Below are 72089 nucleotides of genomic sequence, written 5' to 3'. Positions count from 1 at the left end.
CTTCAGTAGTCCTTGGTAGTTTTGCTGTTTTGTGGCATGATTCTAAGATCATTTTAGACACCTCTTGTTTCAGCACTGAAATCGTCTATTTCTACAAGGAATCCAGTATTGGAAAGTGGTAATAAGAGATCAATATCTGGATTTTAGGCATGCTTACTCCTGCTGCCATGGTCATTGTCTCTAGACTTGTTTAGAGCTCAGAGCTAGGAAATATCTAAAATTTTTTAAAGAGAAAAGATGGATTCGCAATATTTTAAATCTAAGAATACAATCTTTTTACTTAACTTCTTTAATTTTGTATTTATGATGTCTTCTACTACTGTAAAATATATTGGTTCTTAATGACATAAGCATCATTACTTATTTTCTTTGTCATAGGTTGTATACAATAGTTTCAGAGTAACAATCAATTTTATCACTAGCAATACGATTACTGAAAATTGTTTAAGATTCTTTAAAAAGATTTTATTTATTTACTCATGAGAGACAAAGAGAGATAGGCAGAGACATAGGCAGAGGGAGAAGCAGGCTTCCTGCGGGGAGCCCAATACAGGACTCGATCCCAGGACCCCCAGGATCATGACCTTAGCCAAAGGCAGACGCTCAACCACTGAGCCATCCAGGTGTCCCAAGACTTTTTTTACATTTTATATATATATATATATATATATATATATATATATATATATATATATTTGCACTATATACATAGTATAATATATAATATATATATATATTATATATATAGCACAGAGCACTGATCTTCAGTATATATCTGACTAGACAAATAAAATTATTGTGTTTTTGGTCCATTTGAAATAACTCTTCTTTATGTGATAATACCACCAATTCATTGCCTAGATTGATTTGCTTCATTCTGCTTCAGATGTTTAGGGATTTCTTTTTGTAATAAGATCTTAATTTTTAATTATGTAAAACATTTGTATGGTTCCAAAGAAATCTACCAAACAAGGTATATTTCTTTTTTTTTCTTTTTTTTTTAAGATTTTATTTATTTATTCATGAGAGACACAGAGAGAGGCAGAGACATAGGCAGAGGGAGAAGCAGGCTCCATGCAGGGAGCCTGATGTGGGACTCGATTCCAGGACCCTGGGATTATGCCCTGAGCTGAAGGCAGATGCTCAACTGCTGAGCCACCCAGGTGTCCTGAAACAAGATACATTCAAAGAATTTAACATTTATTCCCATTTTTCTTATAGTCTCTTCTCTCTTCCTAGTATGTAGCCAGTTAAAACTTTTCTGCCATAGCCTTCGGTTTAAAAATTTGAATTAGCAAAAACATACATGGCCTTATAGTAGTTTCCTTGTGTTTGAAGGCATATCACACATACTTTTTTTTAACTTGCTTTTTATTTATTTATTTATTTTTACGTGTCTGTATATTCTGGAGATCACTTTTATAGGAGTATATAAAAATAGCCCTATTTCCTTTTATAGTTGTATGGTACTTCATTGAAAGGATATATCATGGTTTATTCAACCAAAATGCTTTTGATGCATGTTTGGATTATTTCCAGTTGTGCGTAAATGTTTAACAATTAGCTCTCCTCAGGGGAAAAAGCTTTGATTTGGAGTGTTTGCAAATTTCTATGTGGTGTAAATATTCCCACCAAGGCTGAGTTCAAGCTACTAACATCATGTTACTGGATATGAAGTTGGGAAGTGATGTATAGTAGCACACATTATGTGCGCTATAGAATTCTACATTATGTAGAAGTTCCACCATTCACATATAATACATGTAAAACTCCCAAGAGACAGATAATAATACAATATAGTAAAATACCTAAGAAGTGATGAATTTTGAGTACTTATTACCTCTGCACTTAAATATAATTTATGTAATTTCAAGTTTATATAATTTAAATAATCACTATGTTTAACAACCAGTTTACAAAATCCCTGAAAATTTAACAACTCCTTTTCTTTTTAATACTTTACTGATTTATTCATGGGAAGCACAGAGAGAGAGACAGGCAGAGTGAGAAGCAGGTTCCATGCAGGGAGCCCAACATGGGGCTCAATCTCGGATCTCCAGAATCACATGCTGGACTGAAAGCAGTGCTAAACCGCTGAGCCACCGGGGCTGCCCTTAACAACTCATTCTTGTAAGCAATACAAGCCAGCTCTAATAGACTCATTGGTTGCTATTACAAGTGTTGCTGTGACGTATACCTTTCCACATATATCAATTCTGCATATTTGCCAGTGTATCTTTCGTATCAATGTTTACTAAGTCAAACAATAAATGCTTATGTTGCTAACTTCTTTTCCAAAGAGTTTAAGCCATTTGGCATTCCTATCAGTGTTAAATGAGACTTTCCCCAAGTCTCACCAATGGAGTGTATTATCAAAATTTTGGATTTTTCCTTAAATAAGTGAACTCACTATAGATCTCATTTGCATTTATCTTATTATGGATGAGGTTGACAATCTTTTTTTATATTGTTAGTCATTATGGAAAGCTCCTTTCTGCCTCATTCTCTATATCTAACCCACTATCAAATATTTTTTCCTTTCTCAGTCTCATTGCACATCCTAGTAAAAGCTGAAATCTTCTCATCTGGATTAATGTTTGGACTTCCTGTCTTGTCTTCCTTTCCATTTTTGCTTTTTTTGATCCATTCTCTACAGATTAGCCAGTGCAATCCTTCCAGTAAAACAGAATCACTCATTCATTTCTAATGTTTCAGTGACTTCCTGCTATAATTTAGATTCCAAATTTCTTAGGTTGACATATGGGCCATTGGAGAGAAATTTGCACAAAAGCACACTTATGTGAGGGGTGCCTGGGTGGCTCAGTCAGTTAAGCATCTTTTGGTTTGGACTCAGGTCCTGATCTCAGGGTTGTGGGATCAAGTCCTGCACCAGGCTCTCTGCTCAGATTCTCTCTCCCACTCATGCTCTCTCTTTCTTTAAATACATAAATAAGTAAATACATAAGTAAATAAAATCTTTTTTTAAAAAAGCACACTTATGTGGAAAGGAGGCTGGGAAATACGGTGTGGAAAATGGAAGGAGAGAATTTCTCTTATACTATCATGAATTAAATATGGAATTAATTAGAGAGTAGTTACAAGAGCCTGGGTGGCTCAGTTGGCTGGGATACTGACTCTTAATTTCAGCTCAGGTGGCGATTTCAGGTTGTGGGGTCAGGCCCTATGTGAAGCCATGCTGGGCAAGTAGTCTGCTTGAGATTCTCTCCCTCTCCTTCTGCCCCTCCTTCCCACTCTCTAAATAAATAAATTTTTAAAAAAGAAAAAAAAATTAGAGAGTGATTAAATAAGGCTGGAGTTTATTCAGGAAGACTTTTAAATTAATTTTTAACTTAATTTTTTAAAAAAGATTTATTTGACAGAAAGAGAACACAAACAGGGGGATAGGGAGGCAGGCAGAGGGAGAGGGAGAAGCAGGCTCCCCATGGAGCTGGGAACCTGGTATGAGACTTGATCCCAAGACTCTGGGATCATGATCTTAGCCAAAGATAGATGCTTAACTGACTGAACCACTTAAGCACCCTTATTTTTTTAATTTTAAATTATTAAAAAAAGTTTATATTTTTAAAGATTTTATTTATTTATTCATGAGAGACACACACACACACACACACACACAGAGAGAGAGAGAGAGAGAGAGAGAGGCAGAGACACAGGCAGAGGGAGAAGCAGGTTCCATGCAGGGACCCAGACGTGGGACTCGATTCCGGATCTCCAGGATCATGCTCTGGGCTGAAGGCGGCGCTAAACTGCTGAGGTACCCAGGCTGCCTCCCAACTTTTAAAAAAAATATTTGTATTTATTTATTCATGAGAGACACACACAGAGAGAAAGAGAGACAGGCAGAGACACAGGCAGTGGAGAAGCAGGCTCCACGCAAGGAGCCTGATGTGGGACTTGATCCTGAGTCTCCAGGATCAGAGTTCACTAATTTAAATGTTACTCTAATCCAAAACATCCTCTGAGTTGACATATAAAATTGCCATCACAACCCCAGTAAAGATATGTTGAATCCTTAACCCCCAGTACCTCAGAATGTGACTTATTTGCAACTGGGATATCGACAGAGCTAATTAAGTTAAAGTGATGTTGTTAGGGGGGCCTTAATCCAATATGATGGGTGTCCTTATCAAAAGGAGAAACTTGGACACAGACACACACAGAGGGAAGACACAGGGAATGCTACTAACCAAGGAATGTCTGCACTTCCAGAAGCTAGTAGAGGCATGAGACAGATTCTCCCTCATAGTCTTCTAAAGGAACAAATTCTGCTGACATCTCAGATTTCAGGCTTCTAGCGTCCAAAACTGAAACAATAAATCTTTATTGCTTAAGCCACCCAGTTTGTGGTACTTTGTTATGACATCCCCAAACCTAAGTACAGAGTATACATATAACATCAGTTGGAGATAAAATCCTAAATTTGAGACCTTTCACCAAAAGTTGGCACTTAAACCAAATATTCCTAGAACAATTCCCTAAAAAGTCAGTTTTCCAAAACCTGTCAACAATAGTTTAATGACAACCATTTCACCATACTAAAGGGGCAAGTCTAGGCCTTTGGAAATATCTTCAGTGGTTCATCAAACTGGCTGACATCCATCCTTTCAACCTCAACCACCAATAGACTCTAGTGGCCACATGTCTTAAAGTTTACATCTTACAAAATAAATGTGGTCATTTATGGGAATGGTTGGTCCATGGTAGCTCTAATCTACATTAATGTGCAGACTCTCAATCACTAAAGTGATTGTTGGATTGAAGGTACTCACCAAATAATTTAAACAGAATTTTGGGAAGGTAATTCTACTTTAATTAGCAAATTAAACACTCTCCTTAAAATGAAAAAAATAATAATTCTGCTAATAGTGTGGTCATATCATATATTTTGGATCTGAGTTCTGCAGATGTTTCAAGCTATAAAATTCTGTGTCTTGTGACTCCTAACTAAGAGGCACTGTGGTATAGTGGATATAGTTATCAGAGAGCCCGACACTGTCTGTGCTCACTAAACATTGTTGAAAGAATAAAACTCCCAAGTCTTGGAGTCAGACTAGATTTCAACCCCAGGTCTACTTTCTAGCTGTTAGACTGAGAGTCGGCCATTGAACCTCTCTGACTCTCAAGTGTCTCTTTCTGTAGAATGAAGGGGAAAACCCACCAAATTTTTCTTTCTACTTTCATCTTTCACATTTGCAAGAATGCTTTTCTTTGGTAACCAAATAAAAGTTGCTGTGATTTAAAAAAAAAATTTTTTAAGATTTAAAAAAAATTTATTTGAGTTTGCATGTGCCTGCATGCACCAGAGAGAGAGAGAGAGAGAGAGAGATAGAGAGATAGAGAGATAGAGAGGGGGGGGGGAGAATAAGCAGTGGGGAAGTACAAAGGGAGGGGTGAAGCAGACTCCCTACTGAGCAAGGAGTCTGAAAGGAAACTTGATCCCAGGACTCTGGCTGGGATCATGACCTGAGCCAAAGGCAGACGCTTAACTGACTGAGCCACCTAGGTGCCCAGTTGATGTGGTTTTTTTAAAAAAGAAATTAATTCTTGCTTTGTTGATTTCACAGAAATGGTGTGAAGATCAATGTGACAGTAAATATAAAAGGGTTTGATGAAACATAAAGTAATATATGGATGTAATGGATTACTTATCCTGCTAAAAGCATTAACATTCTCAAAACATCAGATTCAGTATCGTGAATGTGTATGCATGCTCCCTTTAAGGCTTTCGACAAGAAAATGATTTTAATACCTGTTTGTGATTTATGCATGTATCTATGCACATGTATATTTTTAAGCCTAAGATTGTAATTAAAATCTCTTCAGTTAAGTAAAACTCCTTTCCAACATAGTCTTACAGGTCCATAAACAGGTCCATATCGGAAATCCAAAAATATTTTTAGAAAGCTCTTTTATTACCCCAGATTTTATTTATTTATTCATGAAAGACACACACAGAGAGAGGCAGAGACATAGAGAGAGGGAGAAGGAGGCTCCATGCAAGGAGCCTGATATGGGACTCTATCCCAGGATCCCGGGATCACGACCTGAGCCAAAGGCAGATGCTCAACCATTGAGCCACCCAGGTGCTCCCAAAAGCTCTTTTGTATCTGATTTATAGTAAAGTTTGACTTGAACTGACTAGTCATAGTACTTATTGCATTTAATGTGAATATTTATATGGTTCACTGCAGAAGAAAAGTTTCATTCTTCCTTCCAAAAAGAGCTTAAGAAGGCCAGATCAATGAAGATGGGAAAATTAAAGAATAGTATAAATGAAGTATTTAAGCTGCATATATTCAAGAGCTAAAAAATTTGGTATAAATAATAAATCTTATATGTTATTAGACAATAAATGAAATAACCATAGACTCTAGTTCTACTATCTTCTGGAAAGGTAAGAACAGTTTTATTGAATGATTCATGGTATGTTTAAATTCAACACAGTCCTTCTAACAGGAAAAGTAGAGTTTCTGAAATGAATTCTAATTTTTCCTGAACAAAGAAAAGTAGCCCTGATTCTTCAGAACTTTTCTTTCATCAAAGTTAAACTATCATATAATGAAAGTTTTGTGTTCTGGATGCTTATGAGACTTTATTTATTCCATGTATTGGCTTCAAGAAGTGTAGGATCATTGTCAGTCTTAAGAAATAGAGAATTTGATTACCAGATGTTGGCTTCAACTTAGACTAAGACTCATGTGGAGTTCTTTACCTCAATATCTGCTCAGCTATCATTCAAGGCTCTGGCTTATTCTATCCCATTTTTATAAGCTGTGCCTTATAAAATGGTGTTTCAGGACAAGGTCAAGGCGCTCTGCATTAAGGTTAGAAGTACAGGCCTCAGGACTTTCAGCAGAATGTTGCCAATCTCCACAAAGATTTGCTATTTTCCCCATAGAAATAGAGTCATATTTAAGCTTCAGACTAAAGACAGAAGCTCTCAGGCTCTCATTTAAAAATCTAAGGGGTGCCTGGGTGGCATAGTCTGTTAAGGGGCTGACTCTTAGTTTCAGCTCAGGTGGTGATCTCAGGGTCGTGAAAGGGAGCCCTGTCTCTGGCTCTGTGCTCAGCACAAAGTCTACTTGAGATTCTCTCTCCCATGCCCTCTGCCCCTCCCACTTGTGCTCTCTCTCTCTCTAAAAAAATAATTTAAAAAATCTAAAATATCTTGAATTTTCAATATATCTGTCCTTCTTCACAAACTCTTTCTACAATAGCAATTTATAAAAGGAAGGAATATTTTTTCTTCAATAAATACTCTATTGCTATTAGAAGACCCAATAAAAAGCATTTGTTGTGAGCAAATAGTCAATTGTAGGACAGTGATTAGGATGAAGAAGTTTAGATTTTGAGAGGCTGTATTTCTTTTTAAATTTTTTTTTATTTATTTATGATAGTCACAGAGAGAGAGAGAGAGAGAGAGACAGAGACACAGGCAGAGGGAGAAGCAGGCTCCATGCACCGGGAGCCTGATGTGGGATTCGATCCTGTGTCTCCAGGATTGCGCCCTGGGCCAAAGGCAGGCGCCAAACCGCTGCGCCACCCAGGGATCCCGAGAGGCTGTATTTCAATCCCAGTTCTGCTATACCCATCTACCTTGTGACTTTGGGCAAGTGACTCAACATCCTAGCCTCAGTTCTTTTATCTGTAAAATGGAGGCAATAATAAAACCTATAGTAATAGATTATTGTGAGCAATAAATGTAAAACATTTGGCAAATTTCTGGACATTGTATGTAAGAACTCAAGAAATGTTAACTCTTTACCATTGTTAGTAGTGAATAAATCTATAGCATGCCAAAAACTTGAGCTTAGAAAATACCCCATTGTTTGACCCTATTTCACTTCTGTCCACTTCAGTGGCTGCCACGTACCTCATGCTCTGTCCCTTTCCCAGTCACATATCTGTGGAAGCACATATTTCAAAGTACCTGAGAGTTGTGGGAAAGCCTCATGCTTCATTTATTCAAATGTTACTGGCTAATGTGACTTTGACCTAGAGTGTTGTCACCACTATGCAACTGTCAGTCCTAGGGTTTAAAGGCCCATTAAATACACTTCTGCTGAGTCATTTTACTTATAAATTGCTTTTTCTACCTCCAAACTGGAGAGACCTGACAAGGCCTGCCCAGTTGCTACCTTTTTAAAACCCTATTCCTGTATCTTATCAATGGAGAATGATAGAAACAAGGTTTATAGGCATTCCAACTTTTGTTACACTGATCACATTGGCTTTTCAAGGTATGAGTATGAAGTTTATGGACTGGCCCTCATATTCTTTCCATTTTCTAGAACATAACTCATCCTCTAAAGCAAAAACTTATTTCTCTGTTTCTCTTGTTGACTACCTACTATCTGCCAGGCACATACAGTATTTTATTAAGATACAATTTAAGGACAGTAAGATTCACCCTGCAAGTTTTGAAAAAGCGTAAAGTACACTATAATTCAATTATGGAACAGTTCCATCATTCCAAATATTTCCCTGTATTTCTTAAGATCAGCTCCTTCTGTGACCTCCAGCTCCTGGCAAATACTGATCTGCTTCCTGTTCCTAGAGTTTAGTCACTTTTCACATATATTGTGACTATTACCTGGAATCTGTGATAACAATACTACTCTTGTGGCCAAGACAGAATTGACTAAAGATTTCATTTGTTTATTTCAATATTTTTATTTATTTTATTTGCCATAGGTGATATTCCATATCTCTTAGTTTTCTCATCAACACAGACCCTTATAACAAAGTGTCTGGGGGGGGGGGTGAATCCCAGTTGCTGTCAAGTCAAGTGACTAGTTTAATGGTCTTCCTCTAATTATAGTTTCTTTATTAAAGGGAGGAACATTTTTTTCTGATATCATATTCCTCCTTCTCAATATGTGAACTTTCATTATTCAGTTTCCGTAACATCAAACCATTAACTGTTTACCTATCTCTGACCCATTGAACTTCAACCATGAATGGGAAAGAGGAAGCAGTTAAACATGAATTCTATGATAATAATTTCAAGCTCATGGCGGACTGCCCTCAAGGACATCTTCTGTCCTGAAGAATTGACTAGAGATTCATTTATGCAAATGAGTTCAGGACTGTATTTATCTTGATATGTCCACGTTGGTTTTTGAAAGCCAAAGTCCTGACCTTTTTATCTCTCATTGTGAACAGCCACAATAAGATGAGAACAAAGAGAACATGGAATTTTCCCAAGTTAGAAGGCTCTTTTGATTGCTTTGCTGTGACTGGAACTCAGCCAAGCTTTAAAAATTGAGGTTTCTGTGTGGGAACGGGGTGCCTGTCTGGCTCAGTCGTTAGAGCATGCAATTCTTAATCTCGGAATCATAAGTTCGAGCCCCACGTTGGATGTAGAGCCTACTTTAAAAAAAAAGGATTCTGTGTCAGAACAGTGGTGGTATGTGCCTATGACTTCAGCAATCACATTAAACCAGCATTACAGAGTTAGGAGAAGCTTCTTAACAATGTGTATAGCTATTTTATTTTCAAGTAATATTTATTATTTATGATTATAAAAGTAATTCCTATTATTATAGAAAACTTATTTGGAGATTTGATTATCCATAATATAACTGCAATCTGCCCTAAAAAATAAGTAAAGCTGTTATACAAGATATGAAGATATGGCACAAATTTCTTTTCAGTAACACTTTCATTCTCAGAACCAATTTACCCTCAGATAGTGGTGAAAAGGCAGGTATCTAAAACACTGAATGAGAGTAATCTCTGAGCAGAGGAAATGTGGTCCAAGACCAATGGGGCAACTATCCATTGTATTTTTTTCTCTCTCTGTTCTGCTGCTTGGTCTTGTATGTAGGGATAGTCATGGGAAGTGCATGGGAGATAATGGAAACTAAAGCCCTGGCTTTCTGGACATAGAACTGAAAGAAGGCCTTCAGGGAACTAGAAATGTCACAGCAAATGTGACAAGAAGGGAGCTCAAGAGAGTGATACATAAAGTGGTGTATGGAATCCCAGGCTCACTTGTGGGCTGTGATGTGTCGACCTGACCCTACACAGTACCAAAGGCTTTGAGAACTGAACTATGGAATAGACCACTGCTCAGGTCCTAGATTGGCCAATAGGTGGTGCACATGTGGGACAGTTTAGAATAACACTGAATAAGTTGGGACATTTGGGTGGTTCAGCAGTTGAGCATCTTTGGCTCAGGGTGTGATCCCGGAGTTCTGGGATTAAGTCCCACATTGGGCTTCCTTCAGGGAACCTGCTTATCCCTCTGTGTGTGTCTCTGCCTCTCTCTCTCTGTGTCTCTCATGAATAAATACATAAAATCTTAAAAAAAAAAAAACACTGTAAAAGCTTTGAAAACTGAACTGACATTGGAACCACAATTCCTAGAATACAGATTGAAACTTGCAACCTGAATAGGTTGACTGCCTTCTACAACAAAAATATCAACATTCTCCTGAGGATTTAAGGTAGACCCAAGTTTCATACATAATATTCAAAATGTCTACATTAAAATCTAAAATTATTCAGCACACAACAAAGAAAATTTTAACTTTCAAGGGAGAAGGTAATCAATAGATGCCCACAAGACATATATGTTGGAATTATCAAAGACTTAAAAATAGGTATGATAACAGTGCTCCAAGAAGTGTAATAAATGGAAGTCTAAAGAGTCTCAGCAAATAAATGGAAGATCTCAAGTGAAGAACAAAATGAAAATTTTAGAACTAAAAACATACAAAAACTGAAAATTTGAAAAATTCATTGGTTGGATTCAATAGCAAAATCCGGATGACAAATTGTTCCATTAAAATATCCATTCTGAACAACAACTAAAAAAAAAATGTTGAAAGATAAACAGAGCTTCAGGAACTTATAGGGTAACACCAAAAGATCTAACTTCAATGTTATCAGAATTCCAGAAAGATAACTGAAAGAATGTGATAAGAGAAAAATGTTTAAAGAGTTAATGGCTAGGTGCTCTTTGGTAGCACACATACTAAAATTGGAGCAATACAGAGAAGATTAGCATGGACTCTATGCAAGGATGACATGTAAAATCATGAAGCATTTTACATTTTTAGAAATGGTAAGATTTTCCATGCTCATGGATTGGAAGAACAAATATTGTTAAAATGTCTATACTACCCAAAGCAATCTATACATTTAATCCAATCCCTATCAAAATACCAACAGCATTTTTTATGGAACTTGAACAAGCAATCCTAAAATTTGTATGGAACCAAAAAATACCCTGAATACCCAAAGGAATCTTGAAAAAGCAAAGCGAAGCTGGAAGCATCACAATTTCAGATTTAAAGTTATTTCACAAAATAGTAATCAAAACAGTGGTGATGGCACAGAAATAGACACACTGATCAATGGGACACAATAGAAAATCCAGGAATAAACCCACATTATATGGTCAATTAATCTTTGACAAAGGATGCAAGAATATGAAAAGGGAAAAAGACAATCTCTTCAATAAGTGGTGTTGGGAAAACTGGACAGCAACATGCAACAGAATGAAATGGACCACTTGCTTATACCATGCATGAAGATAAATTCAAAGTGGATTACAGGAGGGACGCCTGGGTGGCTCAGCAGTTAAGCGTGTGCCTTCAGCTAGGGGCGTGATCCTGGAGTTCTGGAAATGAGTCCCACATCACGCTCCCTGCATGGAGCCTGCTTCTCCCTCTCCCTATGTCTCTGCCTCTCTCTGTATCTCTCATGAATAAATAAATACAATCTTTAAAAAAAAAAAAAACCAAAATGGATTAAAGGCCTAATGTGAAACCTGAAATCAAAAAAACCCTAGAGGAGAGCACAGGCAGAATTTCTCCAACATCTACCATGGCAACTTTTTTCTATAAAACTCCTCTGAGGCAAGGGAATCAAAAGCAATAATAAACTATTGGGATTACATCAAAATAAAAAGCTTCTCTAAGGTGAAGGAAACAATCAACAAAACTAAAAGGCAGCCTGTTGAATGGGAGAAGACATTTGTAAATGACATATCTGGTAAAGGGTTAACATTCAAAATGTGTAAAGAATTTATGCAACTCAACACCCAAAAAGCAAATAATCCACTTAAAAAATGGATAGATGACATGAACAGACATTTCTCCAAAGAAGACATATAGATGGCTAACAGACAGATGAATAGATGCTCATCATCACTTATCATCAGGGAAATACAAATCAAAACCACAATGAGATATCACCTCATACCTGTCAGAATGGCTAAAATCAACAAGTCAGGAAACGACAGATGTTGGCAAGGATGTCGAGGAAAAAGAACCCTCATGCACTGTTGGTGGGAGTGCAAACTGGTGCAGCTACTGTGGAAAACAGTATGGACGTTCCTCAAAAAATTAAAAATAGAACTACCTTATGATTCAGCAATGGCACTACTGGGTATTCACCCAAAGAACACAAAAACACTAATTCAAAGGGATACATGTACCCTGATGTTTACTGCAGCCAAGCAGTAAAGCCAAGCAGGTCTTGGCTTATTTGCAATAGCCAAGCTATGGAAGCAGCCCAAAAGTACATTGATGGATGAATGGATAAAGACGAGGTGGCATATATATATGTACATACAGACATACACACACACAACGGAATATTATTCGACCATAAAAAAGAATGAAAGCTTGGCATTTGCTATGACATGGTTGGAGCTAGAGAGTATAATGCTAAGGGAAATAAGTCAGTCAGTCAGAGAAACATGAATACCATGATTTCACTCATATGTGGAATTTAAGAAACAAAACAAATCAACAAAGGGGAAAAAAGAGAGAGACACACACAAACCAAGAAACAGACTCTTAACCATAGAAAATTGATGGTTGCCAGAGGGGACCTGGGTGGAGGGATTGGGAGAAATAGGTGATGGTAATTAAGGAGTGCATTTGTCATGATAAGCACCAAGTGATTAAAATAAAAACTCGACTGGTGCCTGGCTGGTTCAGTTAGAAGAGCATGTGATTTTTGATCTCAGGGTCATGAATTTGAGCCCCACATTGGGTGTAGAGATTGCTTAAATAAATATTTTTTAAAATCTTAAAAAAAAAAAACAAAACAACCCAAAACTTGAAAAACCTCTTCAAAGCCCACGAAAGAATTAATGACTGGAAACTTCCCAAGTTTGGTGAACCATGTATATATTCAAGCTTAGTGAACCATAAACAGGATAATTTCTTTTTTTTAAATTTTTTTTATTTATTTATGATAGTCACAGAGAGAGAGAGAGGGGCGCAGAGACACAGGCAGAGGGAGAAGCAGGCTCCAGGCACCGGGAGCCCGACGTGGGATTCGATCCTGGGTCTCCAGGATCGCGCCCTGGGCCAAAGGCAGGCGCCAAACCGCTGCGCCACCCAGGGATCCCAAACAGTATAATTTCAAAGAAATCACATCCAGGTGCATGAAATTCAAATTACTAAAAACTAAAGACAGGAGTGCTTGAGTAGTTAGTTGGTTAAGCGTCTGACTTCAGCTCAGGTCATGATTTCAGGGTCCTCAGAGCCCTGTGTTGAGCCCTGTACTCAGTGGGGAGTCTGCTTCTCCCTCTGCCTGTCCCTCCACTCATGTTCTCTCTCTCAAATAAACAAATAGAATCTTTAAATATAAAAGAAAAGTAAGTTGAATAAATGAGCATTTCTCATAGAAAATAGAAGGAAATTACGACAGCCTTTTTAAAGTGCTGAGAGAAAAGAATCCAGAAGACTACGTCCAGTAAAAATATCTTTCAGTTAATAAAGGTGAAATAAATACATTTTGATAATGGAAAACTAAAGGAATTCATCACCTGCAACCTGCTCTAAGAGAAACAATGGATGAATTTTTCAGGTAGAAGAGAAATACACTAGAGAGGAACCTGGAACTGGAATGGTAAAAATGTAGGTAAATGTCATAGACTATTCTCCTGAAGTTCTTTAAAATATATTTTGTGGGGTGCCTGGGTGGTGCAGTTGGTTAGGTGGCTGACTCTTGGTTTCAGCTCAGGTTGTGGGATCAAGCCCCGCTTTGGGCTCTGTGCTCAGTATAGAGTCTGCTTGGGATTCTCTCTCCCTCTCCCTGTGCCCCTTCCTCTCATGCTTCTTCTCTCTCTCAAATAAATAAATAAAATCTTAAAAAATATATATATATGGCAGTTGAAAGGAGTTGTTTAATGCAGGTTTCAATGTATGTAGATATAAAATATATATGCCAACTGCAACATAAAGAGGGAGGACTAGAAGGACCCATATTTTGATCACATTTCTACATTCCATTTGAAGTGGTAAAATATTAATTTTAAGTAGATTGTGAAAACTTAAGTATCTATATTATAATCCAGTATAATAAGTGAAGCCAGTAAAAATTATGCAAAGATATATACTTTTAAAACCCAATAGGTACATTAAAATAGAGTACAAAATTTCAAATAATCCAAAAGAATGTAGGAAGTGGAAACAAACAAAATATAGAGAGAACAAACAGAACACTAATAGTGAAATGATATACCTATAATTGCAGTAAATGTAAATGATCTAAACACAGTAATTAAAAGACAGAAATTGTCAAAATGGATAAAAAACACTATATGCTCCTCTAAGAAATTTACTTTAAAGACTTCATTTTATTTATTTTGAGAGAGAGAGAGCGTAAGCACAAGCAGCGGGGAGAGAGGGAGAGAGGGAGAATAAATTCACTTTAAATTTAACAATATAGGAGATCCCTGGGTGGCTCAGCAGTTTAGCGCCTGCCTTTGGCCCAGGGTGTGATCCTGGAGTCCTGGGATCGAGTCCCACATCAGGCTCCCTGCGTGAAGCCTGCTTCTCCCTCTGCCTGTGTCTCTGCCTCTCTCTCTCTCTGTGTCTCACATGAATAAATGAATAAAATCTTAAAAAAATAAATTTAACAATATAGTAGTTTGAAACCACAAGGATAGAATATGCAATACAGACACTATTCAAAAGAAAGCTGAGTGGCTAGATTAGTATCAGACAAAAGAGAGTTCAGGACAAGGAAAATAACCAGGAATAATGAGGGATGTTACATAATGATAAAAGGAACTCCAACATACATTAAGAAAAAACTGATAGAACTAGACAAATAAAAATTAAAGGAGTCTTAAAGACTCTTTCATCAGTAATTGGTAGAACAAGTAAAGAGCAAATTAACAAAGTTATAGAACTGGAAAATACTATCAACCAACTGGATTCAATTAACATTCATAGAAAACTCCACCCAACAGCAATAGAATGTATGTATATATTTTTTAAGTGCACCAAGAGCATTGACTAAAAACATTTTTTTGGTCATAAAAATAAAAATTATGAATAATTGAAAATCATACAAGGTATATTCTCTGAATATAATGAACTAAACTAAAAGAAAACTAGTAATCCTGAGTCTTAACCAGTAGTAATAGAGTTTAGCAGATAAGAGCTTGGATTGCAGTTTCAAATAGAAACAGAGTTGAATTTTGACTCTGCTACTTATATGTCTTGGAAACTTGAACAATTAACATATGCTTTCTTTTCTTTTTTAATTTTCTAATTTACAAAATAGGCTTCATAATGATCTCTACCTTACAATATTATCAAGAATAAATCAATAATGCATTTATACAAAGTGCATAAGACAACTCTGTCACCTGTATATGTTCAATAAGCCTAGGCTCTTATTATGAGGAGGAAGGAGCCATTGCTAAAGGCAAAGGTATTGATAATGAAAGGTGGTAGTAGCTATTGATTTTATTTTATTTTATTTTTTTTTTATTTTATTTGTTTGAGAGAGTACCAGAGAGAAAGAGAAAGAGAAAAAGAGAGAGAGAGAGTGAGCAGAGGGAGAGGGACAAGCAAATTCCCTGCTGAGCAGGGAGCCCAGTGTGGGGCTTGATCCCAGGACTCTGATCTTGACCTGAGCCAAAGGCAGATGCTTAACTGATTGAGCCACCCAGGTGCCCCAGCTTTTGGTTTTAAAGTAACAAAACATGTGATGGATTTCTTGCCATTAATCTCACATAATTTATTTTAACATTTAATTTGAACATCATCCATTTGTCATTGTGGAAACATTTTTACTATGGGTGACACTGGGCACTGACTCACATTTCAGTGACCAAACTTTGCCCAGCACAGGTGGACTATATTTTCCAAGATTGACTCATACAGCAGCCCTCTTGACCACCCCCTCTCGACTGGTTAATTTTCTTGAGGAAAATGGAAACCAGGATTGGGAGAGGATTCATTCATTTAAAAAACTATTATTCAGCACCCACTTTGTAACAAGCGCTATATTAAAATAAAGAGCACCAAAACTGATGGTCTAAAGTGGAAGCAGATATAACAAATTTTAATTAAGTAAACAATTATAATAAAAGTCATTGGACTGTTGGTAGACAAAGAATATCTTGATTTCGATTTCCTTTTGCAATTGCTTTTCCATCCTGGTAAGTGTTAAGGATAGAAAATAGTATATCAAAACACTTCCCTGGGCTGGTGAATGATGAGCAGGGTGGGGAAGGGGAACACCCCTTCAGATCTGTCCTAGTATCATAGACCCAAAGAAGATTAGAACATGATGTTATACACTCACCACCCAGATCATCTTTCAAATTCAGAGATGCCAAAAGATTTCAAGATTCCAAAACTAGGATTGCCTGGGATTCTCTAACTAAATATATTTACCAGCATTCCAATACAAATTTATGAGTATTTGTCAAAAGCTGACCTGAGGGAAGGACTTTGCTTGTGCAATAGAAAAGAATTTTATTTTAAAGAAAATTATTTTCTATAATTAAAGACTCTAATGTCATATTACATTGTGGTTTCCAATAATGTACAGGAAACAGGTGTCTAATGAAGCCATAAGAGACAGAGATAGAATGCAACAGATGATATTAAATCAAATCTCATGGTCAGCATATTTAAAGTTGATTCCTCAGGTTAGGAAGAGCATAAAGAGCTAGAATGAAAAAGGAATTCCAATGGCTGAAATAACTGACTTTTTAAAACCATAATAGGGAGAGGGATGACTCTTTAGTTTTGGATTCTTTTGTATATGGTTATAAAAAGAGCCCACAGTTAAAATCAGCCTGAGCATTATTATTGGCCATTTTCTCAAGCTTAGTGTCTTGCTGTATAGGAGTATTCAGTGTATTAAGAAGCTTGAATCAGTTTCACAGAAACTTTCAACTAGCAAGGTAAAATTCCTTTTTTGTGGTAGATCTCCAAAGCCGTAAGAGCAGTGGCCAAACCTATGAATGAGAACAACACAATTATCCTGGGTTGGCAATACTTCATGGATTGCATATAACTGAATAACAAAGAACATAGTGTACATAACTTTTTGGTCTTAAAAATGTTGGATAATCTTAAAAATTAGAAGATTCCTAAAGGAGAACTTAAAGATCTAATATCTGATCTTAGATTCCACTAAATATTAGTATAATGTTTTATAAAGTATGCACAGGTACATTCATTCAGTCCTGACAAGAACTAGTAAGAGAGGTTATTGTTTCCCTTTTTAAAAAATATTTTCAATTTAAAAAAAAATTAATTTTATTTTTTAAGTAGTCTCCATGCCCAGCATGGACTTGAACTCACAACCCTGAGACCAAGACTTGAGCTGAGATCAAGAGTCAGATGCTCAACCAACTGAGCCACCCAGGCACTCCCATATTATTTTTTTTATAGATAATAAATCTGCAGCTCAGAAAGTTTAAGTGACTTACCAAGACTCAAATTATTAGTAAGTGGCAGGCTAATATGGATACATAAATAATCTCTATGAAAATCATGTTCAAAGAGGCAAGCATTTACAACAACTTTTAGAGATACCACTGTTATGTAAATACCAAGTAATTTTATGTTGAGTATAGGTCACATCTTGAGATCTTTTCTTGGCTTGGTAAATTTAAACAAATGATTAAATTATTAATTATCATTAATAAATGACATCTTAAGCTTTCTTTTTGTTTTGCTTACATAAATAATATGAACTTATAGTAGAACAATTTAAAAAGAGAAACCAAAAGAAATATTATCCAAGCCTCAAATTCTTGGCCAGAAAAATCACTGATAAACTTCAATTTCTTTCTTTTTCTTCAAAGATTTTATTTTTAAGTTATCTCTACAGCCAGTGTGGGATTTGAACTTACAACCCCGAAAGCAGGAGTTGTGTGCTCTACTGACTGAGCCAGCCAAGCACTCCTAATGTTCATCTTTCTAGTGTTTCATAGAAATGTGTGTGTGTGTATACACTAAAATATAGGTAAAGTAAAACATGCACACCTGCAAACATATATATTTGCATTTAAAATCTGTGTATAGGAGAATCCCTGGGTGGCTCAGCAGTTAAGCGCCTGCCTTCCACCCCGGGCATGATCTTGGAGAGACCCCGGATCAAGTCCCATGTCAGGCTCCCTGCATGGAGCCTGCTTCTCTCTCTGCCTCTCTCTCTCTCTCTCTCTCTCTCTCTCTCTCTCTCTCTCTGTATCTCTCATGAATAAATAAATAAAATCTTTAAAAAAATAAAATATGTGTATATTTTTGATTTATATACTTATATAAGTATATTTTTATATATGCACATATAAAATAAAAGTTAAAACTATTCTGTATGTTCTACTTGAATATTAACTTTTGAAAACTCATCATGGACATCTTTTCATTCAATATACTTCTACATTTTTTATGGCAACATTATTGGACATTTTAGATTGCTATTATGAACAATACTGTGATGAACATCTTTGTAGTTTTAATTTTGCCTACATTCTCAATTACTTCCTTAAGGCAAATCTCTAGGCTTGAGATTTGATGCTTGTTAACAAATTGTCCTTCAGGAGTCATACTTCCACCGCCAGTGTGTAAGACTGCTTGTTTCCTCACACACACGCTGAGATGGAATATTTCCAGCTCAGCAACTGGTATTTGTTAAAGTTCCTACGTGCCCATAATTCTGTCTTCCTGTGGATCTTGTGTTCTGTGACTGATCCTGAGATACGTGTGCACAGGGGAGTGACAGGCAGACCAGCTGGGCTTCAAGGTTTAACAAGATAATCCACACATGGCATGTGGTAGAGTAACCGTATGCAGCATATGCTGAGTATAGGGGAACTATTTATTATTGTTGTTATTTTAACTTGGAATCTTTCCCTTCATCTCCATCAGGAAAAGTCTTATTCTTTCAGCACCCAAATGAAATATAATCTTTTTGACACCTTTCTTGATGTCCCCAAGGATGATTTAGACCCTTTCTCTCTGCCCTCAGTGCACCTTGTGTATATTTCTGTTGTAGGTCATATCACATTGTAACATAATTATTCTTTTATCTCTTCAACTCTCTCCGTACATTGTGAATGCCTGTGAATAAGGACAGTGTTTTATCTCTTCCCACAGCACTGAGCACTGGCTCTGACATATGGTAGCAATGCAGTAAAACACTTGTTATATGAGTAAATGGATGAAAAGCCAAAGAATGAAGATTTTGCTCCTCAAGTGGGTGACCCATGACTTCCTTAGGACTCTTCATCATGGGATTTAAGTTTGGAGGAAAGTAGATACGGACTATATTCCTAGTTCCCTTGGAAATTGGCAATAGAATTGAGAAAATATGAAGCAACTCTGGGGAAAACTATGTCTGAGGATGTCATTGGAAGTGTCATCACAGTGTAAGTGGTGTGTGGATTTGAGTTACTAAGAGCTCCTTCTCTTCTGTCTGTTTAGTAAGAGTAAGTCATTGGAGAGAAACTTGCCAATTTCTCTGCAGGAGGGAAAGCTAGCAGATTCTCATGGGGGTGTTCTACCGAGACTACATTCCTCTTCCCTAACCCCCTTGGATGGGCCATCTTACTATTGTTATTTCACCCCCTCGTGGACATAATTGATTGAGTTGGAGTGGACACCTGACTCAGGAGAAACCAACCCATTAGTTTATAATTCTAAAACTGTCCCTTCAGAATTTGGATTTTGGACTCAGAGGTGCTGGCACTAACAAATTCCTGCTAGACCTGAGAGAACATGTAGGGCACTCAGGGTGGGAGACTTTGGCGTTGTATATGAAGTAGCCAAATAAGCACTTTGGCAGAGTGAGAAGAATGACATAGATGTGCACAATGAAACAGAAACATGCAATTCCATGGAGTGAAAGAGGATGAGGAAGAGAAAGAAAAAGAAAAGGAAATACAAAGAGAAAAGGAGTTAGCTGCCTGAACTTTCCAGTTCTGGCTCTGGTTCTCTGTGGAGCTTGGCTGGGTTCTCTACTGTAAGTTCCAGGAGATACCCTTAGATTAATTTAGAACATTTTCTATATACACCCGTTATTGGAGTGGTGTTTGTTACTTCTAACCCAAGGAATTTCCAACAAGGCAGTAAGTTATTGGTTTTACATGTATCATAGTGCTTTATAGTAGTTAGAAAAATACTATTTGTCCTGGTAGTGGCAGGGTTCTGTCCCCCAAAAAACATGTTAGAAGGTGTGATGGTATAGTGTCATGTCCCTGTTCCAAGGAGGGTTCCTAGTGGATGAGTTAGTTTTAAAGGTATTCAGCCAAGGCATGAAGCTGGGGTCTCAGAAAGACTTTTGGTCTTGTTATCCAAATGGGTCTTGGAGCATACCCAGGCAGTTCCTAACATAGCCTAAGGAATCTCAGAATTTCTTGGCCAGACTTGCGTTTGAGCACATTGACAGGAACAAGGTTTACAGCCCTTTGGATTAGAAGTGGCCTGCTGACATAAGGGGAAAAGCTGCAAGGCTTCCTAACTTCCTGGAAAAAATTTAAAAATACACCTGTAGGGTGACTTCATCAAACTTTTGAGACTGAAAGGGGCACTATTAATAGTTACACAAAAATAGTAGTCATAAAATAGAACGGTCTTCAGCAAATACAGCAGTATTGTCACATCTCTGGGAAATTTGCAGTGACTTATGTATATTTAGTTAGCAAAGGTTGTAAGAACCAGTATTTATTTGGGAGTAACTTATTTATTCTTATTGTTTAAAAAAATCTTTTTTATTATAGATAAAAATTGTAAAATGTAGATGTGCAGAGAGAGTCAGTAAAAAACCCTGTCACCTCTTAATGATAATGACTATTAATATTTTGGCATATATCTTTCTGGATTTGTCTAATTATTTATATGATATATTGAATAAAAAATTAGGGCATATCATACATATTATTGTATAAATTGTTTTTTAAATTGCTTTTTAATGTCCTTACACATCAATATCATTTTTAATGGTTATTTTCTGATTTGTTTATGATGTACCATAATTTGTTTAACAACTCCTTATTCTGGGCTATTTAAGCTGTCTCCATTCTTACTAATTGTGCTTTAAAAGGCCTCTTATTCTCCGGCAATATTTTTTCTTACGAAATAAATGGAGAGAAGTGGAGGTGATTTGTAGAGAATGATGCCTTCAAAGATCTCTCAGGTTAAAAATGCAGGTGGACTGTATATATAAGTCTACTGAAACATTTTAACTGGTTGCCAAATCAGATGTCAGGTTTTAATTTTTTTTTCTTTCCTGAAAGACAAAGGGAAGCATTTGGAAGCAGGGCCTGGGCACCCCCTTGTGTCCCCTGGGTGGAATATGCTGCCAGCATTCCTCCGCGTAAGAAGAGGAAGCAGGCTTTACAAAAAACACTGTGACAGAAATAAAAACACAAAAAAGACCATATGATTCTACGCTTAGAGATTTTCCTTATCGCGAAATGGATCTGGCTTTTGAGAACATTATTAGATATAATTAATATATAATTATAATATTATAAGGGTTTTCTTCTTGCCTTCTTAAGACTTGACCTTAAATTGTTATCATAGGAAAGTCATGTTCACTGCTGAATATCTGGTGGCTAGCTGAATGCATGGCACATTAGGAAACCCTTGATAAATATTTATTCGATTACTGATTCTCAGCATATAATTGTCATTTTCTTTTTTTAAAAAAGATTTTATTTATTTATTCATGAGAGACACAGATTGAGAGAGAGAGAGACAGAGAGAGAAGCAGAGAGAGAAGCAGGCTCCAAGCAGGGAGCCCAATGTGGGACTCGATCCTGGAATTCCAGGATCATGCCCTGGGCCAAAGGCAGGTGGCTGAGCCACCCAGGTGTCCTTTGTAATTTTCTTAACCATTCCTCCAATCTTTCACTCTTGTAAATCACACAATGGTGAACTTCTTTGTGCATAAAGCTTTATTCACCTTCCTTTTCCCTTCATGTTAGTTTTTTCCCCCCAGCATATATGCTGCTGAAGTGAGCACTCATGTTAGATTTTTTTAATGCAATGATTTGATAGAAAGAAATACAAAAATATAAAGATTCCAGTTACATGGTGCCAGACTACTTTCAAAGTCATCCAAACACCAGCAGGACTTATGAATAAATTGTAGAACTATAAATCCAACTAAAACCTCCACTCTGAAGCCTGGGTCCTTGACACGATTCTATGCCACTTCTTCATTGACCTAGTTACACAATGATTGAACAATGGTAATCTAAAGATTCTGAATAATTAATTCTGATTTATCAAACCAGTATTTACGGCACAAAAAGAAAGTGTTAGTTTGGTAGGGCTTTGATTTAATGAAGCCCTCTGACTCATGATAACAGGGCCACTGCTAGTCCAAATGGCACCTCTGTGTGAATTAAAAAAGTGACTCTTTTCCAAGATATTTTAATGCCCTACGCAGGAAATTAACTTAATCAATACATAAACCTATGAATGTAGAGTTATGAATTGCATCCTCTGCAGCCATGAGGCATCAAACCTGGACAATTCAGTTTTTTAACCTTTTAGGAATTCTCTGTTCAATCTAGCCTAGAATTGTGTGAGAATATAATGTCAACCAAGTAGCCTACTCTTTCTGGAAGCCCCCTTTTGAAGATTATTACAACTTTTGTCCTTCTTTTAATCTCCTGGCTCCTCTTTGTGTCTCTTTGTTTTTACAATGTTTCTGCAATTTCGTCTACAAATCCTGTTCTGGGATCCTAGATCCTCTCAGTTTACACAGTAATAGGAGGGGATTTCATTTTATAATGAAATCATTTGTTTAAGTATTTATAAGTTATTTGTAATTTTAATATACTGTATATAAAAGCCAGTTTCATGTGTGCCTGTTCATTTGAAATAACTTTAAAAACATGCGTTTATTAAAGAAATGGTAACGTTTTATTTCTCTGATGTGTTCAGCCAGAGAATTTCTATTGTGAGTTTGATTATCTGGCTCTTTATTGGATGAAGTTCCATCTATTTTAAAAGTATATTGGATATTCAACCTTGACGTCTCAGTTTCTAAATGTAAACTTGTGAAAATAAGCAGTGTCTTCACAGTTATTGTTATTATAATACAAATTATTTACAAATATTATGAGTGGCCTAACAAGTTGAACAATTGTGAAGACATCTGCACCTTGACTTTTAATTATTGAAATATTGTTGTTGTATTTCTATACTGGAAGAGAAATTTTAAAGGGCATATTTTAATTCAAATAACATTCTGAGACCTTTTTTACTTTAGTAGATGCAGGTGAATAAATTTCACTGAAACCAGAATTTTCTTTTCTATTTTGTTCTGCTGCTGCCATCTAGAGTAAAAGTGAAGCAAAGGAAGCAGATCTTCACCAGCAGTGGAGAGAATCCAGATTCGACTGGAAACAGGGAATACTGAGGGACATTTCCCAGAGCTCCTACGAGCAGTAGTACCTGCTTAGAATATCTTCTGCCTTCCTCTTTTTGTTCCCTTTTCTCTTACTTCCAGTATTTTTCCAGGGTTCCTGGGCCTTAAAATGCTTTTACTTCTTATCAAAATATGCTTTCTGGACAGGATCTAATAAACACATTCATACTAAAGTATAAAGGATAAACTAGATGTGTGACCTGTCACCTCTCTGCATCCATGTAAGGATAATTTGGGTTGAATGTATTCAGATCCAAAAGGCAATAGAATTATAAAGTCTTGAGGATTTATCTAATTTAGTTCTCTGGTTCTGGCTTTTAGGAAGACTTTGCCCATAACGCCACTGATGATGATGTCATGTGAGACCTCAACATTAGTATATGAAAGACCTGCTGCAGGGCTTTCTCTGGTGACTCTATGATGTGCTCCCATCACATCCAGAACTTCACTAAGAGAGCATCTGTCTCACTTCATAGTAATTGTTTCATTATCTGTCTACCCCATTAGGTTATAAACCTTCCCAGTGCAGAAAATGATGTAGCTCTTATGCTGAGTTGACACTCCATAAATGAGCTCTGAACAAATCCATAAGAATGAAGACATAGTATTATCTTTAAAATTTGTTTGTATTTCTTCTTCTTAAAATAATCACACGTGGAATATTATTGTAATGGCATTAAAATTCAGGCATATGAGGCAGTCTACAGAAAAGAGCAATTCTTAAACTGTTATGGAATCATAAGATTTGAATTTGCAACTACTGTTATCAGCATCACTTAAACCAATGAGATGTTTGAACAAACCATCATAAATTTCTTTTTTTAATTTTTATTTTTTTAAGATTTTATTTATTTATTCATGAGAGACACACAGAAAGAGAGAGAGAGAGAGAGAGAGAGAGAGAGAGAGGCAGAGACACAGGCAGAGGGAGAAGCAGGCCCCATGCAAGGAGATGCAAGGAGCCCGACATGGGACTCGATCCCGGGACTCCAGGATCATGCCCTGGGCCGAAGGCAGGTGCCAAACCGCTGAGCCACCCAGGGATCCCCAAACCATAATAAATTTCTGAAGCGCAGGTGTGCCACCAGCATTGAAGCTGTGATATCCTTCTTCTCATCAGCTAAATATATGACTAGTTACATGATAATTGAATATCTAAATCACTTTAAGTGGAGCAAATAGAACAACAATGAAAAAAGGAAGTTACAAAATCAGGCAAAACCAGGACAAATATAAAACTTAAAAACAACATAATTTACATTTATTGCTGATAACAGTGTCACATAGGCTCTGTTGGCCTAGTGAAGGTCCTATGAATCAGAGAAACAGGAGCTATATGCTGTGGGAGTCTTGAGGAATGGCTACAGATCAACTGAATGACAATAAAGTTTATTAATGTGACAAGAATTCCTACAGTACCTACTAATCAGAAATAGACAAGATTCTAACAATATTCATTACTAACATAATCATTGTTTATGAGAGACCTTCAGAAAAAATGTTCAACTAGCCTAAGTTCAATGATACTGGAAAGATCTTAACATTAATCAGACTTCTTTTATCTTTTTTTAAAAAGATTTTATTTATTTATTAAGGAGACACACACACAGAGCGAGAGAGAGAGAGAGAGAGAGAGAGAGAGAGGGGGGCAGAGACATAGGCAGAGGGAGAAGCAGGCTCCATTCAGGGAGCCCGATGTGGGATTCGATCCCAGGTCTCCAGGATCTCACCCTGGGCCAAAGGCAGCATTAAACCACTGAGCCACCTGGGCTGCTCTAATTAGACTTCTTTTAGAGTCTATTAATGGTTCCAGTTTATTTATTTTAGAGAGGGAGAGAGAGAGTGAGCAGGTGAGCATGAGAATGAGGGGTGGGGGGAGGGGGTAGAGGGGAAAGAGAGAGAAACTTAAGCAGACTCTGCACTGTGCACAGAATCCCACATGAGGCTGGATTTCATGACCCTGCGATCAGACTTGAGCTTAAACCAAGAGTTAGACACTTAATGGACATGCAATCCAGGCACCCCCTCCCTTTTTTTTTTTTTTTTTAAGATTTACTTATTTAAGAGAGAGGGAGAGAGGGAATGGTTTCAATGTATATGGAATCGTATCATCATCTCATTTGTCTCTCTCCCTCCCTCTTTTTCTTCCCTCCTTTTTTACTTCTATTTTTCCTCCAAGTAGCTATGAGGTAGTGTAAATTATTATTTCTCAGCAAGATTATTCCATTCCTGTATTATCACCCATTTTTTAAAAGCATCAAAACTTTCTTTTTTTTACATCAAAACTTTCCAACTAAAATCTATACCCCTTGCTTCTTCATCCTCATCTCCCATTCTCTTCTTAACCTATTCTAATAAAGATTTTTGATCTCATCATTCCATTTTCTCCCTCACCACATTATTTTTAACATGATCAGTTATACGTCTCTTCCCAATATTAATTGTCTATTTTCTATTTTCATCTTACTTGACCCCTCATCAGTATTTGAAACTGTTATCATTCTTATCTTTTTGAAAAAATTCTTCTCTAGTATCCTGCCCTAACACACTCACCTGGTTTGCCTATTTACTCAGTGGATAGTCCTTTTCTCCTAGAATTTCACATGTTTGGGCTGTTCTAGTGATTTGATATCACAAAAAATGGTGCAATAAACAGCTTTGTATAGATGTCATTTTACACATTTAGGAATCTATCTTTAGGATAGATTCCTACAGTCAAAGAAGATGTGCACTACTCATTTTGACAGTAATGTTAAATTGCTCTCCATAGTAACTGTACCATGTACCAGCCATCCGCCATGTCTGACAGTGACTTTTTCCCACAGCATCTTCAACAATGTGTCGATTTTTTAACCATTGCTAAACAAATGGGTGAAATATGTAGTATCTCAACATAGTTTTAATTTGCATCTCTTGTATAAAGAGAGAATGAGCATTTTCCCTATGTTTAAGAGCCATTTGTATTTATTTTTCTGTAAAGTGTTGATAATCTTTTGCCCATTTTTTCTTTTATTCATCCATTTTTTTCTATTGTGTTTTTGTTCCTTTTCTTACTAATTTACAGAACCTAAATATACGTTTTGGAATTTATTCTTTTCCATTGAAATGAATTGCAAATAATTTTTCCAGTTTGTCATTTTATTATTTTTTTCTTGTGCTCTTTTTTTCTCCCACAAATACATTTTTAAATTTTCACATAGTTAAAAATCATTGATTTTTCTTTGATGGCTTCCGGGTTTTGTAAAATGTAAAAGGCAGTCCTTAGGCTGTAGTTATGGAAAAATATTTCCTATGGTTTCTCATAGTTCTTTATGGCTTACTTTCTGACAGTTAAATTTTTGATTCATCTGAAAGCTATTTTGAAGGAAGCTGTGAGGAATGAATTAAAATTTAGCTCCTTCCCCAACTGCCCCTAGTTCCCCTCAGCCCCCCACTTCATAGGTACTCAAGCGACCCGCTGGGTCAGGCGGTGGTCGCCCTTGTCTTCACCTCCTCCTCCAAGAAGTGGTTCTGGGGGGAGTCCTGCGTCTGCGTGGACGGAGCCCGGGCCGTGCGGCTCTAACAGGCCTGGTTCTGGTTCTTGCCCGGAACCTGGGGCGGCTCCGGGGCGTCCAGGGTCTTCCTCTATTCCTCCTGGGTCAGCTTCTGGGCGACCTGGAAAAGGGCGCCGCCACTGCTCGGCTTTTGCATCCTCAGTTGCTTGGGACTCCGCAGCTTCTGCTTGGCCCGCTCCTGGCAGCTCCTGGCCCCGGGGTCCGCGGAGGGGGGGCCCGAGACCGGGGGGGGGGGCGCGGCAGAGGCCCCACCTGCGGACCAGGTGGCTGACGGCGACCTCCACCTGCGTGCCTTCCTTCAAACGACTCTCAGGTTCGCGGCTGATGAGCTTAAGAGCTAAGCTCAGAAACACGGCGTCGGGGATCCCTGGGTGGCGCAGGGGTTTGGCGCCTGCCTTTGGCCCAGGGCGCGATCCTGGAGACCCGGGATTGAATCCCACGTCGGGCTCCCGGTGCAAGGAGCCTGCCTGTGTCTCTGCCTCTCTCTCTCTCTCTCTCTCTCTCTCTCTCTCTCTCTCTCTCTCTCTATCATAAATAAATAAAAAAATTTAAAAAAAAAAAAGAAAGAAAGAAACACGGCGTCGGCTGGTCCCAGAGGCAGAGGATGGCTGAGAAGACGATCCTGAGGGTTGTGACCGAAAGGAGGCTGTGGTGGGAGGCTGGAAGAAGGACTGTCTCTGGGTCTGTGCCATGCAAACAGTTGAGGCAAGAGATGGATCAGTGGGACCGCCCTGCAACGCACTTGCTCATTTTAAATCTAATTTAAAACTGTTTTAAGTCACATGCAGTTTACTTTATGCTTTTCGATCTGCTTTCTGGATTTTTCTATTCTTTCCAGACTTTCCTGTTCTGCTGAGCTGTTTATTCCTATGCAAGCACAGTACTGTTATTTTTATACTAAGTATCTTGTAAGCCAGTCTTCTTGCTCTTCTTTTTCAAAAAATATCCCATAAATTCTTTTTTCTCAGTGAATCGCAGCTTATTTAGCCTAAAAAATATCTGTTGATCTTTTTACTGGGATTGCATTTTATATAAAGATGAATTTGGGGAGCATTAGCCAGCTTTTTGAAGTTTAGTGGTTATATATAAGAACATGTTATGCCAAGATATTTGTTCATGTTTCCTATTATGTCCCATAGTGATATTTTAAAGTTTTCCTCATAGAGATCTTATATATTCCTTGCTAAGTTTTCCAGTATTATAGCCTTTATTGACTGATATTTGTGACCTTTTATGTTACTTTACGTTGTTTTTCATCCTACAGAAGTTTTCCATGCCATTGTTATCGTATTTTCAGCATTTCCTTTACGGTTTTGCAATTTGTGCATTATTTAATTAAGAAGACCTTCCTTACTCCAAGTTTATAGACATAATTTTTCTTAAAATCCTGATAAAATTATATTTTAGTCTATAGTTAAGAGGGATTTTAGTTCATGCCCACAGGGCCATAGACTCCTACAGTTAATTAATTAATTAATTAATATTATATTATTTATTCATGGAGAACAGAGAGAAGTCAGAGACATAGCAGGAGAGAAGCAGGCTTCTAAGGAGCCTGATGTGGGACCATCCAGGACCTGGATCACGACCTGAGCCAAAGGCAGAAGCTCGACCACTGAGCCACCCAGTGCCCTTTTTACATTGAATTTAATGAATTTATTTAATATTGTATTTTTTCCTTAGCTTTCTATTTTAAAAAATTTCAAATTTGCAGAATATTTTCATGAACAATGTAATGAATACCCTTGTATCCTTCATCAATTTTTAAAAATAAAGTTACAGAAAAACAATAAGAAAATACAGAGGACAGCAGTATAAGGTAGTATTTAGAAGCAATGAATGATGAAATCAATTTTATACTTATTGAGCTTATTAGTCTTGATGGTTATTGATTTAATGGATAAATCACTCAAAATGTTTGATGTTAAGACAGGGACAACTTCTGGCTTGCACATTTCAAAAATGGCACTATTACTATTCATGCCAGAGTAGCTTCTGTTGTTCCTTTGATTTCTTTTTTAACCCCAAAGTGATTAAAATGGGATTTTATAATTTTCATATATTTTCATATATATATTTCATATATATATCTGTTATAGTTTCTAACTTTATTTCATTGCAATAAGTTAATTTAGTCTATATTCTGTCTGTCTGCTTTTCAAATACATTGAGATTTTCTTATGGGCCTATATGTGACCTTAATTGTGCCCTCTCTTTCTCTTCAGAGCAGTTATCTTGGATTTTGTCTTTAACGTTACCTTGCTTTTCTTCAATATATTGTTTAGTTTTGCCTATTTTTGAACTTTATATAAACAGAATATTATTTTTTGCACTCTTTTGATTTGCTTTTTCTGTGAACTGTTTTTGAAATTCTTACATGTCAATGTGTGTAGCTCTATTAATTTATCTATTAATTTGCTAGAAAGTATTACAGATATTAATTTTCCATAATTTTTGAAAATTTATTTTTTCAATTGTTGATAAATTTGAGTTGTTTCCTGATTCTTTTTTATTCATTACAAAAACAAAAAAAAAATCAAAAAGAACAAAAGCTGACCTATGAATATGATTTTCCTTAAAGTTCATTCCTGACTTCTCTAAACAACCTTTGTTTTTGTTTTAAAGATTTTATTTATTTATTCACGAGAAACACACAGAGAGAGAGGCAGAGACACAGGCAGGCGGAGAAACAGGCTCCATGCAGGGAGCCTGATGTGTGACTTGATCCTGGGTCTCCAGGATCACGCCCTGGGCAGAAGGTGGCACTAAACCGCTGAGCCACCTGGGCTGCCCTATCCATCTATTTTTGATGACATTTGTTTCCTGTTTTTTTTTTTTTTTTTGCTATTATGAACAATGGCTATAAATATCCTGCAAACTAACTTGGTGCACATGTGCAAGAATCTTTAAAAAATCTATATCTGAGAGAAAGCCAGCTAGGACATATGTATCTTTAACATTACTAATAATGCTAAACTGGTTTTCAAAGTTTTAGAAACAATTTATATACCCAGTAGCAATGTGTGGAATTCTATATTTTGTCATGTTTATTGGTTATTTGTATTTTGCATTTTGTGTGATTGAACCCTTTTTCCCATTTAAAAAATTGTGTTCTATTTATTCTTATTGATTTTTTAGGAGTTGCTTAGATTTTCTGAGTTCAAATCCTTCATACAATATTAAACTGAAGTAGTGATAGTAAGCATATTTCCTGGTTCCTGATCCCAAAGGGAAAGTTTTCAAGAGTTTTTATTATGCATAATCTTTGCAATAGCTTGTTTTAAATACCTTTTATTAGTTAAGGAGGTTCTTACTTTGCAATGAATTTTATCATGCCTAGATGTTGAATTTTTATCAAAAGTCTTTTTTTGCATGTAGGTAGAAGATTGTATGCTATTTCTCTTTTAATCTGCTAATATGGCAAATTACATTATTTGATTTCATAAATTAAAACAATCTTGCATTTTTTAATTCAACTTAGACCTGATAAAAATGGTACTTTTTATATACTGATTTAGTTAAGGAATTTTGCATCTATCTATATTATAGAATTTAAAATGCCATTATTTTATTTATCACTGTGAAAGAACAAAAATAGGATGCCTGGGTGGGTCAGCAGTTGAGTGTCTGCCTTTGGCTCAAGGGGTGATCCTGGAGACCCGGAATCGAGTCTCACATTGGGCTCCCTGCATGGAGCCTGCTTCTCGCTCTGCCTGTGTCTCTGCCTCTCTGTGTGTCTCTCATGAATAAATAAATGAAATCTTAAAAAAAAAAATGAAAAGACTATTCTTTAAAAAAAAAACAACCAAAAATGCTGCCAGTTAAACTATGACATTTTACTTAGATTAAAATATATTTATTTATATACTTATATAAATAAATATATTTATTTTAATTTTTTAAAAGATTTTATTTATTTATTCATGAGAGACGCACAGAGAGAGGGAGAGATATAGTCAGAGGGAGAAGCAGGCTCCTTGTGGGGAGCCTGTTGTGGGACTCATCCAGGACCCCAGGATCACGACCTGAGCCAAAGGCAGACCGTCAACCACTGAGCCGCCCAGGCGTCCCTGAAGTACCCTTTTTGCTTTGTTTATTTATTTAATTTATTAAATTTATTTATTTATTTATTTATTTATTTATTTATTTATTTGAGACACACACACGAGAGAGAGAGAGAGAGAGGAGAGAGCAGAGACACAAGCAGAGAGAAGAGCAGGCTCCATGCAGGGAGCCTGATGTGGGACTTGATCCGGGGACTCCAGGATCACGCCTTGGGCCAAAGGCAGGCACTAAACCGCTGAACCACCCAGAGATCCCCCCCTTTTTGGTTTAAACACAGATCTTATTATATATCACTTTTGTACACACTTAGAAAAAAAATTTTAAGCAAGATAAATTGGTTAAGGTACTCCATGGCAGCTGTCATGACTATATTACATTAAATCTAAAACTATATGTTAGTGGTAACTACTGTATTTCATCAAGTTGAAAACTCCATCAATCGCTTGGGATGAGGAGCAGATTTGCTTTTGCTTCTGTTATTGTGCAAACTGGAACTGTTTTTTCTTGAATGTTTTGCTGTATATGTATTTTTTAGAATCTTATTTTGGAAATAAGATTTTTTTCTTTTTTTTTTAAAGATTTTTCTTTTTTAAAAGATCTTATTTTATTTATTTGATAGAGGGCACAAGCAGGGAGAGTGGCAGGCAGAGGGAAAGGGAGAAGCAGGCTTCCCACTGAGCAGGGAGGGGGACTTGGGGCCTGATCCTAGGACCCTGGGCTCATGACTCAAGTGGAAGGCAGATGCTTGACTGGCTGAACCACCCAGGTACCCTGGATTTTCTTTTTTCATCTGAGAATTCTGTACATTTCTTTTTCTAACTTTAACTTGACTCTAGTGATTGTGAGAGGTGGCATAGGTTGTAGAGTGGAGTTTTCTCTTCATATCTTCATATGAGGAAACTCTTCATATCTTGAGAGTTGCTGTCAACACTGGGCATTAACCTGCCTCTCTGGGCTAAAGGCTTCACGCTTACTGCTCTTGTGTGAAACCAGGAGCCGTCTTATATGGGTCAACATTATATAAATAGGGGCAGAGGGCAGCCCAGGTGGCTCAGCAGTTTGGCGCCGCCTTCTACCCAGGGCGTGATCCTGGAGACCGAGGAGGATCGAGTCCCACGTCGGGCTCCTGCGTGGAGCCTGCTTCTCCCTTTGCCTGTGTCTGTTCCTCTCTCTGTGTGTCTCTCATGAATGAATAAATAAAATCTTAAAAAAAAAATAGGGTCAGAGTAGTAATGTAAACCCCTGGCTGCTGATTCTGTGGCTTTCCAAGTAATCACCTGGGTTTCTCCAGGCTTCCTCTAGCTCCCATGTCTCCCACCTCTGTCTTGAAGTACCACTTGAGCTGCTTCTGCACATCTTCTCTTACACATATTGGACTGTGATTTCTCCTTCAATAACCTCCACTGCCTTCCATATTTCAGAGATGTTATATGCTTTCTATACCAACATAACCATCTTTTATTATTCTAGCCATTGTGGATTTATTAATATTATTTTTCTATTTCTAGAAGGCTGGGGTGGGATGTGAGGCTAGAATGTACATTCATATACCACAATATTTCTAATGCTATCTACCAGCATTTTAATAGTGGTTATGGCCGAGTAATTTAAAATTTATATTTGGGGCAGCCCAGGTGGCTCAGCGGTTTAGTGCCTCCTTCAGCCCAGGGTGTGATCCTGGAGACCCAGGATCGAGTCCCACGTCGGGCTCCCTGTATGGAGCCTGCTTCTCCCTCTGCCTGTGTCTCTGCCTCTCTCTCTCTCTGTGTCTCTCATGAATAAATAAATAAAATCTTTAAAAAATAAAATAAAATAAAATTTATATTTGATGTATTTTTAATCTATTTTTCTTCCTTCCTTCCTCCTTCCTTTTTTTCTTTCTTTTTAAGTACACACTCTATGTATAATATGGAACTCAAACTGATGACCCTGAGATTAAGAGTTGTGTGCTCTACCCACTGTGCCAGCCAGGCACCCCAATTTTTAAAATAATATATATATACATTACTTTGCTTAATTATATTTTCAATTACAAAAGTAATTGAAGTATGCTTGTACAAAATCAAAAGTGAAATTCTGTCCTCCTCACCGTCTCCAATTCCATTTCTCAGAGGTAACCACAGTCTTCATCAGAATTTCACCATCTTAGCGCTATTGGCACATGGACCAGATAATTCCTTGTTGTTGTGGGATGTTTAGCATTATCTCTGATCTCTACCAGGGATACTAATAGTAACTCCAAGTTGTGATAACCAAAGATGTCTTCAGACATTACCAAATGTCCCTTAGGGGCGGTGGGGGGAGGATCATTTGTGATTGAGAACTATTGGTCTAGATTTACACACACATACACATTTAAGGGAAAATAATTGTTATACTGAAGTAGTAAATCCCAAATCCTTGCTGGCTCAATATACTAAAGTATGCTCTTTGAACACTAGCCTAATGCTAAGAATATTATTAAAAAAAACAAAACAAACAAACCCCAAAACAGTGTTCTGTGGTCAAATAAGTTTTGGTAACGCTGAGTTAACAAAATTTAAACTGTTCTCTTTCCTACCTGACTACTCTGAACCTTTAAGTTACTAGTGTGTATTATGAATCTGCCAGGAGGCAGCGATAATTATACTACTCCCAAGTTTATATGGCTACAGAATCTTTGTTTCATGGAGCGTTTCGTGGGACTAATGTTCTGTGGAAACCCAGTGGGAAATTACACATTGATCCTCTGAATATAAGAAATTACTCCATGGTAGATTTTTAAAAAAGACAAAGCTGAAACAATTAAAAACACACAAGCAAAGCACCAGAACTACTTACGGCAGGTTTTAAACAAATGTAAAGCTGAAACAACTAAAAAAATAAGAACTATTTTATGTTTCCAGTATTCTCCTATCTCCCTACTTTATTTAATCTAGTTTGAGGAAAATCAAACCTGAGGTAAAGTTCAGCAGATGAATCAGACAAGCAGATTGGCAGGCCCACTTGGCATGTGGAAACATATGTGACTCTTTCACCCGTGGGCCAGTTATTTATGGAACGCCTAGTTGTTGCCAAAGAGGGGGAAAAAAAAAGGATACCAATTCCATTTCAGAAGAGCCTTATCTCATGAGTGGCCATCACAGTTCTTCAGTTTTAAATTTACTCAAGATTCTAGGCCACTATCTGATTTTTTGTTGTTGTTGTTCCTCACTGGAATAGGTGGATAAAGTTATTGTTTTCAATGGAATTACAGTGGCACAGTCACTCTCTCTCTCTCTGTGTGTGTGTGTGTGTGTGTTTAACTCTTACTGACTTACCATTTATTGGGTCTTTAGATCTTAAAATTCTTATTAGAGGAATATAAATAAATGAAGATCTTTTATAATGTTTCTCTCAGATTGATTGATTCTCAGACTGCTCATGTGTGGTGAATATGTCCTTTTCTTTCTTGTTTTAGTAGTTGTTAGGCAAGGCTCGGATTGCACTGTAGAGACACTATTGATTTTGAAGTGAAGGTAGTCTGGGATTAGTTGGATGTTTGGTAGTATAAAAGACAGCAGGGATATAAATAAGCAACATTCATGCCTTCCTATCCTCATGAATGAAATGAGAAGGTAAAAGTAGGCTGAAAAAGAAAGAAAAGTTGAAGGTAGAGATGTAGTGGGTGATATTTATGGTATCTTTGGACCATTTTCAATCTGATTATCTAATATTCATAATTAGGAAAGAAGAAAGAAAGAAAGAAAGAAAGAAAGAAAGAAAGAAAGAAAGAAAGAAAGAAAAAAGTGAAAAGAAGAAGAAAATCACATTGACTCATTCATTGGAATCAGGGCAGAAAAAGTGAAGACTGTACCATGCTTATCTAAATAGTTTCAGTTTCCATTTTTGAAAGAAAAGCAGCATTATAAGAGGAACCTATGTTATAGTATTTATTCTCATCCTTGTTGACACCAGAGGGCACTAGTAAATGTGTATAAAAAGTTAAAACTCTAAAATTTACAGAGTGCAAAACTGTAAGTGTGAATCCTGGTGAAGTCCATCAGCTACCCTGTATTTTTTTTTAACCTATATACTGAGATATTTATAATCACCTCTAAATGAAGGTCTCATAAACCAAAATATTTATACTACCCCTAAATGAAGGTCTTAGTTTTTAATCTAAAACTATGTTTCAAATTCAGGTGACTTTTTGGTATGATCAGTTATGACACATTATAGAAATCTTAATTTTAAAAAAAATCTGGACTTTGAGAGGCAGTGGTGGTATTTTCCTAGGGTGCCATGTGGTTGGGGCTTTACATTTTTTTTCCTTAGCTAACGGCCTGATGCGATGGCCTGACTTCTGGGCATACTTCAAGAAGATAGCGTGTGTATGTATTTGAAGAGAAAAGGGTAGGGTGGAGTGAAGTTGAGAGGGATGGGAGTTTTTTCCAAAAGCTACCTTTTGGACAAAGATTTCCTCTGTACCAAAAGAAAAGGGATAAAGGATAGATAGACTGAAATTCTACAACACATGACTGGCTCAGGTGGAAGAGCATGTGACTCTTTTGTTTTTTTTTAAGATTATTTATTATTATTATTTATTTATTTATTTATTTATTTATTCATGAGAGACACAGGGACACAGGTAGAGGGATAAGCAGGCTCCCTGTAGGGACCCTGATGTGGGACCCAATCCCAGGATCCTGAGATCAGGACCTGAGCCCAAGGCAGACGCTCAACCACTGAGCCAGCCAGGCATCTGGAGCATGTGACTTTTAATCTTGGGATTGTGAGTTTGAGCCCCACATCGGGTATAGAGATTATTAAATAAATAAACTTAAATAAATGCAACACAGGTTTCAAAAGAAAATAAACATAGACTTTGCAATGTAATGCTGTTTGGCAAAAACAAAACAAAACAAAACTCGATTTAATAATGCTTATTTTGAAAAAATGTTTATTTTGGAATATTACAAGTATAGTTTGTTTAAACAGTAATTACAGGTTTACTAATTAAGGTTACACATTTCAGGTTTTTATTTATTTATTTTTACAAACGAAGCTAGGAAAAGCTTGAGAATTAGAGACTATCATTATTTTGGTAGAACAGAAGAAAGTAATTATGTGTTCAGGACTTGGTGTCATGCAGATATGGAAAGGACTTATTTTCCCCAAAAGGAATTGTATGGGGAAGAAAAGGAAATAACTAAAATGTAAAATAAAATTTGTTAAATATAAACTTTGCCTCAACAGGCTCAGTTGCTATAGTGCCAGTCTTTGCAATTTCTCCTACTTCTAATTCTTCACTTTTATCATTATAAGAAACATTAGCAAACTATATGAGCTTCCCTTAAAGTGAGGAAAAACTTCTTTACTTTTGTTTCTCTGTTCAAATAACGCTAATATAAAACAGGATGAAAGACTATAGTTTATTTTTTTTTATTTTTATTTATTTATGATAGTCACACAGAGAGAGAGGCAGAGACACAGGCAGAGGGAGAAGCAGGCTCCATGCACCGGGAGCCTGACGTGGGATTCGATCCCGGGTCTCCAGGATCGCGCCCTGGGCCAAAGGCAGGCGCCAAACCTCTGCACCACCCAGGGATCCCGAAAGACTATAGTTTAAAAAAAATTGTCACCTTGGAACAAAAGCAGATGTTGACTGACCCTGTTCATCTGCATATACTGGCTCTGTCTTTGCCAGAGGCTAATCCTGATGCATTCACAAGAAATCCAATTGAGCCAAATGTAGCAAAATATTTGCTGTTTTATTCATAATCTGTGAAGGCACAAAAAGGAGTCTCAGACCAAAACCAGAATTTCTCCAGAAAAATACTCTAAATCATCTCTTCTATATATCTCCTCCCAGCTTCTAGTCACCAGATACCTCTTCTGTTCCATTTCTTGCCCTGATCTGCCCTCAAGAAACTCTTAATTCTGCTGCTGCTTCTTCCCTGTTTTATTTTTCAGAGTAGCTTCTTTATTTCCATGAAAAATGCCATCTTCCCATGAAAAGTGGGAGCCATCTGAGGCTTCATTTAGCCAGAAGTGAGCTATCAAAGCAGCATCTCATTAAAGTTGGTCCTTATTTCTTTTCTTTTTCTAATGTAATTTTCATTCCAGCTACCAAGAAGTATTGTTTATAAGTGATACATGCTCATACAAATAAACAAAAAGAAGAAAGTCATTGTTCTTTCCCTGTGGAGTAGTGGATGAGAAGGTAAAATTACCGAGAATTACTTATTGTGGAGAGCATATAACCCTATTGCTCATGGGTATTTTAAAAGACTTAATTTTGCTTCTAACATATCGTAGAGGACTGAGGCTCTTTAACTGCTGAAGTGCAGAAGGAAAGTGTTCCTTCTAAAATGTGCTATGCCAGTAGGTTTTTAAAGATATTGATATCAGAGTAGAACTCAGTTTCATGGTGTATTAATTTTCTATTGTTGCATAACAAATTACCACAAATTTAGTGGTATATGAAAGGCCACATTTATCATCTCAGTTTCTTTTTATTTTTTTTAAGATTTTAATTAATTTAATTAATTAATTAATTTAATTTAATTTAATTTAATTTTTTTATTCATGAGAGACAGAGAGAGGCAGAGACACAGGCAGAGGGAGAAGCAGGCTCCATGCAGGGAGCCCAATGCAGGGATTTGATTCCCAGACTCCAGGATCACGCCCTGAGCCCAAGGCAGGGGCTTAACCGCTGAGCCACCCAAGCATCCCATATCATCTCAGTTTCTATGGGTCAGGAATCCAGACGTGGTTTAGGTAGGTCTGAGCTTAGAGTCTTATAAGGCTATAATCAGTGTGTCAGCTGGGCCATGTTCCTTTCTGGAACTCCGTGTTCTCTTCCAAGCTAACTTGGAACTTGTTGACAGAATTCAGTTTCTTGGTTATAGGCCTGCGGTCACCATTTTCTTGCTTATAAGCCTGAGGCTGTCTCTGCTCCTGAAGGCTACCTGAAGTTCCTTCAGCCTGCCACAGTTTTGTCCTGGTAAAAGACATGAGATTCCTGGGTCAGAAATTAAGGATAGTTTATTACTCACTAATAGTAACAGCTGGAACATCAACATTCGTATGGGTTTCCTGTGTTCCACTTCCCACAGGGCCATGTAAAGACTGCTATGTGGATAGATGCCCACATACACATGCATCCTTCATCTCCTTTAACAGTTCATTATTAGTCTTCCATAGTCTAGACACTTTTGGAGATAACAGGCTAGTTATTTTGTAGAAGTCCTTTAATTTTGTTTTTCTGATATTTCCTCACTATTGAATTTAGATTATGCATTTTTGACAAGAATAGCACTAAGGTGGTGTTGGCTTTTTTTAGTGAACTGTATCTGGAGGCACTAATATCATTTTGTCCCACTAGCTAGTAATGATAACAGTGATCTTTTGGTCAACATGGTGTCTGTCAGGGTTTCTTTGCTGTAAATGTAAAATTGCCTCATTGTATTTAAGCAGTCTTCTGTAGGAAGATATTTTGAGACGACATAAATCATCCGTTTTTCATCATAATTTTGCCCATGAATTTTAGCATGTATTGATGATTCTTGCATGAGACAATTCTTGTTGTGTTTGCCAAATGGTAATTTTCTATTTCCTTTTTCCTTTAGCATTTATTAGGTGGAGTTCTACTATAAGGAACAGCTTTACCTTTTCCTTGTTCATTTATTAATTAAATTATTTATATCAGCATGGACTCATGCTTACTTTATTTGGGGGTTTCAAATCCATTATTATTATTTTTAAAATTTTTGGTCCAAATCCAATATTGTCACTGTTTTGTTATTCAGATTATTGCAGACTTGGTCATTGGGAATCCCTTCAAGTTGTCTGCTCTGTCCTTTTGACATTTCCAATCATTTTCTAAGTACTTCCTATTGCTGACAATGCTCATTGGTGCTGGGATGTCATTGCCTCTGGACTTTATCAGCAAATAAACCTGGGAATTATACACACACACACACACGCACTATATATATATATATATATATATATATATATATATATACACACACACACACACACACACATACACACACTATATACTATATATGTATGTATATGTGTATATATATATATATACATACATACACACTATATACATGTAAACCATGACTTATACACCAATTCCATTCCAATCCTACAATGGTATTCCAGCCTTTCCCCTTAACTTACTTTTTAACAAATTTTTTTCTGACTTCCTCATGCCTCTTTATACAATTCCTTCTTTTTACACCCCATCCCCTTCCATGGATCTGATTTCTCACCCTATACTTTTGTCTTTTACAAAATGTCATATAATTGGAATCACAGAGTATGTAGCCTTCTGTGTCTGGCTTCTTTAAGTTAACACACTGCTTAATTCTGAAATTTATACATGTTACATGTATTAGTGCTTTATTTCTTTTTATTAGTGAGTAGTAGTCCACTGTATGGATATACCACAATTTGTTTATTCATTTACCTGTTGATAGACATTTTTGTTTCTAGTTTTTGACTGTTATGAATAACTTGTTATAAACACTTTCATATAGGTCTTAACCATATTTTAAGAATGAGATTGCTGGATCATGCAATAAGTATGTTTAACTTTACAGGTACTGGTAAGCTATTTTCCAAATGATCTGTATCATTTTGCATTCCTACCAGTAGTATTGAGGTTTCCTTTACATTCTTGCCATGAGTTGAAATTGTTAGTCTTCTTCTTCTTCTTTTTTTTTTAAGATTTATTTATTTATTTGGGAGAATGAGAGCACACATACATGAGTGGGGGGAGGGGCAGAGAATCTCAAGAAGACTCCCTGCTGAGTACAGAGTTCAGCGTGGGGCTCAATTTCACAACCCTGAGATCATGACTGGAGCTGAAATCAAGGGTCAGTTGCTTAACAGACTGAGCCACCCAGGCACCCCTAAAATTGTTAGTCTTCTGAATTTCAGCCATTCTAGTCAATATGTAGTGGTATCTCACTGTGTTTTTTATTTGCATTTCCTTACTGACTAGAGATGTCACCCATCATGCCATATGCTTCTTTGCCCTCAGTATATCCTCTTTGGTAAAATGTTCAAAAGATTTTCAAAATTAAGTGGTTTCAGTTATTATTGAGTTATAAGAGTTCTTATATATTCTGGATAGTTCCCTCAATTTGTAAAAGTTTATCTTTTTAAATTAGGGGTATCTTTGTTGCAATAATGTTACAAAAAGTTTTTCCAGTTTGTTGGTTCTTTTGATGTTGTTAATAGTGTTTCTAGCCATAAAAAAGCTTATTTTAAAAATTATACTTCTATTTATCAGTTTTTAAAATTGCCACTGGATTTTTTTTTAATATCTTATTTATTTATTCATGAGAATACACAAGAGAGGAGAGAGGGAGAGGCAGAGACACAGGCATAAGGAGAAGCAGACTCCATGCAGGGAGCCTGGTGTGGAACTCAATCCCAGGTCTCCAGGATCAGGCCCTGGGCTGAAGGCAGCGCTAAACCGCTGAGCCACCTGGGCCACCCTGCCACTGGATTTTGAGAGGCTTCCTAAGCCTTTTCAACAATGGAGTTTGAAGAAGAATTCACTCATGCTTTCTTCTAGTCCTCTATAATTCTATTAAAAATATTTATAATTCATAATCCATGGAGTTTATCCTTGTATATGATATGAGGCCTGTGTCTAAATTATTTTTTCCAAATGGTTACCCAGTTGACCCAGCACTATTTATTTATTTTTAAAGATTTTATTTTTAAGTAATCTCTAACCCAGTGTGGCCCTCAAACTCACAAACCTGAGATCACTCCATTGACTGAGCCAGCCAGGTGTCCCACCCCAGCACTATTTACTAAATCTTTGCTTCAGTGATTTGACATGACATTTTTATCATATACTAAATTTCTGCTTGTATTTGGGTCTGTTTCTGGGTTTTCTTTTCAATTTCATTGGTCTGTTAGTGTACTTTTGCACATTGTTTTAATTATAGAGGCTTTATGGTATGTTTTAATATCAGGTAGGACTAGTGTCCTTCATAGAATTTTTTTTTTTGGTGTTTTCCTTCCTATATTTACATCTTTGTTTTTCCATAAAGCTTTAAAAAAACCCCCAATCTTTTAATTTTAGAATAAAATTTTAGAATAGTTATATATATATATATATATATATATAATAAGATATCTCTATATATATATATAATAAGACAAACTATAGGATAGGACTTTCCTTTATTTGATGATCTTGACAATTTTGAAGAGTGTTGGTCAGGTATAGTATAAAAGATCCTACAGTTTGTCTGATGTTTTTCATATAATTAGTCAGAAGTAATGGGTTTTTGGGAGGAAAGCCAGAGATAAAATGACATATTTATCATATCATACTATATCAATGTGACTTATTACTTGGCATTAATCTCAAACACTGGGCTGCGGTAGTTTTTGTGATGTTTCTTCACTGTAACGTTACTCTTTCCATACTCTTCTAAGGAGGTCACTATACACAGACCACACAGAGTAGGGAATTATGCTGCCCCTCTTTGGACATGAAGTATCTACATAAATTATTTAGAATTTTGGAGGTTTATTTTTTCTTCTCATTTATTTGTATCAGTATGGAATAATGACTATTTATTTTATATTTTGGATTATAATCTGATACTTTATTTTCTTGCTCAAATTTTTCCAACTTTGGGATCCCTGGGTGGTGCAGCGGTTTGGCGCCTGCCTTTGACCCAGGGCGCGATCCTGGAGACCTAGGATCGAATCCCAATCGGGCTGCCGGTGCATGGAGCCTGCTTCTCCCTCTGCCTGTGTCTCTGCCTCTCTCTCTCTCTCTCTCTCTCTCTCTGTGTGTGTGACTATCATAAATAAATAAAAGTTAAAAAAAATTTTCCAACTTTGGTCATTGGGAGTTCTTTCATTTGGCTCCTGTGTCAGTAGGCACACTGCTGTTATTGTGTTTTATGTTTGAGTGCTTCCTCTTATCATGTATCACATGCATTTTATACCCTTTCAAATCATTCTACAGGTTTTGCATGTTACTATTTTTTAGAATTCCTTTGCATTTCAATTTGGGAAGTTTCTACTGACTCATCATCAAGCTCACCAATTGTTTCCTCATTTGTGTCAGTCTACCGATGAGACCATCTAAGACATTCTTCATTTCTGTTACAGTGGTTTTGATTTCTAACATTTTCTTTGGATTCTTAAAGTGTCCTTCACTCTACTTAAATTACCCATCTGTTCTTGCATATTACCTACCTAAAGCCCTTAACATACTAATCATAGGTGTTTTATTTATTTGTTTAAAAATATTTTATTTGAGAGAGAGAGAGAGAGAGAGAGAGCACAAGCAGGGAGGGGTGGTGAGAGCCGCAGACTCCTCCCTGAGCAGGGAGCCTTATGCTGGGCTGATCCCAGGATCCTGAGATCATGACCTGAGCTGAAGGCAGATGCAACTGAGCCACCAGGTGCCCCTTATCATAGGTGTTTTAAATTCCCTGCCTGATAATTCCAACATCTGTGTCATATCTGAGTCTGGTTCTTATGCTTGCTTTGTTTCTCTAGACTGGTTATTTTCTTGCCTTTTGGCATACCTTGAAAGCTGAAAATGTTATATCAGATAGAAGGAATGAGGTAAGTAGGCCTTTAGGTGTGAGGATTTACGTTAACCTGGCTAGGATTTGGGTTCTGTGCCTTTTTTTTACTTTTATTTTCAGTATTTAGGAAGATATATATTTTTATTCTAGTGGTTACCTTTGTACTAATATCTTTTCTAGCATACTTCCCTATTTTCTAATAATCTTTTACTATCTGATTTGTTTTTTATTTTTAAATTTGAGTATAGTTGACACACAATGTTGCATTAGTTTCAGGTGTACAGCATAGTGATTTAGTATCTCTATATATTATACTATGCTCACCACAAGTGTATCTAACACCTGTCACCATTCAATGCTATTATGGTATAATTGACTATATTCCCTATACTGTACTTTTTATTCACATGACTTATTCATTCCCTAACTGGAAGACTATATCTCCCATTCCTCTTCACCCATTTTGCCTCATAGTCTTCACCTCCCCTTCCCTCTGAGTCATCAGTTTGCTCTCTGTATCTATAGGTCTGATTCAACTTTTTGTTTATTCATTTGTTTTGTTTCTTAAATTTCACATATGAGTGAACCATATGATAGTTGTCTTTCTTTGAATGACTTATTTCACTTAACATAATACACTCTAGCTCCATCCATGTTGTTGCAAATAGCAAGATTTCATTCTTTTTGATGGCTGAGTAATAATCCATTGTGTATATATACCACATCTTCTTTATGCATTCATCAGTTGATGAATATTTGGGCTCTTTTCATAGTTTGGCTATATTGTTGATAATGCTGCTATAAACATTGGGGTGCATGTTCCCTTTTGAATACATATTTTTTGTATCCTTTGGGTAAATACCTAGCAGTGAAATTGCTACATCATAGGGTAGTTCTACTGATAAATTAGTTTTTAATAGTATCCTTTAACCTATTATGTTCATAGCAGTGGTTCACAACTGAGGTGATTTTGCCCCTGGAGAACACTTGGCAATGGCTATATTTTTAGTTGTCAAAACCTGAGGAATACTACTGGCATCTAGTGAGTAGAGGCTAGGAATGCTGTTAAGCATTCTACAAAGCACAGGACAGCCCTCATAACAAAGAATTATCTGACCCAAATTGTCAACAATGCTGAGGTTAAGAGACCTTGCTGCACAATAATCAACTTTTCTCTTTCTCTCTCTCTTTTTCTCCCATTTCTTAGTTGCATTATTTCTGTTTTGTCACAATATCTAATAGTTATACATTATTCCTCCTTTGTCCTCATTTTTCTGTTTGTAATAATATACAATCACGCTACATATATACTACACTGACTTAGGTGATGTTTTCTGTTATCTCTTGATTGGCAAAAGCTCATCCTCTAGAACTATATTGTCCAATGTGGCAGTCACTAGCTATAGTCACTAGCTACATGTGGATATTGAGTGCTTGAAATATGGCTAGACTGAATTGAGATGTGGTAAAATTTTTTTTAAAGGCTTAAAACGTATTTTAATAAGTTGATGCTGCATTACTGCTCCATTTCTCAGAAAAACTCCAAAGGTTATCAGGGACAAATCAAACATGGTACACCAATAAAAAAAATGCACAGCATAACTACCTAAGATAGGCAAGGCTAAGAGCTACTGTCTGACCTTCAGCATACAGCAACCCTGTTCCCAAGATTGTACTAAGCCTATCAAAAGCTGTGAACAGCATCATAGACATAAAAGGGCCATTCCTGGGTTGTTCTTACCCAGAAAAAAGATGGAGGCAACTTAACACAAGATTTTTTAAAGATACACTAAAATGAAAATCTCTAAGAGAAAGGTCTTCCTTAGGACATGAAGGGGTAATATACTGGATATAACAGAATCATATGTATGTTGTCTGTGACCTCTGTGGACATTTGCCTGAATTCCCACCTGTGAGTGAATGGAATGGGGCTAAGGTCATGGGGGAGGTTTGTTTTTGTGGTGTATGTGGCAGTGTCTGTGGGGTTGGAGGATATAAGAATGAGAAAGCAAAAAGAACAGGATGGACAAGAATGGAATGATCAAGATTAATGGGGGCTCTAACTGGATCCATTTTGCCATGGTTCCACCCCCCCCCAAGACCCTCAACAATCACATGAGACTTCAGGAATGCACCACACAGAATCAATTAAACGATATACCACACAGAACTGATTTGTTAAATATTGCCCCTCCCTTGCCTTCAGCCTCCAGTAAACTCCCTCAAAGTAGTACAGGCAAGGATGACCTAACTATTGGGAGGAATCCCTAACACTTTTCCAGGGCAGAATTCTGGCTAGTCCAAAAAGGGTCCTGCTTTTAAGGGTTTTTGGGAAACTAGACATTGAAATTTTTATTAGTACCGGCGACGTTTGTTTGGAGCAAATTCAGCTCCAGGAGCTGCACGGTTGAATGCAGGAGGGGTTCCACCAATTGCCCCAATTCCTTCCATTGTAGCAGCCTGGCCAAAGCGTTCAGTTGTTGGTGGGGTCAATCCCAAGGTTCCATCTGGCATCATAGTGGCAGGTCCTGGAGGAGCTGGGGTACCAGCTGGCACTGGAGCAGGGGGCATGGCACCTCTATTGTTTATGCCCATAGCACCTCCCATAGCCATCTGCCCCATCCGTATCTCCTGTTCTCTCGCATCAGGGAATGTTCCCTTGAATCCTTCCTGCTGTCGCCGCATCATTGCTTCCTGTTGCCGCATCTCTTCCTCTGGGCGCCTGCGCTCCTCCTCTTGCCTGAGCTCCAGTTGCTTTCGTTTTTGCACTTCTTGGTTATGCAGCTCTTCCATCCTCCTAAGTTCTTCTTGACGCCTCATCAAATCCTGTCTCATTAGCATGACCTGGTGCTCGTGGCGAGCAGCCTCCATCTCCATCTCCAGCTTCTCACGAGCTTCCTTGATGTTGCGGTCCACTTGGTCCTGCTGCTGCTTCTCCATCTCCATCAGTGCCTCCCAGCGCATGGCATCCTCATACTCAGAGGAGCCAGGCTGTGCAAATCGGGGTGGCTGCTCTCGCTCCTTGTGAAATTGCTGATTCTTTATAACCAGTTTCTCTGGAAGTCCCTCTTCATCATCCAACTGGTCCATGGGCTCCACAGTCACAGGCCGAGGAAATGTGGTTAGCAGGAAGGAGCCTTCACTGCACCTGTCCAGAGCTTTCCGAGCAGCTGGCTTCCCTGAGAATTCAACAATGCCTTTTCCTGAGGGCCTTCCTCGATCATCCGTGATGACTACAGCCCTCTCCACCTGGCCAAACACGGAAAAGGCTTCCTCCAGCAGTTCATTGGAAACATACTGAGGAAGGTTGCGGACTGTAAGGGATGCACTATGGCAGGCAAAACGCACACGCAGCTGCTTTCCACGACGTGGCATGTTGTCCAATTCTACTTTGGCAATCTCCGCTAAGGTTCGTGTTTCCAAGCGGATAAAGCCAAAGCCCTTATCCTTATGAATGAAGACTTCGCCTGCTTTCCCGTATTTCTCAAATAGTTTCCTCATCTCCTCTTCAGTGATATCAGGAGGAAGATTGCCCACAAAGAGCCGGCTACGTTGGGTGAAGGTCTTCTCTCCTGGTTTCCTAAAATTCTTCAGGTCAATAGTCAAGCCATCATTTTGGCTGCTGGCTTGTTGCCCATTTGCAGGTATTGGTGGCGGTGGTGGCTGCTGCTGTTGCTGCTGGTGGTGCTGCTGGTGGTGATGCTGATGATGCTTCCTTGGAGTATGGTTTTGCTTCTCCAAGTTAAAGGTTTTATTGCTCTGCATTTTTGCACCCCGCTACCGACTGTTCTCTCCTCAGAGTAACGGCCACCGAGATGTGGTAAAATTATAAAATACACATTGTATTTCAAAGACAGTGTATATAAGAAAAAAGTAAAATATCTCAATAATTTTATACAGTATGTCACAAATTTAGTATGCTAAATTTTTTACTAAATACTAAATTTTTGACATACTGGGTGAAATGATATATGTTATTACTTTCACCTTTTTTTCACTATCAAATATTTTTTTGAAAAACAAGTATCTAGTTGTTTCATTGCATAAAAAACAAAACAAAACAAAACACTAAGAAAAGAATGTAAGTGGTCTGGGGAAAGGGAGACAATCACTGATTTCTGGAATCTTCAAAGAGGTGGACACAGTTTAGTCTTTGAATCAGTTCCCAGTTGCTTGTTTCATACAATATGTTGTGTGTGCTGATTATTAAGCTGTTGCCATTCAGCTTCAAAGCTACCCTTTTCTTTGAAATGCTGTGGCTGGGACTCCAAAATGACAATTCTGTTTTGTCAGCTGCTTTCCGGTTATGCTCTGTAGGTAGGGGGTGCTGGAGGGAGACAGGAAGGTTAGAGGAAGAAGAGTTGATCCTTTCTAGTTTGCTTCCTGTTCAGCTTTTACTTCCTGTTCCTGTCAGTTGGTTCAGCAGCGGTTGATTTCCAAAGAGTAGTTGGTCCTAGTTTGCTTTTTTTTTTTTTTTTTAAGATTTATTTACTTATTCATGAGAGACACACATAGAGAGAGAGAGATAGACACACAGGCAGAGGGAGAAGCAGGCTCCATGCAGGGAGCCCGACGTGTGGGACTCCAGCCTGGATCCTAGGATCAGGCCCTGAACCAAAGGCAGATGCTCAACCGCTGAGCCACCCAGGCATCCCTGGTTTGCATTTTTTCTAGAACCAGCCTTGTCACAGCCTCTCAGAGATTCCAGCATCTGCTGCCCAGTGCTCCCTCCTCACAGGTTAAAGTCCTAGGCTGTTGGTCCCTCCTTTAAGCTCCTCAGTTTTAGTAACTGGATTCAATTTTCCATTTCCATTTCTCTGGAAGAAATTCACAAAAAGCATTAGTTCTTTTATAGGACAAATTATTGTTCAGTAAACTGGACAATATTCTCTGCTCAATGCTTCCTGAATTTTAAAAAATAAAATTTATACTATGATTGTAAAAGGAATTTACAGGGGCGCCTGGGTGGCTCATTTAGTTAAATGACCCTCTTTTGATTTCTGCTCAGATCATGAACTCAGGGTTGTGAGACAGGCCGGTGTCAGGTTTTGTGCTCGATGTGGAGCCTGCTTAAGAGTCTCTTTCCTTGGGTGCCTGGATTGCACAGTCAGTTAAGCCCTCAACTCTTGTTATCAGCTCAGGTGGCGATCTCAGGGTTGTGAAATGGAGCCCTCTGTCAAGCTCCACGACCAATGTGGAGTCTGCTCGGGATTCTGTCTCTTTCTTCCTCTGCCCCTCAAACTTGTGCCCGCCCCCCTCTGTCTCTCTAACATAGGTAAATAAATCTTTGGGCAAAAAATATTCTCTCTCCTCCTTCTTCCTCTACCCCTTCCTGCTTGCGCACTCTCTCTCTCCAACAAACAAACAAATAAATACACATTTATGGGAGGAAATTTAGAAAATAATGATTGGAGAAGAAAATTAAGATTACCTGTATACTTCTTATATATAAGCAGTATTAAATTTTAGTGCATTTTTTCATATTCTTAAGGATATTTTTAGCCTTAGTTTTAAAGAAATTGCCAAAATGTTGCATATTGTTTATAAAAAAAAATTCTAACATTTAAAAAGTTAAAAGGAGAAAGTACTTTACCTAATTTCCTCCTTTTTTCTAATTCCAATTTCTGGACACTACTTGCTTTTAAAATTAGCATTACAATATATTTTCCATGTTATAAACTTTGGCATAAATACCTATAATAATAATATAATATTATTATATGAATGTGCATGATTTTATTTACACACTTTCAGAGTTTGGTTGTTTTCAGCATCCTCTAAGTTTTGTAATGAAGATCCTTGTGCAAAGTTTATTTTTCTGAATTTAAATTTTCTTCCCAGAACTGGCATCACTGAGGTCAAGAGCATTCACATTTTTTAGTGTCTTTTTTTAAATTTTTATTTATTTATGATAGTCACAGAGAGAGAGAGAGAGAGAGGCAGAGACACAGGCAGAGGGAGAAGCAGGCTCCATGCAGGGAGCCCAACGTGGGATTCGATCCCGGGTCTCCACGATCGCGCCCTGGGCCAAAGGCAGGCGCCAAACCGCTGCGCCACCCAGGGATCCCATTTAGGGTCTTGATATCCAATGTAAAATTGCTTTTGAAGAAAATTGTTGTCATTTTATACATCTAAGAACAATAGAGTTTCTAATACTGGAATTTTGAATACCATGACTGATAATATGAGATTTTCATTTTTTTTTAATTTTTTATTTTATTTTATTTTTTTTTTTATTTATGATAGTCACAGAGGGAGAGAGAGAGAGAGGCGCAGAGACATAGGCAGAGGGAGAAGCAGGCTCCATGCACCGGGAGCCCGATGTGGGATTCGATCCTGGGTCTCCAGGATCGCGCCCTGGGCCAAAGGCAGGCGCCAAACCACTGCACCACCCAGGGATCCCTTACATTTTTATTTATTTATTTTTTTTTTATTTATGATAGTCACAGAGGGAGAGAGAGAGAGAGGAGATTTTCAATAAGGAGCTTTCTATGTCATTGTAAAGCCACTTTACACAAGTATTTTTTAGTTACACTTATTTGATGTCATTGCCCATCCAATAATCATGTCCTCCATAATGAGACTGAATCCAAATAAAAGACAGTTCAATCTAAAAAATGTGACTATTCTGCTCCATAAAAATGATATCTGCCAATTTTATATCTGTGTGATATCCTATTGGACACCATTTCAGTGTCTGTTAAGCTTTAGGGTACATAATTCTTCCCTAGGAGGCAGGAGTATACAGAATGTAGACCTCAACTCTTCAGAGTCTGAGTCAATAGGTCTGGGGTTGGGACCCTGGAATCTATATTTTTAACAAGGGATTTTGGTATGATGGTCTTTCACTCTGTGAAGAGAAACTCTGCTCTGTGGGTTAAATCACTGATTCCTAATGTTTGTTTTGTGATTAACAGTGGTTGATTGTGAAAAAGGAGCAATAGGTAAAAATAAATGTGGGGAATGCTAAGTTAAATATATTAAACAGGTTTAAATATATTTTTCAGATTTTTTAAAAAATTTATTTATGATAGTCAGAGAGAGAGAGAGAGAGAGAGAGAGGCAGAGACATAGGCAGAGAGGGAGAAGCAGGCTCCATGCACCGGTAGCCCGACGTGGGACTCGATCCCGGGTCTCCAGGATCGCGCCCTGGGCCCATGGCAGGCGCCAAACCGCTGAGCCACCCAGGGATCCCCCAGAATTTTTAATATACTAAAGATACTCTGTGACTTCCCAAGGTGGGCTTAGTTTATGTAGAATATTCCAAATTTATAGAACTCACTGAATTAATTTTTAAATTATTTTTTAAAGATTTTATTTATTTACTCGTGAGAGACAGAGAGACAGAGAGAGAGAAAGAAGCAGAGACACAGGCAGAGGGAGAAGCAGGTGCCATGCAGGGAGCCTGACATGGGACTCGATCCCGGGTCTCCAGGATCATGCCCTGGGCTGAAGGCAGCACTAAACCACTGAGCCACCCGGGCTGCCCACTGAATTCATTTTATTGTTTATTTTACTTAGTTTGTTTTGTTTTAGAATAGGCTAATTATTAACATCTGGCGTTTCTAGGAACAAAGTTCAGAAATCTAGAATTAAGCAATTTTTCTATTAACAGTATTGCCCATCCCCCCCTTTTAAAGATTTCATTTATTTATTTGAGAGAGAGAGGAAGCATGAGTAGGGGGAAGGGCAGAGGGAGGAACAGGCTCCCTGCTGAGCTGGGAGTTCTATGTGGGTCTTGAACCCAGGACTCTGCGATCATGACCTCATGACCTGAACAAAAGGCAGAAGCTTAACCAAATGAGCCACCCAGGTGCCCCCTGGGTGCTTTTATTATAGTTTAGGCAAAATAAAATCTTTGCATTTTGTAAATCAAGGCTGGACAAAGAGACTTCCTAGCAATTACACATTAACTTTTTTTATTTATATTCAAATGCCTTTTTTTGTTTATTCTCTTAATAAAAAGTGTACCAAAGCAACCTGTTCTGAAGCCCTCCATTTCCTATTAGTGCCTATTAACTAAAGTAAGATGTGATCCAGGAGAACTTCATATAATAGAAATCAAGCCCATGTGACCAAAAATTTTAACACTCATGCAACAATAACTCCTTTAGAAGCTGCAGGGCCTTTATTGTCTAGAATTTCTGATGTTGGAGTTTTATTCAAAGGGGTATAAAAAAGGTCTTTTGAAACACTCCTGTAGCAAATTATTTTGGTTGAATTATAAATCCTCAAAAGTGGGGTTTTATTACAATGGAAACAGAATAAACTCAACAGTGTTTGTAGGCAGCACTGTATAAGGAGGATTGAGTGCATTGCTATATTATGACGGCAAGTGTAACTTTTCTATCTCAGTAAAGCACTCCTAGCTTTTATACACAGTGTTACTGGTCAAGTGCTTTGTGAATTTCCCTGTTCCTTTTCATCTGATTGTTTAACACATCTTCTGCATATGAAGCACCATAATCTCAGATGACCCTGTCAGTTTTAAATTATTAGTCCTAGATCATTCTCCTGTTAGAAATGTTCTACATATTTGTCTGTGGAAGTAAATAACAACTTCAACTTCACATGTCAACAAGTCTATAGAATGTTATAGCCAACTTGGATGAGTCCTCTCTCATTAATAGCAGTGCCTTAGATTTGCTAGGCAGCTAAGGGCAAAGAAGATTAATTAATTAACTTTGTATTGATGCTTTACAATTTACAAAGCATTTATTTATTTATTTATTAAACATTTTATTTATTCATTCATGGAGACACACAGAGAGAGAGAAGCAGAGACATAGGCAGAGGGAGAAGCAGGCTCCATCCAGGAAGCCGGTTGCAAGACCCGACCCCCGGACTCCAGGATCTCGCCCTGAGCCGAAGGCAGATGCCCCACCGCTGAGCCACCCAGGGATCCCTACAAAGCATTTAATATACATGATCAAAAATAAATAAAAGGATACAAATCAAACATCTAGGGATGAAAGCTACAATATCTGAGATGAAAAATACACTGGCTAAAATTAACTAGAGGAAGACATTGCAGAAGAAAACATTAGCGAATAAAGGAATGTGGAAACAACTTCTTTACTTCTCTTGACTTAGTTTCCTCAGAATTATGAGAATCAAGAGGTCAAGGGAGTGAAGAGCTCACTTGTTGCAAGCATGTGCAACAATGCTGACACACCATTTATTTCTAACTGTATGTGTCAGTGGTGAGTGGAGACTATAGTCTGTGTAATATTCTTCTGGCCCTCTTTTGAGTGGGTTTAAAATATATAAGAAATCAAATTGGAATTCTCTCTCTGTAACAAGTTTACACAATGATTAAGCCAGTCTTACGTGATTTCTCCCTTAAATGGTTTTTATTCTGTGAACACTTGCCTTTGTTGTTATGTTAGCATTTTAAAAGTTATTTTGAGGGGAGGAATATTGCTAACTCTGGGCTGTTTTTCAAGGAAAGGTCAGGACAGATTTTGGTGGGTAATGTTACTTCCTCTGGCATCTTTTTAAGAAGCATCTGAATGTCTCCGCAGTGCCCTTGGGCAGTTCTTCTGCTCAACTGGGTCCCTGTCACACACTCTAGCCAAGTCGGTTCCCACACTCTCCACCCAGATTCGTACAGTGGGAGGGTGGTGGAGTTGAGGAATTGGTTTTCTGAGTGTTTTCCCCCCAGAGCATAAGAAAATGACCTGAGTGCAGACTGTTCACCAAAGCCTAGGAACACAGGTACTCTTTAGTTGGAGTAGCCCTTCTGCTCTTAAAGGGGGGGAAAAAAAACAACAAAGCATAGATATTGTAAGCTATTAATATAATGCCAAAAGTATAAAAAACAAAACTAGAAAGTTTTCCATATTTTCCCTCCTACCCACTGTTATAAAAACCAGTATACATAGCTTGATATATATAAAAATATGAAATATATCCTTAGCCCTATACATAGGGTTATACGTATATGCTATCTATCTCTCTATTCTACCTTGGTTGTGTATATATATATATATATATATTTTTTTTTTTTGCTAAAAGTGGTGTCATATTATAATGTTAAGATAGTGTAACTGATGCTAGGGTGGCTGGACATAAAATTATAGAATTATAGGCTTCCATTACTTTAAAAAAGTAATTTCAAAAATTTAAACTTCTTTCCCTCTTCCAGTCCTCCTTGCCTCCCAGCATGTAGGCCTTGGAAAGCCTCTTTAAGATCTTTCTTCTCAGATTTGCCAATAGTTTCTTCTGTGATCAAGTTTCTCATAGAGTTTGTATAGGAAAATGGTCTTTCTTGCTTAGGTATTATCTTTGTCATTTCAATTTTTACTTCTTCCACTTTGAAGACTAATAGGTGGGAGGGACTTTTTAAAAAAATATAATATCTCTAATAGAGAGAGAGTGAGCACAAGCAGGGGGAGCAACAGACAGGCAGAGGGAGAAGCCAACCCCCCACTGAGCAGGGAGCCTAATGTAGGGGCTCGATCCCAGGCCCCTGGGATCATGACCTGAGCTGAAAGCAGATGCTTAACTGACTGAGCCACCCAGGCACCCTGTTAGGACTTCTTTAAGAAAAGAAATAATTTAAATATTTATTTTGAAAATCTTTATCGTAATCTGTTGGTTTTGCATCTAGCCAAACAACCCAGAGTTCAAGCTGAGACATATATAGTCTTTGTCAAAGCATTTATTGAATTCAGTCCCCCACAGCCAGGCATTACAATAACTACACTTAAAAAAACTATTTCTAAGAGAAGTTAGTCATGCCACAATTTAAGGCTTATGTCCTCTTATTTTCTGAGGATACACAGAGGATTGATCATGATTCTGATTAAGAGAAGGATTAGGAAATAATCACATCCAAATGGGCTTTAGGATCTTAAATGGTACTTGGGTGCTAACAAATACTTCTCCTCTATGAAGCAGGCAGTGTGGAAAAGCACAGTACATGATGCTTTAGGACCGGTTTGCTTAGCAGCCATTCTTTATCTTCTAGGGTTGGTTGCAGAGGGTTGGCAAGGAGCACTTTAGTTCTATAGAGTAGAACAAATAAGGATTCAGGCACTCTAATGGATTATTTGGCCTCAGAGTAATTTGCCAGGTCTTTAAAAAATCTGTATAGTTAAATTCTGATTTACTGCCTATTTCTGGGTTGGCCCTTAATAAAGTTCTATCATTCACAGCTAGCCTTTAATTCCCAAGGAAGGAGTTACTGGTAGCCAGGAGTAGGCTGTTCTGGACAATCAGTGCTTCCTCCCCTCAACCACTTGCTATCCATAGAGAGGACATTTGCACTTTTTCCCTCTTCACGTTTCATTCATCATTGTCCCTCTAGCCCAAGTGAGTTGAGGTGAGCAGCAACGATGAAACAAAGACACAATTTTGCGATTATTTTTGTGCCTGAATTGGATTAAAGAAAGAAGTCACAATGAACTGGATATGTCTTGGTTAAAAAACATGTTCCCTAGTATATTGTGTTTTAAAGGCCTATTCTTAAGACAATTTTTAAGTTATCGTTGTTAGTTGTCTCTATGTGTCTTATAGGCTCCATGACAGCAGAAATTTTTTTATGCATTGCTATATCCCAGTAGCTAGAACAGTACCTGGCACACAATAGGCCCTCTCTAAACATGACAACTGATACTGCTCCTCCTTAGCTTTCAAGGATCTCTGCTGTAAAAAAGAGATTATGTGTTTGTGTAGTAACTGCCTTTTTTTTTTTTAATCACCAGTAAAGATCCTCAGTTCAAATTCCTTGGTAAGAAACATATTCCCAAAGCAAGAGGAAAAGAACTCTCCACAGGTCCTCAAGTGAAGTTTGCTGAATACAGACTTCTTTCTAGTGACATTTGGTTGAGGGTTCATTCAACCTCTGAACCTTCTCCTAAGGTGGTCAATAAGAGCACCAGTGAGTAGCCACTTGTTCATGTGGAACCATGGATCATGACTTTAGTTTTATCCATTTTCTTAATTGATGTCTAATGAAGTCATTCCTAACTATTCACTTGCATTGCAAAGCACCACACACAACAACCAATATACAAATCACTATATTGTGACTGTCTCTATTTGTTGCATTGTACATGTCCTGTTTATCTCTTGATTTATACCAGGAAAGTCTTTGCATCATAAGTCTCCTGTTTTATACCAGAAACATCTTTCAGATGCTTGTCTGTGCCACTGTGACGTTTTTGTGACAGGATAAAGAAAGATTAGGGCAAAATAGGAACTGGTACAGGAACTATTATCTTAGGAAACATCATGTGTAAAATGTTGGTTATATGAAAACCATACCATGAACAGTTAAAGAATGCAATTAACCTAATAAAGTTCAGCTGAAATAATGGAATGAATAAGGAGTAAATGGACAAGAAATGATTAATATAAAATCCATGTGTCTGGTACAATTACTAGATGTCAGGAATCCTGTTCTTGTCTCTATGTCAGCAGTGTATGTAAACTACATGTTCACATGTTTTAAAATGCTGTATGTGGCTTGTCTATACCACCATAAGAAGAATAGGTCATATTTCATAAATTCCACTGAAAAAGTACTGAGGAATGGATTTGCATAAATTGTTTTCCCTCCGTCCATTCATTCTTTTTTCTCTTCTTTTGGCCAATTATTCGTTTATCCCATTGCCATAAAAGGTGCTAGATGTGGGAGTCCACTCAGGGAAGAAAGTGCAGTCTTTGGACTAAAGATGCAATGGGGACTTTGCTACAAAGAATTTAATTAAGATAATGCCTTAATTGTAAGAAATTTGGAAGTTCTTATGTCAAAGCCTGAATATATTGCCAGAAAGGGAAAACTTTTTGTTGTCCTGTTCAATAGGCTCCTACTTGACATGGGCCTTAAGGCTGGTGTATTCAAAAACTGAGTCCAGAAAGTTGAGTGGATTCTGGTCCTCTCACGGTGTTTCTGATAAGGCATTATCCAAGAGCACTTAGGTTGGAGTGAATGCCTGTTTACTTGCTATTTTCCTTCAATTATTGCTTGACTCATCTAAACATGATCTGGGGTGATTTCAGAAATTACCATTTTCCTACCATCAAAAATCGAACCAGATTTCTTTTTTTTTAATAAGTTAATTTTTATTGGTGTTCAATTTACCAACATACAGAATAACACCCAGTGCTCATCCCGTCAATTGTCCCCCTCAGTGCCCGTCACCCATTCACCCCCACCCCCCGCCCTCCTCCCCTTCCACCACCCCTAGTTCGTTTCCCAGAGTTAGGAGTCTTTATGTTCTGTGTCCCTTTCTGATATTTCCCACACATTTCTTCTCCCTTCCCTTATATTCCCTTTCACTATTATTCATATTCCCCAAATGAATGAGAGCATACACTGTTTGTCCTTCTCCGATTGACTTACTTCACTCAGCATAATACCCTCCAGTTCCATCCACGTTGAAGCAAATGGTGGGTATTTGTCGTTTCTAATGGCTGAGTAATATTCCATCGTATACATAAACCACATCTTCTTTATCCATTCATCTTTCGATGGACACCGAGGCTCCTTCCACAGTTTGGCTATTGTGGACATTGCTGCTAGAAACATCGGGGTGCAGGTGTCCCGGCGTTTCATTGCATCTGAATCTTTGGGGTAAATCCCTAACAGTGCAATTGCTGGGTCATAGGGCAGATCTATTTTTAACTCTTTGAGGAACCTCCACACAGTTTTCCAGAGTGGCTGCACCAGTCGAACCAGATTTCTGAGAGCAAATTAATCTGTGTTTGAGAAATACCATAGTTGCTTAAGGAGTCTTAGACTATGTTTCTTTCCCTTGATGCAATGTTTTAAATTTATAATGTTTGTTTTTAATAAAAACAAAAACTGAACTAAAGGGGGAATCCATCATGACATGCCTTAATCATAGGAAAAGGTAAAAACATGTGCGATAGGAGAGAAATTGTATTGCAAGGCAGAAAAAAAAAACAACCCACCCAAATACATTAAATTGGAGCCCTTCAGTTCTTTCCTGCATGCAAACCTTACTTCTAACTAATTGCTAAAGAAACTTCTTTTAGTCACTCAAGTGAGAAGGATTTGTTTTGCACACATTTGTGGAGATGGCTAATTTCAGTAACATTAAAAATATACATTTTTACATGTATACATTTATACATATTTCTTTAAAATTACTTTTTTCTTGTAGGAATGACTTTTGTTGTAAACTGTATTGCTGAATAGCTTGTGTTTCTGTATAATGAAGTACCACTGGAGAGAACAGTCACTTGTGGCAGGTAGCAAAGAAATTTCAATAAAGTAAACTCTTAGTATTATCAAAATTATACATTTGGGGCTGTTAGCATGGCCTAGAAAAAGATGAGGACAGGCTCATCTCATTAAAAGAGAAGAAATAGTGGAATTAGCTTGAATCTAATTACAAGCCACACTATCTAATGTAAAAACATGACTGTTTTTTCACTCCCATTCATTTTGACTAGTAATTAGTTTTGGCCTCTAAAATGCCACCCTTTAATCATCCAAACACAGATGTGATTTGCCGTGCAATTTAATCTTGCTTTAATGAAGAACTAATGGACGCATCGCAAATTACTTTCCCTGTTGGAGAAAAATTCTATTTCCTGCTTTTCAAAAGATCAAGAGTATCTTGTGATAATAGCCCAAGCGGCCCTGGCAGCCTCACCGCACAGAGCAAACAAGCTCTTTTACTCAACTCCCAATTCAATGGAGAAAAAGAGGCTACAATTAGCAACAAAGCAGGGGAAACGCAGCATTACAGCCGAATCACTTTCTGTAGCTCAACCCCCAGCAACCACTGGCTTGTTAGAGCCAGGTCTAAAGTGTCAGGCGCGAACAATGCGCTGTGATAAATTACTCTCTTCAAACAGCTGCACTGCTAATTTTCAATTATACACACAAATGGCTCTCAGATTGGAAGAAAATGGAGTGCATGGGGAGAACAGTAGTAGATTTCTATGTTTGTTTGGTAGTGAGTATGGAGGCGGGAGAATGACATCTTGAAAAGAGAGCCACAGTGAGGAGTCAGGGCTCGAACTTCAGAAGATGAGCCATCCGAAATCTTAGGGAGACCCGTGGTTTCCCCTCGCGTTCTGGGCTCTGAAAGGTGTGAAATTACGAGTCACTTTCCTTCATCGGTTTGTTTTTTGTTTGGTTTGACCCACCACCCACTTTGTACTGGACATTCGCTGCTGACCTTGCTGCGGTGCTGTCCCGGGCGAGGAATCCCAAAGCGGCTTCGCTGGGTGCCTGCCATCGCGGTACAAAGCCTCACAGACCCCGCACCTGCACCTCCTTTCTGACTCCGCAGTTCCCCTCCTATCTCATCGGGTTTAACTCCTGTACTCTTTCACTCCTATCAACTGCCAGTTGGCAGAGCCAGAGTTCAGTGCTTTTTTTCTTTTCTTGTCTTTAATTAATTTATTCACGAGAGGCAGAGAGAAAGAGAGAGAGAGAGAGAGGGGGGAGGGAGAGAGAGAGAGAGAGAGGCAGAGACACCGGCAGAGGGAGAAGCAGGCTCTTCGCAGGGAGCCCGATGCGGGACTCGATTCCGGGTCTCCAGGATCATGCCCTGAGCCACCCAGGCATCCTCAGAGTTCAGTGCTTTATGCATAGACTCTGAAGACACAGTCCCTCCACCCAAATAAAAAACATTCACCCTCTTAGAGGAAGGAAAAATTTGAGCAACCTCAGGGTTGCTTCCAGATTGAGATTTTGCCTTCAAGAATACTCAGATTTCTCCCTCCAAGGAAAACAGGTGTCACGAGATATTCCTTCTTGTTTGGTTTTTGGAGCAGAGATGAGCAGTGTAAATTAACACACGTTATTATTCTGTTTTCTTTACCCATGTGCTTCCCTTGAGACCTAAGTGCCAGACTAGTTTTTGGTTGGTTTTGATATTAGAATTTAGGGAGGTACATGCTGCGGGACCATATCTTATTCTTTCAGGAAGGTTTCATGAAAGGCGCGTGCCCAAACCTGCCATTCCCTAGACCATTGGAACCTACCTTTGTGAAATATATGCACCACTCCCTACCTGCTCCATCCTATTGTTCAACTGTGGCTATTTCTCAAGAAATCAAAGGCAAGGATTGGCTTTTTCATAGAAAGACACTTGCTAAAGATCTGAATGGTGGCATGAATTTGCTTTCTTATGGGAAACAAGACTGTTCTGGTTGAATCTGTTTCTGTCTTATTCCAAGCAGGAGGATATAGCCACAAGTGTGTGACATGGGCTTCTTTCTTCCTGTAGCTCACTGTCTTGAAAATTGGTTTGTGACTATGGGAGCTGCTCTATTATCTTGAGGCAGGTATGGTGTTGGTGTTACCATATTTTTCATCTTGAAGACATTATAAATCTCTTGCTGCTATCAGCATCAGTTAATTGTATTTAATGACAAAGGTGCACTCGGTTTTGGGGTAACAGTCTGGGTAGAAAAGCCCCTATTTTACCATGTTGAAGCCAGGGCTTCTTTTGACTTCAGCAGCCGGAAAGAAGACAACGAATGGTCTCATCTGTTTAAGAGCCACAAATTAACAAGATACAATCATTTGGCCAGAAGAGGATAATGGCCATTCTGATTTCTAACTATTTTCTACAAGATTAAATGTAATGTAAATTAATGTTCATAAAAAGGAGCCTCCAGAATGAAATTTGTTTTAAAAAGAACATTTTATTTATTTATTTATTTCCAACCGTTTTAGAAGGTAGGATAAGATAACCACTTTTGGAATAGTGTTCCTCAGCAAGGAAAAACTGTAAACATTATATATTTGACTTAGGAATATTACCATACAGAAAAGACTATATGGAAAATTTGAAATACCAGTTATTAAAGTTACTTTTCTTGATGCAGTTGGGGGAAGCTACTGAGCAGTGGGGGATGGTTCTGAGAGTGAGTGGAAATGCAGTACTTTTTTCTTTTCTTTTTTTTTTTTTTTTTTGCTGAAGTGGGATTTTATTCCTTCTACTTTATAATCGTTACAGAAATTTAAACCTCAAACCATTTCAGCCCAAGCTTATACTAAGCTTGTTAGTGGTTTCTGATGCTGTGGACGATAATGCTGCAGCATTACCATAAATCAGCAGAATTAACTATGATCTTCAGAAGCATGCTTGAAAGTGGGTGACAGAAGTCTGCAATTTGGTGCTCTGAATATTATGATAACATTCTATATTAAATGTTCTTAATCTACTTAAAGCTGAGCTTCAAGTACATTTTGTATTTGTGCTTTGCCCAATATTAAAAACCAGTAACAATTATTACAATCCATGTGAGGCTTCATTATTTGCAAATGCAAAATGTAAAAAAAATATGATCATATATACGTACCAAGTGGTCCTTTTATTAATTTTTTAAAGTGTTAACTTGTTTTTCATTTAAATGTGGTTATTGCTTTGTCCATTTAAGAATTGGCTTAATATTGTATCTTTATTACATTACCTTTCACAAGGAGAATGACCAAAGATTCAAATACATTTCAGATACTATATTGTAAACTTCTAAAATATGTTGTTCACTCTGCTTTTTGCATCAGATGTCAGTTTTTGTGTAATCTTAGGCCTTCAAAGGATCTGTATTGGGCATTGAGTCACAGAAACTAACACTCTGCTTTGAAATAAACAGTAATTAATGTCTGTAATACGTTTTTTTTTTCCATACCACCCTCCCTACTACAAAGACATACTCTCTGACTTGGTCCCAAAATGACCTGTTGTAAGCAGTTTGAGGTTTCTTTATTGCCCTTGCTGTTCTGTTACATTGCACATATACCAAAGTGTGTTGCTCAATGCTCTAGAGATGAGAAGAAAATATCTAGGCAAGTCATTCTTAGCAAATGGATAGAAAGTGAAATTTTTTATGATGTTGAAAAAAATGCAATTGTTCATTGCTTGAACTTAACCTAGCTGGTTAAACTTACTTCTAAAGAGCACCTCCAATAAAGGTTATAGCCCAATTGATTGGCTAATTTAATAGGTAAACAAGATAAACACACCGAGGATTTTAAATATGTAATTTATTGACTTAAAATGAGAATCAAATAAATGATGCAAAATGTAAACTCAACTTTATTTTTTTCACTGATTTTTGTGCAAACATATGGAAGTTAGAATTTTGACAGTATTTTCCATTTATAATGGTTATATAGAAAAGCTGATCTAAACCCAGATTCTAAATGGGATTAAATATGATGTATTTTAAATGGATCATCTTATGAAAACCTCATAAATTTCTAACACTCAAATGCTCTCAAAGAAGCTCTGCCTCTCAGGTCTTCACTGGGAATGCAAGAAGAATCTTAGTCCTTGAGATTCTACAGTGCACAGTGCTTTCTCAGGCTCCCCTCGTCACCTTCCACAGCAGTCAGCAGTTGCCAGCACCCCTCTCTCTTAATGTTCCTGTGCCCATATTTCATCCATAAAAAGAACATAAAGAGAAAAGATCCACAAAAGCACTTTGAAAAGAGAAACTGCTATGTGCATGCAAGAGATATAACAGAGTAACAATGGTAACAATCACAATTTATTGGATACCCACTAAGTGCTGCAATATTTAAATGCTTTACATATGTTATTTCTAATCCTTACAACAGGCAAGGTAGGCATTTTAATCTGTATTTTGTAAATGAGGAAATCAAATCTCCAGAGAAATAAATTACTGTGATCAGTAATTTGAGGGGCGCCTGGGTGGTTCGGCTAAGAATCTGCCTTTCACTCATGTCATGATCCCAGGGTCCTAGAATCAAGCCCCAGGTCATTGTCAGTTTTCTGCTCAGCAAGGAGTCTGCTTCTCCCTCTCCCTCTGTGCTTGCTTGTGCATGCACTCTCTCTCTCCCTCAAAAATAAAAAGTCTTAAAAAAAAAAAACCAATTTGAGGGATCCCTGGATGGCTCAGCAGTTTAGGGCCTGTCTTCGGCCCAGGGCGTGATCCTGGAGTCCTGGGATCGAGTCCCACATCAGGCTCCCTGCATGGAGCCTGCTTCTCCCTCTGCCTGTGTCTCTGCCTCTCTCTCTCTCTCTGTGTGTGTCCTTCATGAGTAAATAAAATAAAATCTTAAAAAAAAAAACAATTTGAATCCAGGGGACTGATTCTAAAGCTCATAATTTAAATCTCTGGACTACTCTGGCTCTAATTATTTAAATATATCTATTATATATCATCATTATTAAAAATGTGTGTTAATATGAATGCTCTAAATTACATGGTCAATGTGTTATCACTTATGAAGATTAGGATTTTTGATCAATTTCTTGCTTTTCCAAAGCAACAAGATTTGGGAGACATTTATCTCTTGACCATATTGTTAGGTAAAGAAGGAAAGATTCAGGTTCTCAAGGGATTAGGGTTCTCAGAAAACTCAATCAGGGATATAAGGCTTTGGTATGAAGATGTAGTCGTTGAATTTGCTACTTTAAATAGCTTCAAACTGAGACTTTCTTTTCTTTTTCTTGGCATGATATGCATTAATGATGTTTTCATCAGAAGTAGCATTATTTTCCCCATGAATTTAGAAAGGTAGAAGATAAATGGGTATGTAAGGTATATATGGACTTCTTGGCATTATTACTTATAATAGTAAAGAAAACTTAGGAAGAGAACTATGTTTAGAGAGAGCAGAAGAAGCAAAAGAAGATATGCTAGCCAAGATATGCTGATATGCAGAGGGATTTTGATTCCAAGAATAAACCAAGGAGACTCAGTTGAACAGAACATACATTTAAGATCGGTGTATGCATAGGGATGTAGTTATAATAAAGTATATTTCAAACCAGTGGAATAGATGAACTCTTCAATCCATGTGTTGAGATAATTGGTTGCCCGTTTGAAAAAAAAATGCAATTATGTGCTTACTGTTCACAAAAAAGTCCAGAGGAAGTAATAATTTGATGTAACAAACAGATAAACACATAACAATGCCAACAAAATAACAACACCATAAAAATCCTAGAAGAAAATATAGGAGAATTTTTTTTAACATAAAGGTGAGAAGTTTCTAGGCAAAATGCAAAACTGTGCAGTCATAAATGAAAAAGAAGTGGCAAGTTTACATAAAAATGAAAATCTTTTCTATAGCTAAAGAAAGACCCATTAAAAAATTACTAAAAGACAAGCAGACTCGAAGAAAATATCTGCCACCATATATATAATATTCAAAGGAGTAATATCCACAATATGTAAAGTTCTACAAATCCAACAAATAAAATCCAATAGAAAATTGAACAAAGGATACAGAAAGGCAATTAATTCTTAGAAGATGAAATACAATGAAGTGACAAACATAGATGCGTAATCTGATTAGCATTTAGGGAAATGTGAATGAAAACAAGTTATTTTAATCCATTAAACTAGCAGAAATTCAAAAGCCTGCACATCATATTCAGTGTTGAGGGTGAGGATATAAAGAGCACCCTCATATTGTGGTAGAACGTGAATTAATATAATACCTATCAAAATTAAAAATACATAAAGTACCTGAACCAACAATCTACTTCTAAAAATAATCCAATAGAAATATTTTGCGTATTTGCTCAAAGATACAAAGGTGCTCATGATAACATTCCTCGTAATGACAGAAAATTGGAGACACACTGATTATCCTAATTAACATTAGGATAATAAGTATGGTATAGCCACATGTGGAATGTTATAGCCATTAATAAGAATGAGATATAGCTATAGATCAAAAGAGGTCCATTGATTAATGAGAAAAGGCAAATCTCAGAATAATATGTGTGGTGCAATCCTGTCTATGTCATCTGTATGAATATATGTCGTAAGTAGAAAAGTTCTGGACATTGTTAATATGGGGGTTGAAGTGAGACCAAAATTGGCAGGTTGGGGAGTGTGTATGAAGGCTTTACTTGTTATGCTTCTATATTGTTTGAAAATATTTTTTTTACAATAGTCTTGCTTTTTAAAAAATTTCCAGTGAAAGTAATAAGAAACCCACCCATATAAACAAAGCATTTTGTAGGAAAGACAAAAGTTCTTTACTAACATATCCTTGCATATTCTCTACTTGCTAACTTTTCCCCACAGTTTGGCATCTAGTTAAGGAAAAGAGCTTTTGAGTCAGATAATATGTGGATTAAAGTTCCAGTAGAGGAGTGCTTGAGCAGCTCAGTTGGTTAAGCATCTGCCTTTGGCTCTGGTCATGATCCTGGGCTCCTAGGATTGAGTGAGCCCTAGAGCCTTAGGAGCCTTACGACGGGCTCCTTGCTAAGCAGGGAGACTGCTTCTCCTTCTCCCTCTGACCCTCCTCACTTCCTCCTGCTTGCGCTCATGCATCAGTGCTCTCTCTCTCTCTCTCTCAAATGAATAAATTAAAAGAAAATCTTTAAAGTTCTAGTGGAAAATTCTCAAAGTTTTTGAGGGCTGTTTCTTTATCTGGAAAATGGGGATAAGGGTTCCTATCTCACAAGACTGTCATGAGGATTTATGAGGTAATGAACCTCAGTTGCAGAGCTTGCAGGCCAGCCCAGAGTCAGAGTTTGATGAACAGTGGCCTTATTTTTGCATCTTCCCAGCAACTCTGTGGTGTGGGAAGACATATTTAAACTCTATTTTTTACAGATGGAGAAATCCAGGCTCAGAGAGGTTAAATGGCTTTTTCAAGATGAGATAGAATCTGGAACTAAAGTCTGGATCTAATTATTATTATTTTGACTTCTGGTTCTTTTTCTTGGAAGTTGAAGAAATTGAAAGAAATTGGATAATTTTTTACTCCAAAAATTGCCAGTTTTAATTTACATTTTAGAAACTTCTACTATCATCTGTGAAATGAAAAAAATAATAATAAGACCCACCTAATTTGCAGTGGAAATTGGCATTAAAGGAACCCAGTAGCTCCACATAATTTTTTTATGAATTGCCTGGCCTCGGACATAGAATATCTGCCATTTTGGGGCTCCTGGGGTCATGAAGGGGGCAGATGCCTGCTTCCTGCCTCCTCTGGTTCAACTACTGTCTCCTCTCAGCCTCCCCTGTCGCCCAAGTATCCTGCCCATTCTTGAACCTCACCTTTCCCTTTTAGTTGACAGAATCTTCTGATCTCCAGCTCGCTCCTCTGTCACCCTGATTCCTCTTTTGCAACTGTAGTGAGGTGCCTGCTATCATGTTCATTAATGATGAATAATTATGGGATTTTACATGCTCTTTGTTTCCCTTGTTTGTCAATGGACAGAATGTTTAGTGCTATAGATTTCAGTTCAATATAGGAAAGAAATATCTAACAATGGACAGGTTGTCTGGAAAGGTCTGGAAAGGTTTGAGGATCATCTATCTATCAAGGATGTTTGCAGTGAATAGGAACTACAGGATCATATATACACTCTCTCCTTGACTCTGGAACTCTGGGGTTGTATTATTATTTTTATCTTTTAAATATTTTATTTATTTATTAGAGAGAGTGTGAACTGGGGGCAGGGAGGGAAAAGAGAATCAGAATCTCAAGCAAACTCTGCACTTAGTGACTGGGGAGAACCAAGTAGGTGTCAAGGTACGAACACAGTGCAATGTATGAAGTCAGAACTCAGCTCAAGGGTATAAAGTAGATTCCTGGTCAAAACAGAAGTCTACTTACTAGAAATGGGGCTCAAGGCCAGAGCACAAAACACCAAAGATGATGAACTAGGATTTTTAAATTATTCCCTTCCTTCTTTCTCTCTTTCTCCTATTCTTTCTTTGAGTTTTGTATCCTTTTGTGCTTTCCTTTCTCCTTAAATTACTCCTACCTGACCAACATTATGATGAGTTCTAAAACAACCTGTCCTGCCCCCAAACAGCCCAATCCTGACTTTGGCCAGGAAGCATGTAAGGAACCCTGTTTTTATAGTTGATAGCCAGGTGGGGCATTATATTGAGTGATAAAATAAACTAATATAGAGCCCATTTAAAAAGAAAAAAACACACAATACTTCACTTTACTAAAAATGCTTTCCTCATACCCTCCCAGTTCCCATTTTGTTTATTAGGAGGATTTTTGCAGGTGAAATTTCATTTACTTTTACATTAAGAAAATTTCAGAGAAGCAGTGAAGCAGTAGCATTTCTTCTTTTTTTTTTTGCAGCAATTGTTTCCCAACTTTTTTTAAACTATAAAACTACTTCTTTTTATTTGCTCAAAAGTTTATGCTTATGTAGATGATGTACCATATATTCCCAATGGAATACTAGTCAACCATTAAAAAAGGAATGAAATTTTGCCATTTGCAACAACATGGATAGACCGTGGGGTATTAAGTGAAATAAATCAGAAGGAGAAAGACAAAAACAGTATAATTTTACTCATATGTGCAATCTAAAAAAACAACCACAAAAAGAAAACAAAAGCAAACTCATAGGCAAAAGAACATTTTGGTGATTACCAGAAGGGGAGTTGGGAAGGGGTGCACAAAATAGACAAAGGAGGTCAAATATACGGTTATGGATAGATAGATAATAACTAGACTTTTGGAGGTTATCACTTAGTAATGAATACAAGTGCAGAATTAAAATGTTATATACCTCAAAATTATGTTATATGCCAATCCTACTCAGTAAAAAAAAAAAAAAAGCACAGCCTAAACAAATAAACAAACTATGTTATATAGCTAGTGAAAAAAAGACCTGTTGGTTAATAATAGTCACAAAATTACCATTAGCATTATGCAGCTTTTATGACTTATCATCTATTCTGAGTTAAAATTCCGTGATATGGACCTTATCATACTATTTTCACAAAAAGACCAACTAATCAGAGTAGTTTGATCAGTGCAGAAAATTAAAATAAGATTGGTATCTTTAAGCCTTGCCTTTGGCCATGGGGGTAAAACTAGGTCTTTAATAAAATCCTTCTGAAAGACCAGAGATGATATGAGTTTTCTTTTGGTTGACCACCATAAGACTTCAAGGACTTGCTTTCCCTATGGAGGCAGATTTCTTCAAGACTGTGGTCCAGACAGACTCTCCAGGAAACCAGTGGGTTGCATGCAAGTTTTATGAGGGCTTTGATTTGCATTAAGTCTCCTGCACCCTTCTGAGCAAAGGACGACGGGAGGGGAAGATTTTCCATGAGGAGATTCGTTGAGTTTTTGTGCCAGTTGAAGACTATGAATTAATGCTTTTCTGATATTCCTAAAATTAAAACCCCATGAACTAACCATTTCAGAGTATTAAGCTTTGCTTCAAAATGCATTCTCCACAGATGAATCAAAGGGCCTAATGCATTTGCTATTTGGGAATAATAAAGCATGAAATGGGGTGCAGGACTTATATATTTACATAAGAAGAAAGAGCTGGAGAAGTTTAGGAAAAACAACAACAGAGGAAGGTGCCAATGTGAGACTTGCTCTGAAAAAAGCAGACATGTAAACTGCTCCTCTTCAAACTGCTACCCGCTTTATGACAACTGAGGTGCAGAAAGGATTTTGGAGATCTCACCCCTTCCTTTCCCTTGGGTTCCTTAGAACTTCCTCTAGATTTTGGCATTTCCCTCACCTTGCTGTGTACTTCTAAAAGAAAGAAGGGAAAAGGAGAAACAAAGGAAAAGAAAAACATTTTTTTGTTTTCCAAATGTTCAGTGTTGATCAAGTATAACAATTAGAAAAGAATATTTAGAATGGAAGAGACTAAATCAGATATAGGAAGTGTAGAAATAGTAATGATCTAGTTTTTAACCTAAAACCTGGTCAATTTAGGCATTGCTTTTTGTGGAAGAAAAAACTATCTAAATCACAAATAAATGTGTATAGCCTTTTCTGCAATCTCCTATACCACCTTGTGGCTCTCAAGGTAACTCCATTGAAGAATCATAGAATCATATAGCTTTGTAGCTATGTGTTGACTATTCTGTTAAGATAACTAGGATTTTTTTTTTTGTTTTTAAACAAAGATATCATTACAGAATCTCTTTTTTTTTTTTTCAGAATCTCTTTTATTTACTCACAACAAAACAAATTCAGGTCCAGAGTTAGGCTGTGTGTAGTTCCTGGGCAAATAGAGGCTATGTCAGTTAGCATAAATTGGACAGCATGTGATGGCAAGTCCAAAGTTATAGAGACTTAAACAGGATTAAAAGTTTATTTTTCTTTTAAGTAGAATTAATGTGGAGGTAATGAGTCCAGGGCTGATGTGGTAACTCCATGGTCATCAAGGACCTCAGGTCTTTTGTTCTTGCTGCTTTGCCATTCTGAGTTTATCTCATGTCCAGAAATAGTAGTTCTAGCTCCAGCTGTCCTGTTTGCATTCCAGTGAAGGAAGGAAGGGAGAAAAGGAGGAAGGAAAAAAGGAAGGAAAGAAGGAAGGGAGGAAGGAAAGAAAGAAGGAAGGGAGGAAATAGAAGATGGAAGACAAATGAGATTGCCAGAAGCTGCCACACAGCTCCTCTAGTTGTATTTCTAAAGTCATTGCTCCATCAAATGGCTACAGCTAGCTGCAGGGAAGGCCAGGACCATATTCTTTATTCGGGGCAGTAAAGTGCTGGTGTCTTATTACTAAGGAAGAAGGTGAGAATGAATATCGGAGTAGACAGCCACCAGTCTGTGTCTGTTTGCCAGCTCGATGCTTATTCTAACATCCAGTCTTCACCCTGGTTACTTATTTTTTCACTTTTAATCAGGTTTCCCCTGGATGCATGTACAGAGCACTGAAACATCAGTTATATTATGCAATGCCTTTAATAATAGTAACAACAATTAATGGAGAAAACCAGAGGTAGAGATGGTTTCAGAGAAACAAAAAACCAGGAGGACCAGGACCCCTGCCCCCCTCCACACAAACTTGTACTATAGCTATTTTTTCTTATTTTTGGCCAGAGCACCTTGTTGTATAGTTGAAAATATTTCACATGATCCAGGGGAAAAGAAGGATGACTTTTAGTTGGTTTTTTTTTTTTTTTGCACTTAATGGCAGATCATTTCACAGGAAGTTCAACTGGTTTGTCTAAGGAATTAGTGAAGAAATTGAAAATACTAATATAAGACATCAGTTGTAAGGAAGACACAAGATCTTTTTTTTTTAAGTCACTGTTAGCTAAGGAAGGTCAAAAGCCTTGAGTTTCTTTGGTTATTTCAAGTGCTGCCCTTCATTGTATATCTTTCGCTCTCAAGTTTTTGCCAACCAAGATAACCAGTAAAAGAGGTGGGTTTTACCGATAACATCAATAAAAACAATGTGTTTAATGTGAGAAATTCATTTGTTATCTACTTCAAATCTGATATGCTAAAAATAATATATATACCTAGAACTGTGGTTCATAAACTTGAGTGTGTATAAGAATTGAGGAGCTGTTCTAAACACCTGTTTCTGGTCCTGCCCTCAAAACTCAGATTTAATACATCTGGAACAGGTTCTAGGAATCTAAATTTTTGACAGGCATTTTAGGACCAACCTTTGAGAAATACTGACCTACAAATTCAGGTAGCATGAAGACATTTATAGAACATGAGATTTAATACTATAAGAACTGGATTTAACTCATCTTCCCCATTTATTCATTGTGCAATCTTGGGCAGGCTACTTAACCTTAAATTCAGCTTCTTCATTTTTATTCTTATTTTTTTAAAGACTTATTTATTATTTGAGAGAGAGCACGCATGAGCAGGGGTACGGGCAGAGAGAGAATCCTCAAGCAGACTCCTTGCTGAGCATGGAGCCTGGTGTGGGGTTCCATCTCATTACCCTGAGATCATGACATGAGCGAAAATCAAGAGTCAGCCGCTTAACTGACTGAGCCACCTGGGCACCCCCCAGTTTCTTAATTTTTAAAGTGGACAAACATAACTATTTCATAGAATTGTTTTTCAGATTAACTGGAAGAAGATGAAAGGTGACAACATATTGTACATTGCTTAGTACTTAATAAATATGTAAATAGTTACTTCATCATGGCATAACCTGATATGTTCCACAGAGACCATACCATATACTTGAAAGCTCCATCACAAGTAAGTACCCAAAATTCCTACTGAAGAATCAGGCCTTTGCGTTAAAGCTTTGTCTTTAGAAAACACCTGTTGTGATCCAAATAGTCACTTGAAACTGGTAATCCTTATCTGGTGTTTCCTGGGGTGTGTTTTGTGGAACAGGAGTCCTATGGGACATTAAGAGGGGGTATAAAAACAGGTTTCATGGTCAAATAATTTTGGATAATATTGGATTAAATGGAATCAATAAAATTTCTTTACTGTTAAGACTAAAGAGTCTTTAAAATATTAATTCAAATTTTGAGTCTTATAAGAGGGAATTTTTGGATAAACACCTTCCAAATTTAATGTGAAAATCCCTTTTAAAGAGCTCTCTCAGGGGATTTGGGTCTATAGAACACACCTGGGAAACAATGACATGTTTCCATACACTGAAGTTTTAGTTTTGCTAGCAGATGGCAGTCAGCTAAGAGAGACACTAGAATGGTGGTTTAAGGGTGAGGGAATAGACAAAGGCATGGGCTATGGGATCTAGCTTGGGAGGGCAGATCCAAGTGAAAAGCTCACAGCAGCCAAGAACATCCTGGGAGTTCCAGGAGTCCTGGAGGCGCTAAGTAAAAAGGGTTCAAAGTCAATATGCCTCAGTCACAGTTTAGTCTAGTACTGCTTGGCTGGGGGAACAAGTTCCCTACTTGCTTTCTCTGTTCTACTTTTTACCTTTATAGCTTCTGATATGCCTAATTGAGGTCATGTAGGCATGCACAATGAAAGTTCGTTCCTCATCTCCACCAAAAAAAAGCAAAACTCTTAATGGATATTTAACATATGTTTGGCATTGGACTTGGAGCTAAGAATCAAAAGATAAACAAGTTATTATTTATGTTCTTAGAAGCCATGTAGTAAGAGAGAAATGTAGGCAAATCAATGATTATGATTCTGTGGTAATGTTAACCAAATTACACATTCCACTTAAAGTGAATGAGGGGCAGTGTTTCAGGAATTAAAGGTGTCAGGACGATTTCAGGTATAAAGTTGTGGTTGAGCTAATTCTTGAGGGAATAAAGAGATGCCTGAAATGCAAAAGCTTAGAAAAACCAAAGAAAATCAATTTCTAGAGGGCAGATTTTCATCTGGAAGCAAGGAACACATATATTTAATAGGAGCACATGGCCCTTTTATGGTGTAAAGGATTGGAATTAAATTCTTAAAACAATGATGCTAAATCCATCCCATAATTAAGAAGCTATTTTCCATCCATGACACAGAGCCATTTATGAAACAAGTCAACACTTAATACGTTACAGATAGGGGAACCTAATGGGTGGTGTAGTCAACTTGATGGATTCCCTCTCAGTTGGGTTTTCTTGGGAACCCACATGGTCATTGCTGAGTCTTGTATTTATCATCTGTGCTCTTCCCTTAGAGTAGTTCTTGGATCAGATTACCAATCTATTTTTATCTGAAATTAACTTGTACTTTCAGGGGAAGTTCAAACCTCATACATAACCAGTGTGAAACTTTCCCTGACTATTGGTGACCCATAGTCCATAGTATCATCTTTTTGGTCTAAAAAGAACGTTAGACACACAATTCATTACTAGAGTTTCCTCTTTTATGGGAACAAGCCCTGAATATTTCTTAAATTGCCATTTAAATAGATAGAGTCTGAATACTCTGAAATTCAAAAAACAAGGATTGGCCAATTTTGGTTTTCTTCACTAATATTTTGACTGTGTCCTTTCTTCCCTGAAGCAGTGGGATCTGAGGTTTCAATTTAACTATAGATTGGCAAACAGAGAAAATAGGAATTTCTCCCAAAGCAGGTATACTATATGAAATGTGAGGTTTAGAGACATGTCCAATGTCTCTTTTTATCCTCCCTGATTTCCAGTTTTATTCCTTGTTGGTTTGTTAGCTAGTTTGGGGAGAGAAGTGCCTACATAGAATTAGAATTATGAAGTACTTTCCTGAAAAAAAGGATACTGTGAAGGCAGCCAGATTGAGAAGCCATTTCTCTGCCTCAAGGCAAGTATCTCTGATAAACCCCTACATCTTTTTTGCAGTGCTGTATGTATTTAAATATTTTAAAACTGGAATTTTATGAAATAAAGCTGCTTTATCTTAAATTTCAGAGACTAGGAGTTTGAAAATATTCATAGGTAAAACAGAGATAAACATCTATAGACCTATTAATTAAGTTCTGATGGGAAAAAATGCTATTAAATAAATGAGAATGTTATGAGCCACTAATGTATATTCCTGTAGTACTATTTGACAAAATGTAAAAGAGAAAAATAGAACACTGTCACCTTCATAACTACTAGTGCTTCAGGCAAAACTTTGGCCACAAGGTCTGCTGCCTTGCTT

The 72089-nt window shown here is 37.4% G+C and overlaps 1 protein-coding gene and 1 non-coding gene across 2 annotated transcripts; one reads left to right on the top strand and one right to left on the bottom strand.

Moving 5' to 3' along the window:
- Nucleotides 1-10980: 10980 nt before the first annotated feature.
- Nucleotides 10981-11085, top strand: LOC129498991 (U6 spliceosomal RNA). The gene has a single exon (XR_008662260.1). It is a non-coding gene; the product is annotated as a U6 spliceosomal RNA (small nuclear RNA).
- A 33239-nt stretch (nucleotides 11086-44324) lies between these two features.
- Nucleotides 44325-46658, bottom strand: LOC129498654 (non-POU domain-containing octamer-binding protein-like). Its single transcript, XM_055308154.1, has one exon. It carries the CDS (start codon nucleotides 46616-46618, stop codon nucleotides 45209-45211), a length of 1410 nt encoding a protein of 469 aa, XP_055164129.1. The 5' UTR covers nucleotides 46619-46658; the 3' UTR covers nucleotides 44325-45208.
- Between the last annotated feature and the right edge of the window lie 25431 nt (nucleotides 46659-72089).

This window comes from Nyctereutes procyonoides, unplaced genomic scaffold (genome assembly GCF_905146905.1).
Source record: "Nyctereutes procyonoides isolate TBG_1078 unplaced genomic scaffold, NYPRO_anot_genome, whole genome shotgun sequence".
In the NCBI taxonomy this organism is placed as follows: Eukaryota; Metazoa; Chordata; class Mammalia; order Carnivora; family Canidae; genus Nyctereutes; species Nyctereutes procyonoides.
Note: the sequence above shows the minus strand (reverse complement) of the source record. Positions and strands in the feature narration are given on the sequence as shown.

Bases quoted from the DNA above. Each gene is read 5' to 3' on its own strand.
- LOC129498654 (XM_055308154.1), bottom strand. From the start codon at position 46,618: ATGCAGAGCAATAAAACCTTTAACTTGGAGAAGCAAAACCATACTCCA.